At 46.5% G+C, this 72089-nt stretch overlaps 2 protein-coding genes across 3 annotated transcripts; one reads left to right on the forward strand and one right to left on the reverse strand.

Annotated features, from left to right (window-relative positions):
- The first annotated feature begins 14378 nt into the window (after positions 1-14378).
- LOC115332974 (uncharacterized protein PF11_0207-like) lies at positions 14379-19470 on the forward strand. Its single transcript, XM_042293867.1, is given in 5 exon segments — positions 14379-14516; positions 17236-17287; positions 17367-17379; positions 17473-19205; positions 19208-19470. Coding segments are annotated over 4 exon segments (2007 nt in total). The 5' UTR covers positions 14379-14516; the 3' UTR covers positions 19417-19470.
- Positions 19471-23897: 4427 nt separating this feature from the next.
- LOC120850778 lies at positions 23898-39463 on the reverse strand. Of its 2 annotated transcripts, XR_005718217.1 has the most exons (3): positions 39372-39463; positions 35261-38942; positions 23898-24378 (listed from the first exon to the last, which is right to left on the reverse strand). XR_005718217.1 is itself a non-coding variant. In XM_040223432.1 (2 exons), exons 1-2 carry the CDS (start codon positions 39372-39374, stop codon positions 38091-38093), a joined length of 855 nt encoding a protein of 284 aa, XP_040079366.1. In that variant the 5' UTR covers positions 39375-39463; the 3' UTR covers positions 35261-38090. The 2 variants fall into 2 exon arrangements, 1 of the variants encoding a protein (XP_040079366.1); XM_040223432.1 differs by lacking the exon at positions 23898-24378.
- Between the last annotated feature and the right edge of the window lie 32626 nt (positions 39464-72089).

Consider the following 72089-nt stretch of genomic DNA (forward strand, 5'->3'; position numbering starts at 1 on the left):
TTTTCATACTCCAGACTATGGCCATCAGCTCCAGTTTTCCTGCATGGTAGTTCTCGGCACAAGTGGTGCGCTTACTGACACAAAACACCAGGTGTCAGCGTCCTGACTCGTCTTGCCGAAGAATAATTCCCGCAAGCCCATGCATGCTTACGTCCGTTGTACAAATTCAGTATCTGGGGCTCTGTCAGTTCCTTTACGAGTTGTTTGAAAGCCTCCTGTTGCTCTACTCCCCATTTGAACTTTGTGTCATTTTTAGTCAGACGAGTAAGAGCCTCTGCCTTCAAGGCATAGTTGGTAATGAGTCACCTGGAAAATCTTGTCAGACCTAGAAATCTTCTGATGCTGTGAACATCGGTTGGTGGGCTAGTTTCCAGTATAGCTCATTGCTTCACTTCACCTGGTCGCAGGTAGCCCTTCACAATTTTAAAGCCTAAGTAATCGAGTTCGTCACTTCCAAACATACACTTGGATATTTTCAGGCTTTGTCCGGCAACTCGCAAATCATTCAGGACTTGCTTGAGCTGAACCAGCAAGTTCTCCCAGTCCTTGGCTGGATTCAACAAGTCCGAAAGCAGCACAATTCTACCGTGTGGCGTAGAGGTCCAAGGACTTCGTTCATTCGACGTTTAAATACAGCCGGGCTGTTTGTGAGCCCAAACACCCACGTTCAAACTGACCAGTGTCATTAGGTGTGATGAATGCACCTTTGGCCTTTGATGCATCCCTCAGTGGAAGCTGGAGGTATCTGTTTGCACAGTCTAACACACAGTACATTCGTTTTCAGGACAGTAGAGGCAGCTGGTCGTCAGTGTTTGGTAATAGGAAGTGTTCTGGCACAGTCTGGCCCTTGGGCCATCGATAGTTTATGGCAAGACGAATTTATTCACTTTTCTTTTTCACAAGTATCACTAGACTAGCATATGGCGACGTTGTGTCATTGACAATAGCAGTCGCCTTCCGCTTTTTGACAATTTCTTGGGTCGCTTCTCTTTCAGCTGCATTAGTCTTGTACGGTTCGTAGCTGACTGGGGTACTTCCAGGTTCTTCAGTGATGGTCATTTCCAGTTAATTGCATAACGCCAATCGAGATAGAGTCAGTGCGAAGCAGTCCCCGTACTCATTCAGCATCTTCAGCAGTACATCCACTTGCTGCTCATTGATATCCTCTTCCACATTTAGCACGCCACGATCGATGGGCTTTCGCTGAAGCAGAGTCCTCAGTGGGGTTTATTAACTCTTCGCTTTTTGAGAGCCGTCCAACGTGAGCAAGCTAACTTGAGCAGCTGTTGGTCTTCACATTTGTCGCTCAACACGGGCATCTCAACCTTTCCGTGTTTGATGTTAAGCAGCATTTTCTTGCCAGTCCCACTAGACACGATGAGAGTTCCTTCACTCTTACCGGTCTCCACTGTCACCCAACCAACAGCTCCTGTGGGCAGCACCATGGTTTCCCTGACAAGCTGTGTTTCCTTGGAAGGCTTCATCAGGACGAGGTTGATGTTACAAAACGGGAGATCATCTCAGTAGCCAATCCTGAGCTGATTTCCCATGCGCAGGTATGCAACGTTGTCTAGTTCCGCCCAAATCCTACCGACCAGCATGTCCACAGAGAAGGCATTGACGTTGATGACAATCATCTTGACCTTTTTGCATAACACATCGTCGATTTCTATGCCAAACTCCGAAGTTCCGATTGACTGCACTGTAAATATGTCGGTGTTCCAAAATTCATACAAGTCTTGGTCCTTGCACATAACTTACAGGCTGCACTTTTCAGCTGCTCGATTCACGCAATATACAGGCTCGACTTCCAGGGTCGATCATCACCGAGAGGTGGTGAGTTTCATTGATAAAAGCTGTCTTCAGGAATTTAGCTAGAACGGTGTCACTTGTTGGGCTTTAATTCACCACAAAACCTGTCAACAGGGTTTGCTGTTGGGCAGTTTCTCACGATATGTCCGTACTTTCCACAACTGTAGCATTTTCGCTCAACTTGATCTCGCTAGGAGGATTCTGGTAGTTTTTTGGTTTGCCCTCCAGCACTTGCCTGATTCGTTGGTTGGACCATGTTGCTTCCTTTACTCAATGAGCCTCTTTCCACACTATTTTGAACTACGAGGCCTATGCCAGTGTTTGTTTGCTCGGTTGGACGCTCAGCAGCCCATGATATTGAGGTAGATGGCCAGACACGAGGTGTCGTGACCCCTGGATCACCATTGTGTGCCTTGTCCCTCGGAGACTTCTGGATCCTTCATTCACTTATTTTCTCCAGTCTTTGCAAGTCACCCAACAATTCATCCTCGTCCCTGTGCGCCTGTACCGTCATGGAGATGCAGGTCCGGCATAACCTGTCACGTTCCTGGTTTCCTCTTTACGAGGTCGAGTAACGTTTGGTTTTGTTCCGGTAGCGCTTGCATTATCTCATGGCTTAGGTCGCCGTCTGCCATCTTCGGTGGTTGTCTAGTTATCTTCCTAGGCGTACACACAGCTTTTTTTTCACCTTCGGCTAAGCGTTGAGGACTACAGACGTCACACTGAGCGTCCGCGCGCACGGTTCCCCCACGAGGCAGCACGAAGACTCACATTTTCTACATCGGTATCTCACGTAGACGGTACCCGTTGACAGAGCGTCCCCATGCGCGCAGTCTCGAGGCAACACTAGGAGCCCTCTTTCCACGGACGGTACCTCTGGACGACGGCACGCGGTCGGTACTACCCGTAGCGTCAGTTGAAAAGTCAGCGAGCATCACCGTCTTCGCAAATCCGACGACATCGGCTTCCAGGATCGCTTCACCACGAAGATTTTGGCGAATCTCACTTCTGAAATGCAGACTTTTCCTCCGATATATATAAAAAAAAAATTAAAAAAATCACTTTAACACAGGAAAGTGAAATTAAGAGTTACACTTGCGCCGAACACACACTTGCGTGCCGCCATGTTCACTGCATATTTGCCCTCTGCCGAATATTGTCTCCCTTAGTTTACAAATTTGGCTGACAAGGACTAGCCTCGAACGCATTGTGTTTATGACACAACAGTTCGAACAGACGGCTTGATATTTTGATAGCACTTTCGGTTATCTTCCAGTTTTCCACGCTCCTTAACCTGCGACAGAATTTAGGTTAAATTTGTTTTCATTTTACTAATAAATGCTTTATATCAACACTACTTATTTCCATATGGAGATTTTTAGTATTGAGCCTACAGGATTTGTTCATTCATTGGGGCATCCTTTTTTCACGATTTATTTTCCAAGGAAAGTAGTCATCTTGTAAACCCTGAGATGGGGAACGATAAAAAAACGGACGTCCGTTTTTTTATCGTTCCCCATCTCAGGGTTTACAAGATGACGATTGATTACCAGCTCGCCTGCACTCTCTCACTGCTTACAAGAAAGTAGTATGTTGATAACAAATAATTTTATCTACTCAGGTAGAACTATTCATTTAAGAGTGCAGCTCTTACGCGCTCGTTCCCGTTATGTGGCGTCGCCGTTGGCGTAAGCGGAGGAGGAGGGTAGGAGGGGAGGAGGGAAGGAGGGAAAGAGGGGAGCGGAAGAGGAGAGGGTAGGAGGAGCAGGAGAGGGGGAGGAGGAGTGCAGGGTCCTACCTTACCCTCCCCTCTAGTTTCCTCCTCCTACTTTCATCCTCATTATTTAAAACTATTGGGATAATTTATATATATATATATTCCATCATGTACGCAAGATTACGAGGTCTATATTTCTACATGTAGATATGTCTTCGTTAAATTCGTTAGCACGGCATATCCCAAAGTTAAAATACCCCGAGACTTGCGCTCATAATTTCGCATTACATATATCAGGTATTCAAAAAATTCACCAACTCGGAAAACAAAATCGGCAACAAAATTCGACCGATTATTTTTAGACTACTGGACAGCGGAGATAAAAGAGTGATAATAAAGAATTGCGCTAAAGGATACACACATTTTTATAAGCTAAGACTTTTCCCACCCCATACAAGGAATACAAAAAAAAAAAAAACTGTGGAACAGTACCAAAGCAAATCGAGGTAGCAAAGATAAGGTGTTCCTCACTTATGATAAGGTCAAAATAAACGGATAACTGTATGTGTGGGACGAGGAAAAAAATTATAGTTTCCAAGGTAGCAAAAAAAAAAAAACGCGGTAACGGACCAACACTAGCAGATGATCACGCTACGAGACTAGCAGACAACCATGAAACAGCGGTTAAAATAAGTCATCATGAATGCAAGAAACCTTTTAAATAAAGTAGTAGCATACGAATCTACTCTCTTGGAATTCGAACCTCACAGAGCTACAATGACCAAGGCTAGGTTAAATCGTCAAATACTAAATAGCGAAATCATCCGTCCATACTGCGTTATGTTAAGGAAAGATTAAAAATGAAGAGGTGGCGGGGTAGCAATCCTGTTAAATCAAGGTATATTTTATGTACTTTTGCCTGACATAAAAGAAGTTGAGTCTCTTTGGTGTAAAATGTACTTGGTAAATCATTCTGTCTTTGTTGGTGTTGTTCACCGACCTCCAAAATCGGGTTTAAAATATCTGCATAGCTTGTGCTACTACAGGCACAAACATATCAAGGGCTAAGAAATAATCATAAGTGGAGATTTTATTGTACCAGAGATACACAAGGATTTGCTGCACCCATGCACGTCTACTTCAGATGCTTTTCTGGACATTATGTTTACATTTAACCTTACACAAATGGTCAGGGAGCCAACCCGCGTTCCAAGGGTCGTCTTGTAGTCAACTAGAATTGGTATTTCTTAGTGATCCTTTTCCCTAAACCCAAACATATATCGATGGGGTGGATGGGATATACGATCATAAAATAATTGTATGTGCAATACCTGCACGCCCCTCTGTGCCCTCTTATGGTTGTACAACTTTTGTCCTTGATTTTAACAATTCTGATGATGAATCTGTTCAAACTTACTTTACGCATGAATTCTTTGATTTTCGCGAAATCTGTAAGTGTAATTCCTTTAGCATAGATTGTCTATGGTGCAGGTTCAAAGCAATTGCAAATCATTGCATTACCCAGTTTGTCCCCCAAAAAAGTAATGTGCTAAGGAAACATATCTCATGGATAACCCGTGAGATTATCCACGTTAAATGCCAAACAAAACGCCTTAGAAAGTCATCTAAAAGTATCTCATTATAGACTGCAGAACAATAGATTACAGAACAAAGCTTTCGGAACAGTCGAGTGTGCTTAAATTTAAAATTAAAGAATCTAAACAAAAGTACCACAACGTGACCCTTCGCAAATTTTTGTGAAGGGTCAAACTTTTGGGACCACATTAACTAAAAAAAAGTAAAACACAACTAGTCTAAACCCTCAAAGAAACAGAGAATTGCAGATGAATTTAACAGCAACTTTGAGTCCGTTTATACGACTGAGAACGCTAATTTAGTTTGCTTTCTAACTCCAAATAATGACTCAGAATGGCTAGGAAGCCGAACAGTCACTGAGCCAGGAGTTCTAGCGTTACTGCTTGAAGTAGACGGAAAAAATAACGGTTCGGACAAAATTCCAAATATGTTCCTTAAGCAAGAGGTCAGATGGAGTAGTAAATATTTAGTACTAGTTCTTAACAGGTCTCTTAGCTGTTCTTTTGCGCCAATTGAGCGGAAAATGACAAAAGTGGTACCTATTCACAAATCCGGCGAATAGTCATTGGCCTCGAACTAGGATCATTCCTTGTCAAACATCCCGGACGTTGCAGTCAACCACCTCCAATTTCTAAAAAAAAATATTAAAAAATCTGGTTTTTGCCGCATTGTTTGTAGTTCTGCCCTAAATTATTTTTGAAGAAAACATTTTTTATGACGTATGCGCGGTTTTAACTTTTAAAAACAGGGATAAACTAGGCATCACTGAATAATTGATGAAAAATCTGATTTTTTATTAAAAACCCCACACTATTTTTTTCTTAAATTTGCACGGCTTTTGGCTTACAATATGGTCGGGCTTGTAAAGTTTTGTATAATTCATTGTTTTAATACACACATTTTTAAAAAGGTTTAAATGTTTGTTATTTTATTAAAAAAGTATAATATTGCTCCCAGGATTTAATAGAACTCTTCATTGACTGCCCTGTAGGTATATAATTTATAAAAAAAGTTAAGATCGTTCAATAAGATAATGATCTTGCAGTGAAAAAGAAATCCTGAAGTTGCGATATGAGCGTTTTGACGCATAAACAGCCGTTTATTTCACCTTTAAGCGTTTTAAGTAAAACTAGAAAATATTTTGGTTTCAAAAGAATAATTGATTATCTTTTTATTTTGTAAGTGTAATCAAAAGAATTTTTGCTTAAAGTCAGAAAATAATTTTTGAATTCGAACGCTCACACCCCAACCCGGCATCGCTTCCTGACATTTCTTCGCCGCACAGCACGCCACCTGCGATAAAGGCTGACACGATTAGGTTCAAAGAAAGAACGGGGTTTGCTGCCGGTTCCTCTTTTCCGTCTTTCCGGCTGGAAGGGAAGAAACGGTTGGTATCATGTAATAATCGGAGGTGCCGCTAGTGCGTAGCTATAGCAGGCCCGTTGTGCCCTTTGTACCCGAGGGTGGTTCCTCACACTCCAAAATGCGACGCCTAAACGACGGGCAGAATCAGGCGACGTGGACTTCTCCATGCCATGCTAAAGGTCCCACGGCCACCTCCGATTCCTAAAATAAAATTAATGACTCTTCACCGTAATGTCCTCGAGTTTTCCGGTACATCCTGGTGCAAAGAGGCTTTTATCTACTCCTGGTGCTTTATGGCTATTCCTATTTCGAGCGTTTTACGCGGCGGTGTACCTCCTGTGATCTTCCACTGCCTTGATATCAACAGATGCTTAGCGCTGCCGGGGTCAGAGCATCCACAAGTAAGCTAGCTGTTCGTACGTACACATTGCAATCACTCTTTCTCCTCCACGTCAGTTCAGATGTGAACAGTAACACAAAATCCCCGTGACCGGGCAATCTCAAACGACGAGGCGATGTTGTGTTAGCGAATGCGCGGCGTCGGAGGCTCACACGTCGTTTGTGTCTAAATCGGCTTTGAAACGGCAAATTCTTGCGTCGCTAAATAGGGCGTATGTCCAGAACGTAGCGTGGATAGAGACGTAGCCTTGAAGTAATGGTAACATGTCCCTTTAACGGGGACCGCTGAGTTGAATCCTGGAGTAAGTTGGGCTCGTTTTTCTTTAACCATTTCTTTCGGCACCCAAAGTATTATTATACCCCCGATGTTATTTTTGGCCCAGCTAAACAGCTCTTGGGGTGTCATGATTTGCTTCTCAAAGGGACTTCGAAGACTGGCCTTTGCTGCCAGACGCTTCACTGTATCTCCGACTCCGCCACAAGCACTGTTCCCGTGGGACGTTGCAAAAACATTCCAAACACCGGAAAAGCCGGAATCTTTTTCGTGTTCGAAGAGGTTTGCATTTTTTTTTAATCTTGCACTGAGAGGACGCATCATCTGAAAAGTAGTCACTTTCTGTAATTTGCGAAAGGTTTTGCTTCAATATCTTAATTACTTAACTGTGAAATACGGAAACTGCCACCAGGTCTTGTTCTAGACAGTCAGAAATAAAAGTGAATGATTTTACACAAATATCTTGCGCAGTAACTTTTTGTGTACGAAAGTAAATAACAATGGAGTACTGAGACCTCAGTATTCACCCAGTGATAGGATTGTGGGTCGTCTTGCACGATAAAACTATAATTCCCAGCGAAGTACATACTGGAGTACTATTGCCTCGTGTTTGCCTATGTTTTCTTTACGTTCCTGCAACTGTCGGGCCTGTTGTTTGCTCACAAAGTGGTGAGTCTTCAGTGCCTTCAGTATATCTAAGAATTTTTCACCAAACTCGTCTGGTGTGATACCGCTAGAAGCGCAAACTCTTGGCTTGAGGCGGTTCTTTAAGCGTCCGAGCTAACACACTGAATATGCGCGTTTCAGAGCTTTCATCACGTGCTTGTGGCCTTCATTGTGTTCCAAGTAAGCGGGAACCGGATCATAGTTCCGCTTTTTCCTGCAGTATGCATGACGGCTAGATTTCACGGCAATATAATCGCGTTTCCTTTTTCGGAGAAGTACACGTCAGCTGATGCCGCCTGATGATTAGGAATAGCGTTTCGGAGTGTGAGGCGCCGCCCTCGGGTACAAAGGGTCCATCGGGCCTGATAGTGACATGGCTACGCACTGGCGGCACCTCCAATTATTACACGATACGCGCCGTCTCATCTCTTTCTGTCGAAAAGACGGGCAAAGGGAAGCGGCAGCAAAGTCCGTTCTTTGATCGGACCCAATCTTGTGGTCGCAGGTGGTGTGCTGTGCGGCGAAAATGTGCTAAGACGTGAAGCCGGGTTGTGGTGCGAGAGTTCAAATTAAAAAGAAATGTTTCTCGCTTTAAACAAAAAATACTTTGATTAAACTTTCAGGATAAGAGGACAATCGATTGTTCTTCTAAAACCACCGTATTTTGCATTTTTACTTGGACAACCTCAAGGTGAATTAAACGGCTATTTATGCATCAAAACACATTTTTGCACCTTCAGGATTTTAATTCCGTTCAGATACCACAACAAACAAAAGCTTTGCCATTTTTTTCTTTCTGTCGTGGTCGCCGTCTTGTAACGCGTCTCGCGTACCTTGGGTGTTTTTTATAGTTTTATCGCCTTTATATGTGAAGTCCTCCTGAAGAGGGCTTGTTGCTTGTGTTAGTTAGTCATCGTAGGTACTTAGGAAGTAGCGCGGGGTGACAGGTTTTTGTTTTTCTGCTCTTCTTAGCGTGATTCGTGTGTCCCGTTTACCCCATCTTTTGTTTGTTTGCTTGCGCGCGCCAGTGCCAATTCTTTTTATATATGTCGGTTCCCGCAAAGCGTTTAGTGAAGGCACGCGGCACCGCACTTAACGTTTAATAAAAAAATCAGTTACCACTGCGTGTCCTCGCGGCGGCTTGAAGGGTCGCGCGGCTCGGACGAACTCGTCGAAGCACCCGCTTCGCCGCCTTCCGCGGCGAACCGGGTGCCGCTTCGTGAGCGGTTGTCTCGCGGTGGTCGGAGCGGACGCCTTCCGGCTGGCGAGGCCTGTCCTCGTACAGGCGAAGGCTTAGCTGCTGGCAGCGTTGAAGCAACCGACGCTTTACGTCGGGGTCCATCGCGACGACCACGGTACGTGCACGGTACGACACGGTACGACACGGTACGATGTGCGACCGGCGGACACAAAGGCTGTGTTCCAAATCTTGCAAATGAAACCGAGTTACCCCGGCGGATCGTATCACGTGACAGCACAGATTGAAAAACGCTGGAAGCGGCTTGGTTTTAGAACGCCAAGGGTACAAAACTCTTACCCTGGAGTAAGATCGAGTAAATTTTGGAACACGGCCAGGAAGTAGCAATGGCTCTCGTACGGGGCGCAGCCAAGCCAGTCAAGCAGCCAAACCGATCCACTACGAAAAGGCGGGGGTACCTTTCCTCCACGCGCCCGAAATGCCGAGAGAGCAAACAAGTGGAAAGGAGGTGACTACCGACTAAATTGCGTCTGGCGCAGTCAATATTGCTCTAAAATTTTTTTTTTTTTTCGCGTAAAATTTATTTTTTAACACGCCTGTCCCAACCAGACTGTTTAAAAAAAATAACTTTTTTTTTCTCTTTTCAGGGGCCCTTTAAGCGTACTCCACTAGAAGTTTTCGCGCTCTGTCAACTTTTATTGATGCCCGGTTTTTCAAAACCCAATACCTCACCACGTCGGGGATACGCCGGTAGAACTGCTCGAGGGACATGCAGTCTACGACCTTGTCATGCACCCTGTATTTAACCACTTGAACTGGTTTGTCCCTGGGTTGTATGCGAGCTCCAAGTATCCCTGTTCGGGCTTTTTAAGCATCATCTGGAATCACTGCCAAAAAACTTCGGAACAGTATTTACAGAGCAGAGTCGCCTTCGACTTTTCATAGTCTTCCGCATGCTCCTTCCTCACTCGCGCAACCACGTCCGCAGCTTTACAGGCAGGGGCGCGAGCTGTCTCTGCGGTCTACTTTCGTTGACATCCATCTTTTCACAGGTCCGCTCAAAGTTCACCAAAAAAAGGTCATTGTTCTCACTCATTTGGAACGGCTGTATCAGTTTCGGCATCTTAAAACTCTCTGACTCTTCCTGGCCTGATCGCTTACAGCCTTACCGAGTTTCCGTTTCTCCAACTCGAATCTCTGAAACACCAGTTCCCTTTCACTGAGATGAAGATATCGCCTGCGATCACTATTTTTTCTTTTCTACTTTATTTATTTTATTTATTCTATTCACAATTACCCTCAGGGCTCGAGGGGCTCTACAGAGAGGAGTGGTTGGTAAATGCAATTCTAAATTTAGCGTTATCGGTGATAGTGACGATGTCATCGGGAAGGCCATTCCAGTGCACAATAGCTTCTGGGCTTTAAGAATGTCACGATCTTATCCAAGCACTTCAGGATCCCAGCACTCCAAGATCTGGTCTTGTTCTAGGCCGAATGCCAAGATCTTATCAATGAGCAGATGTCTCTTGACTACCCTCGGTAGCTCAAGCAATAATTATCCTAATAGCTGAATCAAATCACGCATCTTCAATTTTGCCCTCTCTATCCTGCCCTTTCCATTTCTGCTTCTGGGAATGCAATTTGCGCTGGGCATTTCCATTTAATATGAAATACTACTACGTCACGCTTCTTTAGTAGCCACCTAAGTTTTCAATTGTCATTGATAAATTCGAGTTGAAAGGCTCGGCGAGCCCTAATTACGCAAGTGCTGTGAAAAGGCGAGCCCCTTTCGCGCGAACAGAAAACAAGCCAGCTCCAGTTATTAGGAGCTGTTGACATCTGAAAGTTAAATAGTAGGGAACGTTGTTGGGCTAGTTGGTTCATCGTATTTAGACATATAAAATAGCGCAAAAAAGACAAGGACGAGAAGTATACAGGACAAGCACTAGACGGTCCCACAATGTAACGCGCGGGACAAGCGCTTGCGCTTTTCCCGCGCGTTGCAGCTCTTGTCCTGTACACTTCTTGTCCTTGTCTTTTTTGCGCTACTTTATATGAAAGTTAAATATTACTCAAAAAATAATAACTAAGTTCCGGTTGCGGTCACTCCTACCTCACTGAATGTTTTTGAAATAACTAACTACTGATACCATAGCTAATTAGGGTAGCCAAATACTTGAAAATACTCAATTTGAATCTCGAATTGTATCATAGCATTTCTCCCACATACTAGAAAAATTCTAGAAAGTACAGAGTTATAGCATTATGTTCCTATAAAGTCACGCCGTTGATGATTTTATAGTTAAGAGCATAGCTGGTGAAAACAAATTGTGACAAAAACTAAAGCGAGACTACAGGTGAGCTGGTGTATAACAAACAACCCAGGTGCACATAAAAAAGCGGACGAACAAAACAAAACTCCAAACACTGCTAAAATTAATATTAATCCAATACATAATTGAGTAGTCCCACGATCTATCAGAAGTACAGACTGAGCGTTATACCTTATGAAACAGTCTACGAAGAAACTACTAACAAAATGACGAAGAACACCAAGGACGCAACATAGAAGCACATTTTCTCCGGAGGGTCGACACGAGGTACTGGACTCACAGCTGTGAGCTCTCACGAGTATTTTTTCTTGCTCCAAGGCTAATTATCTGTTAAGAGCTTTCTAATCGCAAGATTAGAACCATACTCGCTTTTAGTATCTTTATTTAACGAGCTCCGCAAGCACCTACAAGAAGCAGCCCAATTTTGAAGGCTTTATCGGTTGGGAGTCAATCCAGATTGTTACAACCACTGCGCCTAATCAGAAAGATCAGGAACGTCCATGAGGCCACGCAAAACATCAGGAGCTGCTCCCAGTGCAGTGCTGTATTATGTATGCTCCACATAAAAGGGTGAATCTTTCGCGACATCAATTCACTCTCTTTCACTAACTGGAGTGAAGAAGCCTGCCACGGTAAGTTTACCAGGTACTTCATACCTCTACTTTGTTTAACCTTAAGCCCGGACGTTATTAGAGCTGCGAGCCGATTGGGCCAATCAAGCTAATGGGAAAGTGCTAGTTCACAGTTTCATAGTGGTATATGGTTCGACGAATTCTCATTGGCACTTCAAAATGAGTCCACAAGACGGTTACCAAAAATTAAAAAAAAAATGCTTTCTTTCCTAATACCATTCATAATGCGCAAGTAAAAATAGTCAATGAATACGAGCGCCTCGGCGTCACGCTCACATCTTGCCTGATCTAGAATAGAGTCCTTTCGAAAGTCACGTGCCGATTGGTAGAATTGCTGCACAATGGCGGAGCAACCCACACCGCTGAACGTGCGAGTCTAAACCTAGAAGAAACACAAGCACAAACTCACGTACTAAAACTATAAGGTCACGTTGTATGTCTGCGCTTGATTTGCTTAGCCGATGATAGCATACGCACTGGCAGACAACGAACGCCGTGACGTTGCGCATTTGATGCGGGGTGTTTGCATCCATTGTCAAGTAGCGTTGGTTGTGGTGTGTCGTCGGTGTCCTCTATGGTACAGGGATTCCGCCAGCTTCCGATAGAGGGGTGACTTTAGAAAGGGGTCTACTTACATATTAGCAAAGGAGATACAAAGGAAAAAAAATGTGCGAGTTCTCTGCAGGTTAATGTGCTGGTTCTTGGGCGAATTGGTGCTAAAACTTTAAGAACAAGGCGGCGCTTTTAAACACGGACGAGAGGACAAAGAGACCCAGTCCTTGCGAATAATGGCAGGGCAGGGTATTGGTTGAGTGACGCGATGGCGCGGAGTATTTGTACCCATCTTTTTTTTCTGCATTATGAACAGTTGAAGTTAGCGCATTGTGTTGTCGTGTTTTCCCATGTCGTCCGTGACTAAACGGGCTACCATGTTCACAAAGTCTCTGCACGTGCTGGCGTCGTTATGCATCTGTGAATAAGTTAGCAACGTATAAAAGTTTAATTGGTCCAATTCTGCAATGCATAGGCACGGTATGGGATCCATGACCCCAAGCGTTCATTAACGCACTGAAAAACGTCCGGGAGAAAGCGCTGCGATTTCTTTACAACCGAAATGAGAGATAGGCTTCAATGGCGGAACTTTATTTACTCCGTTTCCCATCAATTTGTAAGCGCTGCCAAAGCTACGAGCTTGTGGGCACCCTGTTTATACCTGTGTGTTATCGCCAACCGATACATCGCGTTTCTAGATCGTACTTTTGTGTTTATTTTATAACTAGTTCCCAATCCCGCTACTTAAGGTATAACGAAAGGTAGCAGTATACCTATTTACTAAGCATTAAAGATTTCGTGCCCGGTGATCGAGTTATTTTGTAAACCCAAGTTGGTCCACTCTCAGAACCCTCTCTGGGAACAGCGTGGAAGAGTATAGTTATTGCTAAAGACAATGCAAGATATAGGTGATGTACACACAAAAAACTCTATGCTCAGGTGTCTTCCAGTGTATTGTGTGTAAAAGAATATTTTTTTTAGTTCCTCGTACCAATTGTCTTATATTTTTATGTGCATATTGCGAACGCAGCCTCAAAAGCCTTCCATACTTTAGGCGGCGGGATTTTAAAAGCAAATGTGCTCTGCATAACTTGGGATCCTTTTTACCGTTCGCTTAGATTTATTAAATTTGAAGAGTGCAAAACAAGTGTGAGATTTGTTGTTGGGAGGTATGGGTATGAGGAAATCATCCGGACTATCAAAATTGACCTTCAAGTAAGGTCAGAGTGTACTTTCATAGAAAATATATTTGGTTAAAACTGATGCATTCACTGAACTCGAACAAAACATTGAGAGACAAAAGATTGGTATGTGCCATATTTTAAATAAGGAAGGTCAAATCACGCTTGCCAAATTAGAAAATTATCTGTAAAAGTAATGTCTGCAAATACTTATTTTTCCACTTATAGTTGAAGAATAGAATCGGCTACCCATTAGTAGACTGTTTCAATGTTTTCTAACAATGAAAGGATTTGATTTTTTTAATCTTAAACGAAAGTGACTAGTGACGTCTCTTGTCTTTCGGCTTTCCTTTCTTGATAATCAAGTTTATTAAGGCTTATATGCTTATTTTGTATTCGTGAACACCTATATTCTATATATATTTCGGTGTACATTTCTGCCTATATCTATATATATGTTCCTTGTGTATTTTTGTCTAGATGTGTGCGTATATTTTTATATAAATCCGTATGCATTTCTACTCTCTGCCCTTGTCACTTTTGTGGAGTAATTTCCTCCCGGTGCTACAAAATAAAATAAAGCAATTAAGGAATCATATTCAGATGTTTTGTACAAGGTCCATCTACCTTTTTTTTTTTATTTGTTAGGGCTTACAATTCCCAGTTCACAACAAAATGGTGGTATACCCAAAGCTAGGTGCTCGTCGGACGAATTGAGTCTGTAAAGTTCGCCGCTATACGCGCCCGCAGAGAGTGCATGACCGTAGTGTGAAGACATCTGCTTGATCCAGGTACGCTATATTACAGCAAGGGCAGATTTAAAATAAGGTTTTGAGGGGGTGATGGTAATTTTTTTTTGTTTTATTAAATTTCTATTATTGGCTCTTCCATTGGATGAAAAGAAAAACTTAAATTCTTTCAAGGCAAAATCGTTTTTTTTTTTTTGGTTTTTGTTTTTGCTGGGGGCGCTTTTGAAAGAAAATGGAACGTCACAGTTAGATGTGACGCCCCGGACGCCGCGTACGTACGTTTCGCTCCAAAGTTCGTGGGCAAGTATTACCGCTACATTTGGCGGGCAGTGCTTTCGTTGGAGTCTTGAACTTTATGAATAACTTCACTTTATTTCCTTAAAAACCTCCTTAAAAGTATTATATAAAGGGTGGGTTAATATAAACAAATTTCCACAGCACTTCAATTTTGAAGGTAATGTGATAAATGTTCCAAGAAGTTTGATGGGCAGGTTATGGCAGCAATCTGGTGGGAATGGCCGCTTCAGTCACAGGCCGCTCGAGAAAAAAATTAGGAATAAAAGCTAGTGGTGCAGGTACCTGGGTGAGAGATTTAAAGTGGGTGACCAGTGCGGCTGGGGATATGCGTGCACGGGGTACAATGTAGGGTGCATGGGCGAGCGAAGAATTACATAACTGTTAAAATAAACAAAGACTCTTTATGCAATGACGACAAGAAAGCTTAGTTAGATTTCATTCAGCTTTCACTGAGGAAATGCTAACATCGTACGAATATGAAGGATGAATGAATCTAGTGGAGTGATTTTGAACTGCTTTGAGAGCGTTAATAAGATAAACTTGATGCGAACTCCAGATGGCAGATGCATATTCAAACTTTCATCTAATTAGTGATTTGTAGGCTAGTAATTTTACGTGTTTCCGTGTTTACGTGTTGACCCTTATAAATGTACATTCACGTCTTTTCACCGCCGCCGTAACCCCCTGTGTTATTGCACTAATTTCCGTTGAATTAGTGGACTCAGACAAATCCTTGGTGTCACCCTCTGCAACAATCTTATGGCGTTCGCATGTAACTTATCGCACCCGCAAATAAAACAAGAGTATTCCTGAACCGTCACCCAGGGTGCCTAGTTGACGCTTCAGGAATCCTAGTGTTCCCTTCACGGAAGCGATAATTCGGAAGGATTAGGGAGTCCGCAGTCTCCCCAATTTCAATTATTGCTTTATTTGTAAAATATTTAGAAGACTGGAACCGAGAAATCGAGTTTCTGCCCTAGTTTGAAAAAGAACGTCCTTAATAACTGGAATTCAGTTTATCAAAATAAGCACGTCGGGCTGTTCCCTCTCACAGATGTTATGACTGTACACTTCTTGAGAAAGCAGACCTTTGCATCTTCACGAATTGAACTTTGTCTTTGTCAACTCATATAGTACTTGCTGAGCGGTTAAGCCCGTCTCCTATTGGTGTTTCATCGTAAGGCCAAAGGCGCGGGAAAGCAAAACAAAATAGGTCGAATTCGAATATCGTATTTTCACTGCAGACTTCTAATGTATTTACTTAATAATGGTCATTTTACCAAGAGCAAGGTACTGCCAGATGGATTTAGATTTGAACCGGTTGATGACTTAGAATCTCGATATATTTTGTAATTTATCCAAACTCTTTCAAAAACATAAGCGTTGCGAGAAGCAAGATGGAAAGGAGGGGAGGGGAAGGGTTAAGCACATGCTGAAATATTACAGGCACATTTTTACGAACATAATGTTGCCGGCCGTTGAATCAGTTTTTGCATAGGTAACTTTATTTGTATTTCAATTTCTTCACAACTTTATGGGATTACGTCAATAAAGACATTATGGTATGTTTTTTTCTAGTTCTGTTTAATATTCGTCTTATTCACGTAAAGTATTTTTAACTTTTGATTTTAGCAAGAGCTAAAGATGGGCAATCTGATATATTAAAACGACGGAGGGGTTTTAGCCTATTTGAGTTACGGTGATTATTTCGGAAATTACGTGGATGTTTTTAATTCAAGAAAAGAGCGAATTATATAGATTTCGATGAACGAACTGTGCCCCCTAGAAAACGCGTACACTCTAAAAAAAGCGTGTAGGCGTTACACCCCTTGGCACATATACGACACCCCAAAACTTCAGTTGGGCGTACAGCGCGCCGACTTCGAACTGACTGCCTGAACTTTTGCGAGAGGGTGGATGACGGTGCGATATAACATATTATACAGCTAAAGTACGTATCAAAGTCTACAGGGAAAAAACACACAGGTTTTGCAGGTGAGCATGGAAAACCTTGATAACTTTTTTTGCACTCAGTCATACTTACATTAACTACTTTAATGAGTTGTACAACTCGGATATCAAGCCGCTCGTGAAATTGTGTATTGTTGGTACAACGTCAGTGCGCTGTACATCCAACTGAAGTTTTGGGGTGTCGTATATGTGACAAGGGGTGTAACGTCTACACCCTCTTTTTTTTAGACTGTAGTGCCTTTACCGGCGCAATGCTAAATAAATATAAAATACAGATGGAAAAAATAGTTGCAATAGTGAACCCGCAAAGAAAGAAACATTTATGGGTATGAAAAGTGAAGCAAGCTTTAGGCTTTTGAAGAGACGCAGTAAAATTAATACAGCCAAACTGCATTACTTTTTTTGTAATTCAATCAACAAAATGTAAAGTGTCAGTCATACGGTAGACATATATTACTTTACCTTATGACAAAACAAATACACCTAATTGCAGATGAGACGTCTATATCTTGTGGCATTCTCCATCCTGGCCCTTTCAATGCAAAGTAAGTTCCGGATATACGTTTTTAATGAGAATCCACTAACATTTAATTCTCCCTGCTTCTACTACCACTGTCATGCTAGTCTGCAGTGGCAGGTGAGTTCCTCTTACCAAATTTTAAGGTCTTAGAAACATTACCCAATTTGTATTTCGACTTGTTTTTATGTTAAAATATTTGCTGCTCTTCAGGCCGCAACTAAGTAAAGATGTGACAAACTTTGAATGCAACCAAGACGACTCAGTGGTGACTGAATCCTCTCAAAATGCATCAGACTACAAGAGTACAGAAGTTACGGTCATTGGTACCCTCAAGGACATTTCCGAGATCCTGAAAAACAAGTTCATAGCCATCGGGGACAAAATAAAGGACAAGCTGCATGAACTAAACCAAGCTTACGGCGATCAGGCCGAAAATATCAAAGTAGAGCTTAAGCGTTTGAAACAGCAACTGAAAGACTCCACCCAGGCTCTCAAAGAGAAAATGCAGGACCTCTTCAGGAAAAGCCAGTACGCATCGCTGTGCGAACATGCCAGCAATTTTCGGGAAAAAATAGTCGAGATTCGAGAAAGACTTAATGAGTTTATGAAGGCCGCGAAGGATATCACCGGCGATAAATTGAGACAGATGCAGGAACGGGCGAAGAAGTTAAGAAAGCAGATTAAAATTAAAATACAGGAACTTTTTCATGGCTCTAGAGATTCTCAGGAGGCTCTTTACCATCTAAGCGATGACGACAATAATGAAGATAATGAGGCCTATGTTATCGCAACCCTTAAAGACATTTCCAAGACCATGAAGGAGAGGTTTCTTATTATAGTCGAGCAATTGAAGCAGAAATTTGCCAAGCTGAAGCAGGTTGGTTTAAAGGATACGGAAGAGATCAAAATGCAGATACACAATCTGAAGAAAACGTTGGCCGACTCTGTTGGAGCTATAAAGCAGAAGGTTGGAGAATTGCTTAACCCGGCTCAGTATGCGTCACTAGGAAAACACGTGATGAAAATTATTGCTAAGATGGCCAATCTTCGCGAAACGCTTAACAAACTTAAGGAAGAAGTAAAGAGAGTAAGTGGTGAGAAACTGGCGAGGCTTAAGGAGATAATCAAAGAAACGCGTCAGAAAATCAGGGAGCACATTCAGGAACTCATATACGGCTCCAGCTATTCTCCCATGGCTCTATACCACGAAAGCGACGATGACAATGAGGACAAAGATGGTGAGGCTTACTTTATCGAAACACTTGAAGACATCTCCAAGACCCTCAAGGATAAGTTTCTCATTCTTGTCGTGCGCTTGAAGCAGATATTTGCGGAGCTCCAGCAAGTTGGCGGTAAACACACAGAGAAGATTAAAGCGCAAATTCAGAATCTTAAAGAGAAAGTGGCCGATGTCCGCGAAGAGATAAAGCCAAAGATTCAAGCATTGGTTAAACCAACACAGTATGCATCATTCAAAGGACATACGATGGAAACGTTCCGTAAATTGCTCAAGATTCAAGAGCAGCTTTTCAAGTTCCTGGCAGACGTGCAAGAGGTCACTGCTGACAAAGCGGAAGCGCTTGAAAAACTCATTAAAAGAACGCTTCAGGAAACCAGGGAGAATGTCAAAGAACTCATCGGCTGCAGAAGAGACAAGACAGCCCTCTACCAAGCAAGCGACGGCGACAAATATGTCGAAGCCTACATAGTCGACACGCTCAAAACTATTTTAAAAACCCTAAAAGAAACATTTCTCGTGTTAGGAGCACAAATTGCAGACAAAGTAAATGAAATCAAGGAAGCTGTCGGAGAGCGTGCCACGGTGCTCAAAACCCAACTTGAAGATCTCAAGGGGCAGCTCGGTGAAGCAGCTGGTGACTTGAAGAAGGAGGTCCTGGAGATAGTTCGACCTGAGAAGTTGGCGCCGTACGGCTTGTCTGACGATCTTCTTCAGCCGTTTTAGAAAACCTGGCTACTCTAATCAACAGGTTGCAGAGTTTCTTGGACAAGGTGCAGAAACTTGCATGGGAGAAGTGGGTGAAGATAGAGGAGAACATTCGTGACCTGAGGAGCGGGATCAAGCAAAGCATAGAGAAGCTTGAACTCACTCTACACACAGAAGATCTGCTGAAAATTACAAAAATTTCCTTGTGAATCTACCGAATGCGATTTTTTTTTGTTTTAATAAAAGTAAATAAACTAATAAAATTGTGTTCATTCATCTACCGTTCATTCATTAAGGCCTCAAAACTACGACTCGTTTAGCTTTTTTTTTATTCTGCACATTTGTATTCAAACATGTATTTATTTTAGGTTTAATTATAAACATTATTATTCCAAAATTGTGTGCGTTCTGTTGATACCTACTTCACACGATTACAACATCCATTTATGTTATTTGACCCCGAAACTCAAGTTCAGGTGAGAACGAAGGCGCCGCCAGGTGACAACGCTATTGAGCGTGTTAGTCAATATTAATCATTTGATAATGGTCAGGTGATTCACATATTTTGTAACTAAATAGACTTCTAAGGCAACACTGCGCAGAGACTGCTTGCTAGGTGAAGAGAATGCCAGCAAGGAAGCGCAGCTGTTGGTGTGACGTCTTAGCGCGCACGACCAATAGCGTGTCGCCGAGCGGTGTGTAGAGGGAGGAGGGTAAGCGGTGCGCAAACAGTACTCCCTAACTGCCTCCTCCCTTCCTCCCTCCCCCCCCCCCCCTCCGCTACGAAGGAACGGGCTGCGTAGTAGGGTAGGAACAGCGCAATAGTAGAATGACCTAAACATGTTATCACCTCAAGAACCGTAGTGAAAAAAGCCTGGCTCCTCGCGGAGCTCAGGGTTGGGCAGAAATACTCAAAAAGGTATTTGGAAATACAAATACTGGGATATATTAAAATGGTACCTAAAATACTGATACTCAAATATATCCGAAGAAGTGTATCGCGATACGTATCGGAAATACATTTTAATTAGAGGCAAAAAGTATTTGGAAATACAAATACAGGAATACATTTTAGGGAGGTTAGAAATACAGATACAGAAATACTGATACTGCAAGATATTTTTCAAATTTGTTTTAAAATGCCAATTGAGATGAAGCATGAAGTTGGAAGTGGAAGTTTTTGATCCCGAAACTACTTTCCCGTAGGCTTGGCACTTTGCCTTGAAGGCAGTGGTTTCAGACGACGAGGAGTCTTCAATGGGATTAAAAAAAACGTTCCACCAAGGACTGCCCGCGGTCCCTTCCCTGACATCCTATATGTCTGACGAGGGATGCGAAAAGACTTGGACCTCTAAATAAATGATATGCCATGCTAAATCCCATCAAAACGTCACAACGCCCCTGTCCAATAAGGACGCCCCTGTCAACATTGATCACATGATGTCACGGTGGAATGAACTGGTATTCTTGATCTGTAGGTGTGGCCTTGACCATGAAACTTTACCACGCTCCTGTATGAAAGGACAATACGTACTTTCGTTGTAGGTTACCTCGTTGAAGATCATGCAGGCACCTTTGGAATTTTCGAGAGTAGTGAACCACCTGAAACATTCTGGAACACATGCCTTATCTTCTGTTACGGCTGAAAAAACGATACGGTGGCATCCCTGTTGTGGAGGTCCTTCCTGCCGACTTTCCGCCACCGACGCATGGATTTCAGTCCGCAAGTTTCGCCTAGCATCATCCAAACAGAGGCCTCGTAAATGGCGACCTGATATTGCCGGCACAGGTGCGAGCCCTTCGAGAAACAGCGCGCTCGAGACGAGTCACAGGTGTACGAAGTCTGGGTCGGCACAGCGAGGCCACGTCTAGCCTTCTTTCTGGGTTTCGGATCACCAGAGCAGCGGGTCACGTTCACGTCGGCTGATGACGTACCCTTGAGCCGTGCAATATTACGGGCGCAGCCGCAGACGCCTTCGAATATGTGTTGAACTTCACTGCGTCAGCCATCCTATCTATTTCAAGTCAACCACCGCCAGGCTCGTGCTGCAACGGACTGTGACTCAGCTTCGCCGGCTGGTTGTACTGTGTACCCTAAAGCAAGAGAGGCGGTTAGCCGCGGGCATTGGATGCCAGCAAACAATCACTCAAGAAATTCCTACCGAGGACCTAGGGCAGAAGATGCTCTCACTCCACTCCTGGCACGCCACCTGGTTCGAGTTCGCGACTAAGGCAACACTTCTCAGAAGAGAGAAGAGGACGCATAGAAAAATAGTTCGGAGAATCGGAGGGAACCTCGGTCGGCATGGTAACAATGCCCCAGCATCTCCTTGACCTAGCACCTCAGAAGTAAAAAAATAAAATAAAAAATAGATGCGCGCGGATGTTTTTTTTTGGGGGGCGGGGGGGGGGGGGGGGGAGGGGGGAGTATTTCTCAAGAGATGTATCGAAATACATTTTACCCCGATTGTATCGCAATACAAAGAAACATTCCAAATGTATTTGGATACAGGAATACAGATACTTATGAAAAAAAATGTATTGCGATACAGAAATACACATACGAAATGTATTTCTGAAATACTATCGTGATACATTTGCATTGCGATACTGCCCAACCCTGGCGGAGCTTTAATAATTTTCCACTATATTTGGAAAACTAAGATATATATGGGTGCATTCTACATTAGATATATCTTACCTTATTAGGACTTATTAAGACATTCAAGATTGTAAAGTACCTAGGTACAAGGTATATATTACGCAGTGTACCTGGATACGACTGCGTAATATATACTAAATCTACTAACGACCCTGATATTTTAAAGCTCCAAACACATATGAATGCTGTTTATCACTGGTGTGAACTTTGGAATATGGAACTTAACATTACTAAATGTAAAGTTGTGAAAATATCACGTACTAGTCCTAATGTGCCCTTCTACCATCTCAACAACGTCCCTTTGGCCCCTGTTTCTTGTTATCAATATTTGGGCGTTCAGATTACTTGCAACCTCTCATGGAAACTGCATGTTGAATATGTCATCAATAACACTAACCATATGCTAGGTTACCTGAAAAGAAACTTTGCTCTCGCACCGTCAGCCTTGAAATTAACACTGCATAAATCTCTGGTTTGCTCCAAATTAGAGTATGCTTCTTCTAGATGGGACCCAAATCAGTCTAACCTAATTAATGTTCTGGAAGCGGTCCAAAACCGTCCTGTCCGTTTTATTCTAGGTAACTATCACCGCATTGCCAGTGTAAGCTCCATGAATATCACCTTGTCCCTGCCTAACCTCTCTCTCCGACGTAAAGTCGCTCGTTTGTGACTTTTCCACAAGATCTATCATGCTAACCCCTACTGAAAGCAGCGTCTTTTCATCCCAACGTTCTACATTTCAGCTCGCATCGATCATCACCTCAAAGTTGGAATTTCTAAATGTAATACCAACACATTTCTACTATCATTCGTCCATAAAACTTCTTTGGAATGGAATCACCTTCCGACTTCCGTAATTTATATTCTTGGGACCCAATTTTTTTTTTTAAATGCTATAAACACTCTTTACTCTCCCGAGCAGCCGTGATACCTTATGTACTCTGCCCTTTTGTTTCTTTTTGTGTGTTAGTTTGTTACTCCCACTCCCCTCTTTAATGCCGATTGGCCTTGAGGGTATTTAAATAAATCAATAAAATAAATAAGTAACTGTAAAGCGGTATCTAGGTACCTTTTTGTACCTGAGGTATAAACCTAGGTACTTTTATTTCTCGGTATTTGTATCTTTATCTTAGGCACATTTTTCAGTACTTGCAACTAAGTGAAGTTACTTTTTATAGGTAATTTTCTATTCACTTCGTCAAAATGGTAGAAACTATTAGTCTTGAAGTATTAACACACTACCATGTGGCGAGATTAAAGTTGAGTTAGGTACGACCCAGGAGACACTGACTTGATCGAACGACGTTTTATTGAACGAAGCCCCACCCATGATGTTTCATTAAACGACACTTTAGCGAATGGTGGTCTTCATTTGAGCGAACCGTGGATTAGCAATGCCATTCTAGCGACAGTAATTTATCGAATCGCTTCAGAACTTCATTTAGGGAATATAGCGAACTGCTTCATTCATCTCAAACCGAAATCGACTTCATTGCGTGTTTGAAGCTCTTCTGACAGCTATGCAGAGGTGGAGATAACCTGAAAGATGTGCGCAGTTTCTGTTAAAACCCCTGTATCAGGGAAAAGTGGCACATTCTCTTTCCTCCTCCTAAACTGCGATCAAAGATGTAAGATAAACACTTCTAGGAGGTCCTTATTCAAAAGTAAAAAAGAGCACTAAAGTGAAAAGGATAACGTGTCCTGGAATGTTCATGTGAATGCGGTTTTTCTTTTTTCTCGCAGCTTCACCAATAAAGCACTTTTCTCTAACTCGTTTTGTGTGTACCATTAGTTTAAAAAAAAGCTTTATTTCCAATATATCCTGAGAAATGTAGGGAAAATAAATAAAGAAAGTATATTTAAAGTAACTGCACCTGTACCTAGGTACATTTTTAAACGAACACCTAGGTACGCTCCTAAGTACCTTTTCATAGGAGAAGGTCTAACTGTATCTTAGGTACATTTTTGAAGTAACTTTTACAACCCCGCATTTCAAACGCGAAAAGTGTCAAACAAGCCGTCGTGGGAGAGGAAAGAACAGTCTCGTTTATTCAAACACCCGTGAATATATACAGATGATTCGGGTCACGTGACAAGTGATAACATTTGGCGAGGAATCGCCCGTCGGCGCGTCGGCGCGTTATCAGGATGACATCACATCTTCCCCTTTTACTTCAGGTAGGAAAACATAACAAATCCTTCTTTGTCGTAAACAAACTAGTCATTAATTTAAGTCTTTTATGAATATTTACAACACGCCCAGATCGCGTCGTTACACCGTGTGACGCGGTTTCACCCGCTTGGGCAGTCTGTGGAATGCTGGTCGCCAGATGATCGGACGTGCAAGGCTCGCTTGGCGGTGTGGTCTCCCCAGACTTGCTTGCATCATTCGTGGTCTTGTCCGCGGGCTCGGCATTTTGTTGACACTCTGGCTCTGCACCAGCATCGATGTCCGGCAACAAGAACAGGTGACGGCGGTTCCTGCGGGAGCTACCTCCTTTGTCCTGACCAGTCTTGTACACGTTACTAAAAAAAAAGTAATCGATTACAATTACTATTACTCTTAGCTAAAAAGTATTCGATTAGATTACTTCATTACTCGACAGCAAAAGTAATTGGACATTACTTTAAGAAGTAACCGTTACTTTTCCGATTACTTTATTGTGAGAAGACTTACATCTTAATGAATAAAACTTGGAATATCTGGTTCCAAATAAAAGGTATTTTATTTTCTTGCTTTTTATATTTTCTTGTATTGGCAACCAAGTGGCCCTTGCTGTCTTTCGCACACAGACGCGCTTCTCCAGATATTATTTACATGTCGATGAACTCGCATGTTATACAAAAGAGCAGCAACTCCAGGATTTAAAAAGGATCATGTGTAGCATCCATTAGTGAAAGAGATCGCCCCGACCACTTCTCAACTCGAAACCTTGCTTATTACAAAGACCATGTAGAGGAAATAGGGAAATATTTGAAATGGCTTTGTCATATTGCCGCGCGCCAAGTAGGCACCGCGGCCGTAGCACAACGGTTATCGCGCTTACCTCCCACGCGAAGGGCCAGGGCTCGATTCCTGGCCGCGGCTACGCATTTTTGTTTACACTGTAATGTGATGTTCTAGTGAATTCGAGAACCGTCTAGCTGATTCGAGGTTAGAATGTTCTCCGCGTCGAACCTTCTACATCGAACGCTCCAGAAGCCAACGCGTGTAGAAAAGCGGCTCCGCCTGGCAAGCAGGGTTCAGTCTCGCCCCAGCGTTCAACTCTGCTGCCACGCCGACTTCGACGCCCGCGACACCCTATTATTATCTTTTGTACTCTTTTATTTTTGGCACAAGTTCGCCACATTAAACGTTTATTTCTTCCTGTTTATTTGTTATTTTTGGTCACTACCCGTGACATTTTGGTGGAGGTGCGGGGTACCGCATGCCCGTGCAGCGTTCCCCTCCAAGGGACCGCAGTGCAAGTCCGATTCCCGGCTCGGTGAGAAGACCACTCACCGCAGAACCTGAAATTCGGACCAGCCGCCGCACCAAGGGAGAGGATCCTGAGTACGGTTTGCTCCTGGACAAGCCCAAGCCGCAGAAGACGACGATGGCCAACCAGTCGCAAGCCCCCGCCGCTTCTCCCGTCGTCTACATGCCCGTCGCACCGCGGACGGCTGCCCCCTTTCACGGTGAACTCTACGAAGACGTCGAAGACTGGATTGACCAGTATGAACGCGTTGCCCGCCACAATGGCTGGACCGACGAGCAACGCCTGCACAACGTCTACTTCTCGCTTGAGGGAACCGCCAAGCACTGGTATGAGAACCATGAGTCCTCTTTGACGTCGTGGGACATCTTCAAGACCAACCTGAAGGCTACGTTCGTCAACCACCACCGCCGAGAGAGAGCCGAGGACCTACTGCGAACCAGGACCCAGGGCCCCAATGAAAGCGTCACGAGCTTTGTTGAAGACGTGCTCCGCCTGAGCTCCCGCGCCGATCCTCAGGCCACCGAGGGAAAGAAGCTGCGCATTTTGATGCGGGGCGTGAAGGACGACATCTTCGGAGGCCTCGTCCGCAACCCGCCGGCAACCGTCGACGCCTTCGTCAGCGAGGCGACAAACATCGAGCGCGCCCTCCAAGCGCGCGCTTCCCACCACCAGCGGCAGCCAAGCGTCACTGCAACCGCGCTGCTTAGCGGTGAAAACGTGTTTGGTACGGACATCCGCGAAATTATCCGGGAGGTTGTCCGGGAGGAACTGCGAAGGTTGCTGCCAACCACCAGCCGTCCGCCAACCATTTCCATCGCCGAGGCTGTCCGAGAAGAAGTGCATCGCGCGCTCCAACCAGAGGTTCCCGTCACCAGGGTGGCACCGGAGGAACCGACGTTGAGCTACGCCGCCATGGCCCGACGACCGCCGCAAGCTTCCCGCCAAGCCACGGCGCCACCCCGAAGAGACGCCCCAACGCCGCAGTACCCTCGACGGCAGGAAGATCAGGCGCACGTTCCCCCAGAGCGACCTGCGCCGAGGAAGACAGACGTCTGGAGGACGGCCGACCGACGCCCGCTGTGTTACCACTGCGGGGAAGCTGACCATGTGTACCGCCGATGCCCATACCGACGACTCGGGCTGCGCGGATTCCACCCAAGCGACCCGCGCCCCCGGTATGGTGAACGCCCTCGGGAGATCGACGAGTACCTGCGACGACCCCAGTCCCCCGAGCCTGCGTCACGCCGAGAGTTCCGGTCGCCGTCACCGGGACGTCCAGCTTCGCCGATGCACCGACCCCGACGTGAAAGCCTGTCACCCCTCGCTCCTCGCCGGGGAAACTAGGCGCGGCAACCCCTGGAGGTGGAGTTGCCGAAGACGACCGACGCCAAGATCCTCCACGAACGTCAGAGGGCCCCCACTCAAACGCTACCAGAAATCGAAACGACGCCCCTGCAACGGTGTCCAATAACCTAAACGTCGTCATCGACGGCCACGACGCATCAGCGCTCGTGGACACCGGAGCAGACTACTCAGTCTTGAGTGGGAGGCTCTCCCGCCGCCTTCGAAAAGTCACCACGCCGTGGGATGGACCACAAATACGAACCGCCGGAGGGCACCTCATCACACCAGTCGGGAGATGCACTGCTCGCGTAGAGATCCACGGTGAGACGTGCCCTGTTAAATTCGTCGTTCTGCAAGACTGTTCAAGAGACGTTATCCTCGGAATGGACTTTCTCTGCGAGTATGGCGCCGTCATCGACCTCGGGGCAAACCAGCTGACGCTGCGAAAGCCTGTTTTACCGTCGGTGGAGACCAACACGACGTCAACCGCGATCCGAGTTATCGCCGACCATGTGAACTTACCGCCGCGGTCCAGTGTTTTCGTCCCCGTCATAACCGACGCAGCCATGCACGGTGAAGCTCTTCTGGAAGGCAACGTCCGACTGCTCCTTGAGAAAGGAATTGGCGTCGCACGAGGCGTAACGGATCTCCAAGAAGGACGTGCAACTGTTCTTGTAACGAACTTCCGAGAGGAGCCGCAGCACCTAACGAAGGGTACCACTGTGGGCCACATTGAGGAGCTTCAGGCGCCAGTCGTGGTCACCGCAATCTCCGTAAAAACCTCGTCGTCACAGCAGAACAGCACGCCACCGCCGCTCGACATCGACCCCGAGCTCCCAGCTACGAAGCGCCGGCAACTGGTTGATCTCCTTGCCGAATACAGCGACTGTTTTGCCACGACATCCAAGATTCGCCAAACACCAATGGCGAAACATCGCATTGTTACCGACGACGACGCACCTCCTGTCCACCAGTCGCCGTATCGAGTCTCCTTAAAGAAAAGGAAGGTGATTCAAGATCAAGTCCAGGAGATGCTCGACGACGACATCATTCAACCCTCAAGAAGCCCATGGGCGTCCCCAGTCGTCCTTGTAAAGAAGAAGGACGGAACCCTGCGGTTCTGCGTAGACTATCGTCGACTGAACGCTGTGACGAAGAAGGACGTCTATCCGCTCCCCCGCATCGACGATACGTTAGACCGACTGCGCCACTCCCGATATTTTTCGTCGATGGATCTGAAGAGTGGCTACTGGCAGATTGAAGTCGAGGAACGCGACCGGGAGAAAACTGCCTTCGTCACTCCCGACGGACTGTACGAATTTAAAGTGATGCCGTTCGGGCTTTGTACTGCGCCAGCCACCTTCCAGCGTGTCATGGACACCGTGCTGGCAGGTCTGAAATGGCAGAGCTGCCTCGTCTACCTCGACGACGTAGTGGTATTTTCACGAGATTTCGACGAGCACCTGAAACGACTTCGAGCCGTGCTTCAAGCCATCAAGACCGCCGGCCTGTCACTCAAGCCAACAAAGTGTCGATTCGCCTATGGTGAACTTAAGTTCCTTGGCCACGTCGTGAGCAACAAAGGTGTTCTCCCTGACCCTGAGAAGACCCGCGCCGTGGCTGCATTTACGCCGCCGTCTGACAAGAAGGCCGTGAGAAGATTCCTCGGACTTTGTGCCTACTACAGACGATTTGTTCGGGACTTCGCCAAGCTGTCCGCACCGCTGACGCACCTCACGAAGGACGCCGTAAAGTTCGAATGGACAGACGAACACCAGCAGTCATTCGATGAGCTGAAACGAAGACTCCAGACGCCCCCGATTCTTGGCCATTTCGACCAGTTCGCTGATACAGAGATCCACACGGACGCCAGTAACACCGGACTTGGCGCAGTGCTAGTTCAAAGGCAGGACGGGGCAGAGCGAGTCATCGCATACGCGAGTCGGACGCTGTCTAAGGCGGAGAGGAACTACTCTACAACTGAAAAGGAGTGCCTTGCTGTCGTCTGGGCAATAACAAAGTTTCGCCCATATCTGTATGGAAGCCCTTTTCGCGTGGTCACGGACCACCACTCGCTCTGCTGGCTCGCGAATCTGAGAGACCCCTCCGGACGCCTCGCCCGGTGGAGCCTACGACTGCAGGAGTTCGACATGACCGTTGTGTACAAGTCCGGCCGGAAGCACCATGACGCCGACTGCCTGTCAAGAGCTCCTGTCGAGGACGGTCCTGCCTGTATCGAAGACGACGACGATGAGTGTTTCCTCGGCGCTTTGGACGTCAGCGACATGGCAGCACTCCAACGAGACGACCCTGAACTGCGAGCGCTCATCGATCACTTAGAGGGACAAGCGAGTTCGGTTCCCCGTGCTTTCTTAAGAATCCTGCATACATTTTCCATGCGGCGAGGCGTGCTGTACAAGGAGAACTTCATCAACAACAACACAGCATGGCTGTTGGTTGTTCCTGCAAGCCTTCGAGACGAAATATTCCAAGGATGCCATGACGACCCAACGGCTGGACACCTTGGCTACAGCAGGACGCTCGCCAGGATTCGAGAAAAGTACTACTTGCCGAGGCTACCGAAGACCGTTCACCTATACATTCGATCATGCCACGAGTGTCAGCGACGCAAGAAACCGCCAACGAAGCCGTCAGGACTTCTGCATCCGATTTCTCCCCCGTCTATGCCGTTCCAGCAGATCGGAATGGATTTACTTGGCCCTTTCCTATCGTCAACGTCGGGAAACCGCTGGATTATCGTCGCCACCGATTATCTCACACGGTACGCCGAGACGAAAGCCCTTTCTGGGGTGCTATTCTGGTCGCAAACGGGTACCTTTCGAGTTGTGACGTATCGAGAAAGAAGGGGCGGAGCCTCAAACTATAATGATTCTTGTTTGAGGCTCCACCCCAACGTTCGCATTCACGCACGCGGTCAGCTAGAATCTGACGATGCCCTACGTCGCAGTGACGTGTCCATCCAGTTGGGGCGAAGAAATCCCTGCATTTCCCTCTGTTCTTTTTGTTATCTTCTTCCTTTCCTCCGGGACTTAGAACAAGCGAATAACGGAGAAAAGGCTACCTTCCGGAAAATTGACGGAAACAGAGAAAAATAATATTATCCTTTTGTAAAATACGAAAGATTATTTCAATAATTATGACGTAAAGTAAATTTAGCTAAGATATCTCAGCTTTTTTTCTCGAAGTCTTTCGCTACGGTCTTTGAAAACAAACATGGCGTAAACCGCGGTAACGACCTTGTCCCTTGTGGTGTTTGTGTCTCGCTTGCGTGGTTGCTTTCCCTGTTTCTGCACGATACGGGTGGCATTACGAGAAGAAAATATTATGTGAAGGTACGCTGCGACACCGACCATCCTTTGTGAAGCCGCCGTGAACATAAGCTGCAAATGAAATTTTCTGTTCGCCTGTGAAGGAGACTCCAAATGGGTACAGAGCTGACGACGACTCTGTGGTAATATATGACTAGTCATGAGATCGACGCAGAGTGCACCGGTTGTGAACATGCTGTGGATGGTGCAGGAAAGTTTCTTCGTGCAGTTTTAATAATGCTTTGCTCGCTTTGCTCACCGCAGTGATTACGACGGTAGTCCCCATAAGCCATGCTCTTCTCTTTCGGCGTTGAAGAAATGGACGCGACCGCATAATCTTGGGCAGCCTTTTTTACTTATTTTTATATTTGCAAAAAAGCTCGTGCAAAAAAAAAAAAAGAAGAAAAGAAAACGGCTTCCACGTTTTTACACGTCCCTACATAGGTACCTCGCTATCCCATTGGCTTCATTGCGCGTGACGATTCAACACTCTTTGCCATGGAAACGTTCGTGTAACTAGAAAGCCTCTGTTTGCCGCTAACAGTCATTTTTCGAGTTCGGGTTGTGACGACAAAATGACGTAAGAACAAGAATGCACGGGACTATTTGCATTGTTTTAACTCGACAACCGTACCCTTGGCGAGTTAAACTCGAAAGAACATGGCCACGATGCTCGTCGGACCGACCGCGGCTGGGGTTTGACATGCGATCGGTCACTGGGTCAACGCGCACACGAATGCTTTCGTGCTGTTGGATGAGCCCATTCGGCGGCAGGACCGGGTCGAAGAGCACAGTGAGCTGGCGTTTAACGTCTCCGATATAACACTTGGCGAGATGCAAGTTGTCTTCTATTGGTGCCGGTGTTATGAAGCCTGAAAGTGGTGGTGGTGCTGTGGCTCGTACGGTAGCCTTGCTGAGATTATGAAGACAGTAATATACCTTCATTCAGCGTTGCCATGCATCAAGATTCAAAACCTCCCTTTTACACAAAGGAAACCACGTTTCCGCGAGCACGGAGGAAGCAGCCAACGGTCTGAGAAAGAATTGTGCCGCCGCCACGACCGCCAGCGATCGCCCCAACGGCAAGAAAAAAAACCACAAGCTTATTGAGGTTTGTGTAGTGCTTAATGCAGATTCATCGGACGACAAAGGTGAATGATGTAAAACGCAACGTAAGTTTGCCAGCGGTTTGCAAAACTAATGCGTTTCGTTGAAAATTTTAATTTGTGGAATTCGTTAATGCCTTGAACGTTTGACGGGGACTGCATTGTGAACGCAGGCTTCACACAAGTGTTTTCTACAGTGTGTGCTTTGCCTGCACGCATATAAAGACAGAAACACTGCCTATATGGTGCATAAAATAAAGAAAAATTTCGCTTATCTTGATAATGTTGACTATCAATTGAGTGCTGTTGATAGTAGTGGCGTAGCCAGGAACTTTTAAGGGGGTGAGGGTGGAGGGGGTTTGAGGTGGCTGGGTTGTTCATGACTTGGGGAGCGGGGGGGGGGGGGGGTTGTCGAAATTTGTGTGTATATTCTAGGGCCCGCCGGATTTGGGGAGGGGGGGGAGCGAAGATAAGCCCCCCTCCCCCCTGGCTTTGCCACTGGATGATACCATAAGGGGAGCATCCTACAGTCACAGGCTGCCATAAGCATGTGCAGAGCCACTGAACTCGTATACCACAATGGCAAGATAGTTGCTGACATTTTTCACGTTACGTAGCGGTTCTTTCTTTAGTACATATGCTCGCTTTTCCTTCACGCATCTACTCTGCTTCAACAGCGCGTATTTGCTCTGCATTACAGGCAAATTTTTAAAAAAATTCAGCTCACACTAATCTATAATTTCAACGAGTTACTGTCACTTTTGAAACGACAATCTTTTTAATTTCTATGATAACCTTTACATTAAACACACGGGTGTTGAATGGAGGGCAATTGTATCTTTATTATTTTTCTTGGTCATGGAGATGACGACCATCCACAAGATTGCACTGGCTAAATTTCTCGCCTACAGTGGGTAACAATGTTACCATGCTCCGTCAGACTAAACTCCTGCTGTCTAAACAACTAACGATTCATTTTAGGACACACTGTTCGTAGTTCATTGCAGGGCATCGAAAAGTGTTTCTTAGGACTGTCCGATGACTGACATGCAATTGCAGAAGCTTGGCGTGAAAAGGTAAAATATCTAGTTGATACAATAAAGCGCCATCAGCAACCCATTCAGATTTTATTGCGTGATTGACAGTAGCTACAAACCGCAACAAATGGTCAACTGAAGACATAGGTACTAAGCGTGCACTAACTTCGAAGCGGTAGAAACCCTGAAATTTTAACGTAAACTTACCACCAAGTTGTTAATGACAGAGTGGTGTTTGCGGAAAAGTGTTGGAGTCCTTCAGAACGGTGACGATCTCCTTCAGACCGATGATGATGGTGACGAAGGTTCTGTTAGATTCTAGGTTCCGTCAACGCACCCCACGACGTCGAGTGCTTGTCGTGGTGGTGACAAAAGTCTTCTTTTGCACATGCCTCAGCTGCCTCGGTTCGGGGTTTCGTCGACCCAGCCGTCTCTTCCCAGCCGGTTGACAGCGACACTCGCGACGGCCGTCACGGCTCTGATCACCATCCACTGGGCATTAGCTATGTGATCATCGGTGGCAACCGCGCTCTTGTAGTTGCCCGCTGCGAAAAATCTCAGTGCGATTCAATTAGTCTGCTGCTGCTCGACGATCATCATCTCTCATCGTCGCCGTCTCTCGTCGCGCAGCTGGTCACACTGCGATCACACGGTGCTTTTCGACAAGCGGTATTGTCGTCAGAAACAGTCGTCGTGCATCGCGAAGGCTACCGGGTGCTCGCGGAAAACCCGTCCTTCTACGCGTTAATCGAGCCATCGTTGCGCAACAAGCATCGCCGCCATTTTCTACGCTCTAGAATCCTGCCCAAAGCTTGTTCCCCTTCGTGCAATAGAAACAGAAGTTAAAAGCACGAGCACATCACCCCAAACGATGCTTGCACGAACGTTGGTTTGCACTGCGCAAGCGCGCCTGCTCGACAGGGACGTTGAAAGCCCGGAGCACGTTCTTGTAGCTCCTACGCCCGCACTAGCTCGCACTCATAGTGAAACAGAGAGTAGGGTGTGTCGAGTAATACCGCAGTTAATCTAGTTACGCGACTTCCGCTATGTGCTACGTAGGTCGGACGTGGTCGTACGTTACTTTGTCGTCACGGTCCGAGCTCGAAGAGTGACAGTTACGGCAAACAGTTGCTTTCGTGTTTCGCGAACGTTCCCATGGGAACCGCATGGAATTATCACGCGGGCTGTGGCCAATAGGAGCGCGCGGTTCGTAGGGGGGAGGAGTTTTCGAGAAACACGAACGTGACCGTTTGTGACCAGGATAGCACCCCAGCAGGCACGGCTGTTGAAGTCGCCAAGTTTTTCATTGAGTCCATTGTCCTCCGGCACGGCGCCCCTGAAGTCCTCATCACAGACCGTGGATCTTCGTTCATGACCCAGCTGACGCAAGAGAACCTTCGTCTCAGTGGCACCGGCCATCGTCGAACCACTGCATACCACCCACAGACCAACGGGCTGACCGAGCGACTCAACAAGACAATCGCCGATATGATCTCTATGTACGTCGACGTAGAACACAAGACGTGGGACGAGGTGTTGCCCCACGTCACGTTCGCCTACAATACGGCGGTTCAGGAGACCACTGGATTCACCCCTTTCCAGCTGGTACATGGTCGGAAGGTCACGACCATGCTGGACGCAATGCTGCCCCATGAGCCATCTATAAATGAGAGCGACGACGCCCAGGCGGTTGCTCAACGCGCCGAAGAAGCCCGCCAGCTCGCCCGACTCAGGATTCAAGACCAGCAACGCGTCGACGCGGGCCGCTACAACCTTCGTCGCAGGGACGTTCACTTCCAGCCCGGAGACAGGGTGTGGGTGTGGATGCCCATCCGTCGCCGCGGCCTCAGTGAGAATCTGCTGAAACGGTACTTTGGACCATACAAGGTACTTCGTCGCCTCGGCGAGCTGAACTACGAGGTGATGCCTGACGGAACAAGAACATCATCACGCCGCCCACCACGACCTGAAGTCGTCCACATTTGTGCGCCTGAAGCCTTACTACGCTCGATAGGACTGTGGATCTTATGTGTTTCAAATGACTCTTTAGTTTGCCGTTCTCTTTATGTGCTTTGTTTTGTGTTGCATCGAGGCGATACACTTTTTAAGGGGGGAGTAATGCCGCGCGCCAAGTAGGCACCGCGGCCGTAGCACGACGGTTATCGCGCTTACCTCCCACGCGAAGGGCCAGGGTTCGATTCCTGGCCGCGGCTACGCATTTTTGTTTACACTGTAATGTGATGTTCTAGTGAATTCGAGAACCGTCTAGCTGATTCGAGGTTAGAATGTTCTCCGCGTCGAACCTTCTACATCGAACGCTCCAGAAGCCAACGCGTGTAGAAAAGCGGCTCCGCCTGGCAAGCAGAATTCAGTCTCGCCCCAGCGTTCGACTCTGCTGCCACGCCGACTTCGACGCCCGCGACGCTCTATTATTATCTTTTGTACTCTTTTATTTTTGGCACAAGTTCGCTACATTAAACGTTTATTTCTTCCTGTTTATTTGTTATTTTTGTTCACTACCCGTGACAATATTTTGCATCCGCTTTAGGCATTCTTCGGTTCTGGTTCTCCTACGGGCTGCGAGTAGGTACCGTAAGCAGGAGTCTTTTTGTTTATTTCTGTGTGTGTGTGCGTGAGGGGCCTAGTTTGAACGAAGGACTTACAAAGTTACATTATGTTCCCTCACACTTTGCCCTGAACGGTCTTTGTGACACACTGGGGCCTCCCTGGTCCTTCCCATTCCCAGTTCATGCTCGAAAAAAAAAAAAAAAAGACGGACATTCCTCAGAAACCGTACACACAAAGGGGTTGACCTCGTTTCCTACAGCTCCGCAAGAATCTTGCTTTTTCCGTTCGAAAAAAGTATCAAATTTTACTTTTGACATTTCATAAAAAAATGTGTGTGCGTGGGGGGGGGGGGGGGGGCGTGGAAGAATAGTAACGGTTCAATGTAATTTTTATTACTTCAAACAGTAATCAAATTACTCCTGTGATTACTGCCTAATAAAAGTAATCAACTGATTACAAAATTACTCCAAAAAGTAATCGATTACAAGTAATTTGATTACTTGTAATGCGTACGGTACAAGTCCTGACCCAGTAGGACCTTGGTGTGTCTCCGGGGCGAAGGGTGGCACCCGTAGCACCTGTGTCTCTCAGTTATACTTGGTTGCCTGCAGAAGGACTACGCAAAGGGCTGGCCGCGTGACGCTTGTCAAAATACTTTTTCTGTTTCTGCCTATATTCCTCATCTCTCTTCTTCCAAGAAGAGCTTACCGTGCGAGGTTTGAGTAAAGATGAAGCGCAAGGCACTCTTGAGCGAAGTCGTCGGCTCATAAAAAGTTGTGCTGGATTAAAACCTGTAGGCCCAGGGGTCTTCCTGTCGTTCAGCAGCGCAAGGTAAGAGTCTTCTGCTTTCTTCAAGAGCAGTTTTAGAGTCCTTACCGTATGTTCAGCCTCACCGTTTGCTTGCGGGTAGCGATGGCTGGTTTTCATTTGCTTGAACCCGTACGTCCTCGCAAAGTCTTGAAACGAACACGATGCAAACTGGGGCCCGTTGTCCGAAACCACGGTCTTCGGAATCCCGTGTCGGGCGAAGATACCTTTCAGGCGTTGAATGACGGCCACAGATGACGTGCCTCTGTCCAGCAACGCCATTTCTGGGTATCTGGAGTGAAAATCAACAACAAAAACGTACACTGCTTCTTTTAGTTCAAATAAATCAACTCCTAGTTTCTCCCATGGTAGTTCTGGTGTTTCGAATGGGATCATCGGTTCTGAGAATTGCACGCGTTCAGTGGCGCATTCTCGGCATTCGGACACAACTCTAGCTGTATCTTTGCTGAGACTCGGCCACCAAACAAATTCTTTGGCTTTTTCTCGGCAGCGAACGAAGCCTTGATGGCCTTCATCGAGCCTTTGAAACATTTCCCTCCGTAGACTCCTTGGAATGACAAGTCTGGTGTCCTTTAGGAGCAAGTCGTTGCAAACAGTAACGTTGCCACGCTGTGCCCAGTACTGCCCGAGAACTAGTGGTAGCTTGTATTTGTCTGGCCACCGTTGACGGCAGGCTTGAAGCAGCAATGAGCATTCCTGGTCATTCGTCTGCTCCACGCGTATTCCGTCTATCAGACTGTCGGATGCTGGCAGTCCCCGGATGACTGCGTCAGTGTGTGCCGAGAAGTCCCCCTCCAAGAGCATTTCCTGTGACGGTGGGAAACTGTTGCTTCTTGCTCGTGACAGTGTGTCTGCCGTGGCAATGGCTTTACCCGAAACGTACGTGAAGGTGAAGGAGTACCTTATCAGGCGCCTTCGGAACCTTTGAATTCTGGGGGGTAGGGAGTCCAATGGGTCGCGGCCCAGCAACGGAAATAGGGGTTTATGATCAGTCTTGGAACAAAAACGTGAGACCTCGCAGAAACTCGTCAAAGCGTTCTGCAGCTCATGTTAGATCAAGGGCTTCCTTCTTTATCTGAGAGTACCTCTGTTCCGTCTTTTCAGTGGCCTGGAGGCGTATGCAACAGGACGTCGCTCCTCCGATGGCTGATCTTGGAGCAGCACGGCGCCGAGGCCGTGCGACGAGGTGTCTGCAGGGACAATTGTTGGGTAGCTTGGATTGCACCGCGTGAGGCACCTTTCCGAGCTTAAGGTGTCATTCATTTTGGCGAATGCTTGTTCTTGCTGAGGACTCCATGACCAGTCGTTATCCTTGCATAGAGGGTTGCGAAGAGGCGCTCTGGTAGATGCTACATCTGGGAGGAATCTTGCAAGGTGGTTAATCATGCCCAGAAGAGAACGAACTTCGACGGCATTTTGAGGGTGGGGGAGCTCTTTGATGGCCCGAACTTTCTCGGGATCAGGTCTCACTCCACTGGCGTCGAAGACCATTCCAAGGAACGACACTCTCCCGACAGAGAAGCAGCGTTTTCTTTGTTTAGCGTCGCGTCCTTCTGCTGTAGCCTCTCCAGTACCTTGTGCAGACGACTGTCGTATCCAGTCTTGTTCGCTCCGTACACTAATACATTATCCATGTAGTTCAGTACGCCTTCTAAGCCTTCCAAGACTTGCGTGAAGTTTTTTGCAAAAATTTCTGGTGCTGAAGTCACGCCGAAAGGTAGTCTTCGGTAGCAATACCTTCCATACGGCGTTATGAAAGTGGTAAGCTCTTGACATGATTTTCGAAAGGTGAATCTGGTAGAATCCGGAACTGGCATCCAGTTCGGAAAAGATACGGGCTTCTTGGATGCTGCCCATGATTTATTCTACCGCTGGAAGCTGGTGACTTTTCCGCCGTACAAACTTGTTTAGGTGGGTCAGGTCGACACAGGTTCTGATGTCACCGGAAGGCTTCTGTACTGGCACGATTGGGGCGCACCACTCTGTTGGTTCTTCAACCTTTCGAAACATTCCTTCAAGCTCTAGCTTGTCTAGCTCTCTCTTTACTGCTTCTTTCACGGGAATCCGACGAGGAGTAGACACCGCATACGGGACGGCATCCGGTACTAAGCGGCTTGTGCGTTCACCGGCCAGGGATCCCGTACCTTTGAACAGTTTGTGATACTTCGCTTCGACGTTTTCGACTCTCTCTTTTTCGTCCGAGAATCGAACGATGCCCAAGGCATTGACCGCTAGGAACCCAAGAATCCGTTCGCAGATTGCAGACGACGTAGATAGTCTGTCGTGAGTAGTTATCATTCCAGGTGACGTTCGAGTGGTACTTGGCAGCAGTGCAAATTCTTGCATTGCTCGGCCCTCGAAGACCTTCTGCTTCGTCTAGAGAGCGTGGAACGCCTGGAAACTTATCGCTGGCTACAGCCACTTCAGCTTCCGTATCAACGTTCATTCGAAGTTCCTGACCATTTATCTGCACAGTCCCGAAGAGCGCAGATAAAGTGTTCTTCGACTACTCGAGCGTGCCCAAGAAATGCTAGTTATCTGGTGCGGCAATGACGTCGAGTTTCTTGCCGTCGCGTTTTTTGATGCTGCATGCTTTTTCGAAATGTCCTAACTTTTGACAAAAGCGGCATTTTTCTCGTTTAACCGGACAACTTGTCCTGGGATGTAGAGGACCAGCGCAATAGCTGCACTTCTTGCTGTTTGCAGTCCTTTGACTGGTTGAGGCTTCGCTCTTTCTGGCGGTGTTTTCCTGTTTCACGGCCGAAACGCACGCTTCAGGGCTTGCGGACTCTTGCCCTGCTAGTTCGGCTTGTTGTTTCTTTACTGTTTCGCTTGTCCGAGTTTTCGATAAAGCTATCTGCAACGTCAGCTTTGGATTCATTTGAAGCACCTCTGAGCGAGTTTGGTCCAAAAGACCGACTACGAATTGATCTCTGATAAGACGTTCTTTCATGTCCTTAAACTTCCAGCGCTCTGCTAGCCTGTGTAGCACGGTCGCAAATTGTTCTACCGTTTCTCCCAGTTGCTGTCGGCGTTGGTTGAAACGAGCGCTCACGTACACAACGTTCTTGGTGTGAACGAGGTATCCGTCTAACCTTGACTTTATCAGGTCGAACTTCTTGAATTCTTTGTCTTTTACGCATACCGAACGCAGAATTTCTAACGACTTCCAGCCCATCGTATAAAGAAGAGTTCTTTCTTGAACCAGCTCAGGTTTCTCGTGCAGGCCCGATGCAATTCTGTAGTCGTCGAACTCGTCTATCCAGGCGGGCCAGTCAGCGGCGTTGTGGAAGTCGAACGGCTTCGGAGGCTTGAGTCCTGCCACGTCGACGTGGCGCCGGCTGCTGCTGTGGTGGCGAGGTCGACGCTGCTTCCGTTGTTGCTTAATGGTACGTTTACACTTGCGGATCCGCCAGCGGATCTGCCCAGCTTTTGCCGCTGGGGCGAAACGCTGGGCGGAAAACGCGGCGGCGAGCCGTTTAGGTCCGGGATCCATTTCTGCCGCCGAACGAGGCGTTTCGCTGACCCGATGTGAAATTCTTGCGCAGCGCGACGCTGCCTACGTCATGAGTACGCGTTCTTCCGGGAGCAGCAACGCCCGGGAGCCCCGGGAGAGACAGCCGAGATGGGAACTCTCGCGCCTTCTCGGCATATTTGACGGGATGTTACGAGAACAGCTGCCGCAGCCGGCGCCACCGCCGCCGCTCGAAGAGAATAGATGTAAACGCAACCCGCAACCCTCTCGTCGCCGCCGTCGCCAGGAGCGGATCCGCTCGCGCGGCAGCGGATTTCTTCTCAGGTGTAAACGTACCATAAGGGCTCGTACTCGTCGTTAGCGGCATTCCGTCGGAGCCGGTCGGAATCCGCCCACCTCTGACACCATGCCAGACAAGCCGTCGTGGGAGAGCAAAGAGCAGTCTTGTTTATTCAAATACCCGTGAATATATACAGATGAATCGGGTCATGTGACATGTGATAACAGTTGGCAAGGAATTGGCCCGTCGGCGCGTCGGCGCGTTATCAGGAGGACATCACAAAAACGACAGCCAAATATTTTAAGGACTGCTTCTCGCGCGGCGTATAAACATTGCGCAAAACTTCTTTATTCTTTCTTTCTTGAGGTGAAAAAGAGTATAGTAGGCGCGAAGGCCTTTCATATTGAAAACGTATAAGCGTGGCGGCATTTAAAAAAAATGATGCAATGCACCAAAATGTATGGATGATAGATACGATAGACAGTTATGATAGATATCATCAAATCTATCACAATTTTTCGTTACGTGAAGAGCTACTAATACCTCCCTTCCACGTATCAACGCGTCTTGATCACCAGGACAAGATAGGCACACCATCGCATTGTGTAAAACTACAACTTTTCACAGTTCATCCATACCCCGAACCACGCTTTCATGGAACCACCAGCTTCCAGCGTCTGTGGTAAATTTGTATGATAGCTCGGCCCTTAAAACTGCCTTAGCAATGTCACTATTTTAGTATTTTTTGACAGCTCAATATTCACAGTGGACCTATTTTTATATACTTTTAACCTTCATAAAACATTCCAGCGTCACAGCCGAGTGTTACAACAGAACATTACAACCGAGCTCTGCCATTTCTCACAGAAATCAGCGTATAAACACATTCTGTGCTAAGAGCGCGCACAAAAAATCAACGTCAAGAGGCACATTAGTCACGATTCACCACCTGTCTGTTAACCTTTTCTTTCCCACAGGGACATAAATGGCCGTCTGGCGGACGCCGCGTTCCTTGTTATTTTGATAAGCCTTTTGCTTGCTGTGCATGGTGCTTTATCTTCACCCTTTCCAATGCTACGTATGCTTTCAAGCTAGAAAGACAATGACAATACGCACAGTGCTGAGGTAGGTGCCTCCAGGACGTTCATCGCTAAGTCAATCATGCTTAGCCGCAGGTCAATGGGATCTTGTGATCTACCTCTTTACGATACCTACGCATTTGTGCTTGTGTTTCACAACACAAATGTGCTTATCCCCTCTGTTTGTTGAGTCGGGGACACAGTTACAGACCCTTTACTAAAGTTATTTTCACTTCAAGTCAGGGAACTGTCAAAACCAAGAAGTCACCCAAACGCACAACGAATAAAGACTGTGAAACTAAAGTCGCGGCGCGCACTCTGCGGGTACAGATTTAAGAGCGGAGGGGCGAAACGGGGGGGGGGGGGGGGGGGGGGGGGGGGATAGCGACTGCCGCCCCTTACGCCTTATAAGCAGTGTTGGAGAAAATACTCGATAAAAGTATTTAAGTTAAGTTACTAAATACCTGCTTTATAAAGTATTTAAAATACTACTCAAGTTACTATCACTGTAAAGTATCTTGAGTAGAGTAAAAATACTTAGAAATGTAATTCAGTTACTTTTGAAGATACTTCCTCATCGCTTAATTTGTATCGACGTCATTGACAACGACAATTATACAGCTGCACAAATCTGGTTTACTGGAATGGTTTACTAGCACGCAACAACACAAAACGGAAAAAAAAAAACATCCTACGCTTATTTTATGCAGTCATATTATAAGGAGCAGGATATTGTGACGAATGGAAAATTATGAGGCGGCGAATAACTGTAGGAACTAAACGTTTAATGGGGCGAACTTGTGCCAAAACAAAAAAAAAAGAGAAAGACTAGCGTCGCAGGCGTCGATGTCGGGGAAACAGCAGGATCGAGCGCAAGGGCGAGACTAACTCTGAACCGCCACACGGAGCACCTTTTGCACTCGCGTGGATTTCTGAAACATTCGGCGTAGAACGTTCGGCGCGTAGAACATTCGTAACTCGATCAGACGACAAGGTTTTCAACTTGCGAGAATTTCAAGTTGAAAGAATAAATAAAAAGAGGAGTCCGCTCCCTGGAATCGAACCCGGAGCCTCCGCACGAGAGCCAAGCGCGGCAACCATTCGGACACGCATTCGCTCTGCAACGCGCGTGGCAATATCAGTGATAATGTTACAAAACATCTCTATGACAAAAAGAAAGGTCGCTTTGGGGAGGATATCAGACCGTGGCGCCTCAAGCAATTAACTTTAGAACTACACGGATGAAAACAACAAAAACAATGACTCGGCGCTCGGCTGACATGACCGAATGCGGCGTCAGCGTTCGGCTATGGTTCGTGTTCTCCGGTGAGGGGGAGGAGGGGCTTTTTTGTTACCACTCCGACTTGCATGAACAATACAGCATGCACGGTCCTCAGCTAAGCCCAAAAGCCGAAGTGGGTCAAGCTCGCATCCTCTGACGACTGCTTTCGGGAGAGATCCGGCAGTTAACGTCATGGACATTCCCACAAGGCTTGTAAGCACGTGCACAGGCCTCTTGTTGGGTAAACACCGAGGTGTGGGGACAACAAACGGGACAGAGCGCCTCGCCGATAGTGACATCGCTGAATATCACGTCCTACGGCGCACCTTAGACGCATCGTTTAACTACAATCCATGTTCCCTAAGTTCACTATAAACGAACTTGGGATACGGATATGAGTGAATGGATAACAAAAACAACCTACATAATAGCCACGGCAGTGGTCGCACCTTCAACTAGGTTGCGTTCAGAAACGCACTCAACATTGGGGCATGCTTTGTTGACATTTTGAGTGGTCATCCAGCTCTTAGTTCATTTCCTGTCCTGTTCTTTGCTTAACAATGGTCGTTTAGAGACAGTGCTCGCGATAACAATAAGTGCCGGACTAGCAACGCAAAAAAAGAAGAAAAAAAATCTCCACGTTGTCAAATATACAAGCGAAAACAAATTTTCGTTTTTGTGTCCACTTTTCATTTTCTTCTATTTGCTTTTTTTTTTTTTTTTTTTAATCTCAAGTCTGCATTGTTGTCGTAGGTCGTTTCCCGGTCTGCGTTGAGCCTCAGTGTGGCAATCTTTACTTCCGTAAAACCACCCCTTTTGTTTCAGGATTTTTGGGGGGAAACTCTGAAATACGAATCAAAATCGGCAAAAAGCGATGTTTTCACGAGCTTACTCGAAGTCACCGTAGCTAATCGAAGCTAGCACCAGGATTTGGTTGCTCGAGAGAATGTTCACGTTTGCTCGTGCCACACCCACGCCACTTAATACCGAAAAACTCGGAAAATGGCGGAATGTCAAAAATGTATTTGAGATATTGAGTACAAGATACTCAGAAATGTAATTAAGATAGAGTATTAAATACTCTAGATTAAAAGTATTTTCAAGATACCAAGATACTTCAAAAAGTATTTAAAAACACAGTATCTTGAGCAGAGTATTTGAGATAGACACAAGTGTGCCTCTAAGGACTAACCTTATATCGAAAAAATCCCATTTACTAGCATTTCTAGGGAGAAATGCCTACTGTTTAACATAAAGTTGGACAATGCCTCGCCTGTGACGTCACATACGTCCATGACGTCAGATATTTTAATAGGAAGGAAACAGAGGAAAGGGATAGGAAGAAAGAATGTGTGCGGTCACGTGAAATATATTTCGCCGCTAAATTCAGCGGAAAAGCTTAGTCGGATCGAGTCCACGTGATGTCAATTCCACAGTACATACAGCGGAAAAACTAAAGTGGTGTATATGTAATAGGCAGTAATTTCTTCCGATAAGTTTTGTGGGGAAATTGAATAGGCCCGTGGGTGACATGACATCAAATTTCCCGCCACATTTGGAGGAGGAACTGAATTGAATCTAGATACTGTGATGTCTATTTTTTCGCTATATTTAGCGGGAAAACTGGGTTAATGTATAGGTCTCGTGCCGGCACTTTTTTTCGATAAATTTAGTGGGGAATTTGAATTTGCGTGGTACGTGACGTAACTTTCATTTTCCTGCTAGTTTTCGCGAGGAAACTGAATTGACGGTTAGGTCACGTGAATTTTTTCCGCTACATTTAGCGAGGAAACTAATTCACATGTAGGTTACGTGTTGTCCCTTTCCCCACTTTTGTACGTATACGTCACATGACCTTGATCTCCCCGCTTAATTTAGCCGAAAATGCTCGGCCGAACGGACGGTCGAACAGACGGACAGACGGACACAATTTTGAGTTTGGGGGACTCAGTTAAGAAGCATTTCGTTATTCAAAAGTAATTAGGAAAAAATAGAAGAAGCAAACACACAAGAAATTTATGGCAAATTGCTAGGCAAATATGTTGCGTACGTAACACAATCCAACATCACAAATGTTTAGCGATACTGTGGTTTCACGCAAGCAGGGCAGATAAATATGCCGATCTTCCAGAGCCTTTTATATCTCTCGAGCTCCTTTCCTTCGGTCCGTACAAGTGGTCGAGCTCCTCCTCGCCTACCCTATGGTCACATAACTTCTCCACGTTGACCAATCAGCATCGAGCTTCGCGATCACGCTTATTGGGCTTCACTTATCAGGTTTTACTTATCAGGCTCCACGAAAAGAAGCGCACCTCTTTAAGGAAAGTTTCACGTTAAAAAGCAAAAACAGGCAAACAGAAATGCGCATGCGTTTCGAATTATATGACGGAATTTTCCGGAATGGGGGGGGGGGGGGGGGGGGGGGGGCATTCCGAAGAATGCTATCGTATTTAGAAGTCCAAGGTAGGCGCATATATGTTTTGAAATGCAAGCGAACGTGGGAAAAACTGGCAGGAGTGTCAGTGAAAGAGCTCTCGGGATCGAGAGCTCAAGCTCGAGAGCTCAATAAACAGGCAGAGAAAAAATGAAAAACATCAAAATGCATATTAATCGCGATTCACCACTCTTTAATGAACCCTATCTTTCTCCCTGACAGATAAATGGACGTCTGACTGACTCAACCATCTGTGCACTTCTTGTTAGTTTCATTAGCCTTTTGCTTTCTATGGCAATTCCAATGGTGTTTTATCTTTAGCCTTCCCAATGTTATGTATGCTTTCAAAGTAAGAACGACAATGAATATACGCACAATGCTGAGGTACAGGGTGTCCCAAAAAAAATATTACAGGCTTTTTTGTTGGTTTTTTTTACTGCAAAAGTAAACTAGGCATCGCCAAACGCTCATTCTCCGCCCAAAGATAGTGCTAGAGGCACTAGAGATCGCAATCAGATGCATAAGTTTCAGCCCGACCCGATACCTTAATCAAAAGGTATAAGTGATTTTCTGAAATTTTCAATGGGAAAATGGCGGTCGACGGAGTTTTAGAATACATGAGGCTCTATGGCATTAGAAACCGAAAACAGGCAAAATGGGCTCCATTTTACCATTGAAATTTACAGAAAATCACATAACTTTTGAATAAGGATATCGGATCGGGCTGAAACTTTGGCATTTGGTGTGACCTCTAGCGCTACCTTTTGGCGGAGAATGAGCGTTCGGCGATGCCTAGTTTATTCTTGCGGTAAAAAAAAAAAAACTTTAATTTTTTTTCTTTTTTCTTTTTGTGACAGCTTGTATATCGTGCCTTCCGAACGTTGGTCGCAACGTCAATCGTGCTTTGCCGCGGGTCTACGGGATTATGTTAACTGCCCCTAATACAATATCTACGCATTCATCTTCGTGTTTCACAACACACCTTTTTGCTAAATCCGGGGCAGTCACAAATCCTTTAATAACGTTTTTGTACTACGATTGCAAGGGTTGTCAAAGCCAAAAACACATACAAACGCATGCAGACTGTAAGCCTAATGTCACAGCGCACTTTTTGCAAACGCGAGTTTAGGAGCGAGGGGGCGGGAGGTCGTATAATTAGACCCACATGAAGGCACCCTAATTAGACCTATTGCTATATTTCCCAATCATCTAGGAGAATGCAGGGATCGGTGCTCCACGCGCCGCACGTGCTGGCCTCAGCAGTAGGAACATTTCTAAAGCGAATACCTAAAACAAATGGCATCTTGCACGCGCGTTCGTCAACGCCTTATTTTGGTTATTTACTTCGAATCTTTTTTACGGGGAAGGCGTGCGCGCGTGGCGCGTGGAACACCAATCCCTGCATTCTCCTTCATGCTTGGGGAATATAGCAAATGGTCTGAGCGCGCGACACGAGAGCGCCGACAGGAGCCCGCGCGACAAGGGAGCGCAGCAACACGAGAGCGCGTGCCCTTGTACAACACGCAGCACGAGAGCGCGCAAACAGTTCCGCGTGCGTCACAGGAGCTCATGTGCACGCCGTTGAAAGTTTTGAAGGTGGTATTCTGTCAACCGTAGGGTGCCTTCATGTGCGCTTTATTGAGGCACTTTAGTTCACCCATAACCTGAGACTGCAGCAAATGCCACAAGCTGAAGAGCACGAGGTAGCTGGTCGTAAGCGTTCTTTCGCAGAACGAGCCCTCGCACTCGACATGCTGGTTTCAAAGTCAGGAGCCTAGGTTAGCCCGCGCGTGTAGCTTCGGCTGCAGTCTCATCTTAAGTGCATGTGAACGGAGTATATACAGCTACCGAAGGGTACACTATTTGATAAAGACGGCATCATTGAAGGGGCCGTGTTCTGCAGGCTCAACGAAACTGACATTTTCAAACGTCTATCAAGTAATATTGGCGGTCGCCATTGTTTGGACACGTAGCGTGTGGTCGGGGGGTCCGAGTCCTTGCCGAACGCCAGGCGCAGCTCTTATTCTCGATGCGAGCTGAGCTGAGATCACGCCTAACTCTGACGAAACCGTCTTGTCTATGCTCATTGTACGCGATCATGCATGCAGTGGCCAACAGATGATGGCCCTGACTTTTGAAAGGGTCTATCAGCGGCGAGAAGTTTTGATGGCGCCCCCTTATGGTTCTTCTCTCGTGACGTCTATGCCTTGCGAATAACAAGTTCGATGGTGTTTGTAATTAGCAACCTGGAAGCTTGAAATCACTGAGCTCAAAAATTGACACTGCCAACACCGTCAAAATTGGAGTTCTTGCATTACTTTTATTTTTGTCGATAAGAAAGCCTTTGCAACGTAATAGTCAACATTCTGCCAATCTTGGAAAGCAGAGCGACCCTTTCGATCGCGCTCAGAGGACATTCAATAGACGCCGTGTTTAAGAGCGCTGTTTAGAGTGCATGCTCAGAACGAGCTCACACTTATAGGCTGCTAAGAACGGCAAGCTCGATGGTGCGGAATGCACGTTGCACAAGAACTATGGAAGCTCGGCGTCAGCACGCGCTCAGCAATGGCTCACACAGCTGGCCGCCAGTGAATACTCCCTACTGTAGGGAGAACTTTGCGCGTGTTTTCTTAGAAACTGTGCTTTCAAAACATATGGTTATCATGATATCTTGCATATTCAAAACTAAATCTCGTCTTATATGTTTTAGCATCCAAAATTTATCTGGCGGTATTTGCTGCCGATTCTAAGCAATACTTTAAAATGTCTCTAAAGTAACCGCAGGCTGTGCACATCATCAGATTTCGACGCCAATTGTAAACAATTTACCCAATTTGGCTACAAATTGCTCAATTCACTAAGATTGACATGGCAAGGGCCAAAGGGGGGGGGGGGGGGGGGGGGGGAGGGGAGGGGGGGGCCTAAAAGGAAGTCCTACCCAAAATCATTCCGCACAAAATGGTGCCGGACTGAATAACGCACCGATATGAATTAGAATGCTATGGTGGAATTCGGGCAGCCATCTTTCCAACGGGTTGTGCAATTTTGAGCTTCATGTTATTACTGTCGTTATATGAAAAAAAAAGACATTGATTGTGATGTTACAACCTACCCACCGGCTCCGATAGCTCTTTCTTGATGCGCACACTCCACACCGGTCTATCTTCTATCTTTGGCTCTAACTGTTGCCTAACCCAGGCTGTCGGCAATCCCATGAGATATGTCCAAAACCGGTGCAGTTGAAACATTTCCTATCTTTTGAATTGTTTGCATACAGTGGTTGTCACGGTGTAGACCACCGGCTCGGCTGGAGGTCTTTGTAGGTAGGTGGCTGTTTCGGTTCCGTGGAGGATTGAGCCTCCAACTTTCGTTAATTGTCAAGATTCATCGCTCGGTCGATCAGCTCGAGCACGGATGTGCAGTTCTAGGTAGCCAGGGGCGTAGCCCACTTGTCGTCTTGAATTCCACTGAGGATCAAGTAAATATTCGTTTAGATCTGAATTACCGCGGGGCCTTCTCAAGCCTAGCGTGTTTCACGTACATGTTGTACGAGCGATTCATTTGGTCGGAGCTTGCGCTTGTTTTAAAACTCCAGACGCTCCTGCTGCGCCATTTTCTGCTTAAACTGTTCGGTTATGGCACGCTTCCACGCCTCCCAGTCGTGGATGTGAGTTCTGTTTGACTTATGTAGTCACGAGCTGGTCCGCGAAGGCGGGTAAAAGCGTTGAGCATTATTAGTGATGGCGTTCAGTTTGCTAGAGACGCGACATATTCGATCATCGCTAGCCATTCTTTCAAACTTCCTCGCAGGTTACCTCGAATGTTTGTATTGCTACGACCGAGTCATCCGATGAGTACATCTGAAGATGTCTCGAGTTTTAGCCCAGAGCTTGGACGAGCTGACACTGCGTTTCGGTGATGACGCCAAGGATGTTGTCCGATGCGAGAGGCATTACTTTGTCGTCATTGTCGGGCTCGGAGACGCAACGATTTCACGTTTGCGGTACGTCGAACCTTCGTTGCCCGACGTGTTTCCTGTTGTTGATGGGTTCGTAGAAGGAACGATTTGACAATAGGGAGTTTTAGCTAGTCGTTTTGCGAGCACACGGTTCCGAAATCACGAACGGTGCAGCTGTTCCGTTCCGTGAAACCGTACATGAAATTTGACATATTTTAGCGAATCGTGAAACTGGCGCAAACGTGTAAACGATGATAATGATTGTGTTTGACGATGGCGCCATCTTCTAGTAAACACGTGAAACATTCTGCAACGAGTAAATCCGTGGCAGCTCGTGTTTTCCCCGTACGACTGATGTGAACAAGACGGCCGACGTAAGGTTTGCCGGCCGAAATTTCAAGAACTGCGAAACTAGATATAGTAAAAAGTATCTGAACGATTGTAAAGGTATGTGGTGTGTCTTGTCATCTCGAACTTGAACAATCGTTCACGTTGTGTGAGCCGTCAAACCAAATCAATTCGTCTGCTCGCGATCGCCACGGCAGCTAGTCTGCTCGCATATCGCAAAAATTCACTAGCATGCCCAGTTTACAGCAGGCACAATCGCTTACCGTTATGAAAAGTCCCCGATATGATTTGGATCAACCTCTCAAATGAAGCAGACAAACAGGTTGGCAAATTTCCTCCTCCTGTCCTAAGCCTAACGCTCGTCTGAGTCGGCGTAGTCAGTCGCCAAACCAACCGCCATCTTTTTTTTTTGCCCAAATCGTGACCGGGGCTGGCTGCGTTGCGATGACGACTCCAGCGGCCGGAATGGGAGAAACGAACGAGAAGAGCCTACCGACGCCCCGAACAACTCGCGCGCGCATGCGCAGTGGCGTCGCCGATGTGTTCGAGGGCGAACCGTTCGTGTGAAAACGACCTGCTAAAACTCTCTAATAGTGTCACTTCGGGCCGTCGTTGATTGACGTGTTCCTCTACTTCTCGCTGATCGGTGCCTTGACTGTTGCCGAGGTTTAAAGCGTGGAGAAGCATTTGGAGTTGCGTCTTGATCTTTTTTTTTTATTATTGCTTTTCAAAGATCATCCTGAGCGTCTGGGTCCGCGATAGTTATTGTTTTCGACTGCGCCATGTTCGTTAAGGTTCTTATCTATTTTAGAGCACAGCTCTTAGGCGCCCGTTTCCTAATAGAGCGGCGTCGCCGTCGCCGTCGCTACACTCTTAGAAAAAAAGGAGTCCAAAGGTAGTCACTGCTTCCATGACTCTCTTTGACACTTCACGACTCTCGTAGAGAGTCAATTTTTCGTGTGACTCTGTTTTGACTCTTCCCCTTCTCAACGGGAGTCACAGGTCAGCAGCATTTGCCCTACCGAAAAAAAAAAGTATGAATGCTGCTTCGCACCGTCCATCCGGCAATCCAAGCCCCGCCGTTTCCCTATGCTCCTCTAGAAAGGGAGTCCGACACCATTTAGTTCAAAGCTTTGTCGACATTTTATTTTCAATAATTGTGCAAAAAAAAATTAAAAAGGAAAGGAAAAAGAATAATGCACAAAGTTTCGTCGACATTCATTTCTCTCAAGAATAATTGTAAAAAAAAAAAAGTATGTTTATTTTTTGCATTGAACCTGGGTTCGCTCCGTAAGAAGCGGGCACCTTTCCACATAGCTACACCTGCGAGTACTCGTTTTGAGAATCCGTTTTATAGACCTTTTCATTCCAGTAGTTGCCTGACTGTCGGGTAGAGGGCGCTGGCGCACTCGCCGCCATGAGGTTGCTTCAATTTGGTTGGTTTCGGTATCAACGTGCACGCGATTGTGTTGCTATTTCGTGCCGTTTTCGCTTCTTTTGTGATACAGGTTTTCTTGTTGTAGCACACAGCGAATGAAACGATGGTACTGAGCCACTTGGAGAATCAGTAATTGGCTTCGAGTCTTAATTGCGAGCATTTTCACGAACATGAAGTGCGTTTGATGATGTCCATCTTTCATTTCGACGATGTTTGGCGGTGAAAGAACTGCGCTGACGCACAGGGAGAATTACCATTATTCATGGCCGTACACGCGGACACTAGTTTCGAGAAAAAATAAAATAAATAAAAAGTAGGACAAGCTCCGCCTCCAGCCGCTTCAGTACGCGCTCGTTGCGTGCCGCCGTGCTTTGGCTGCGCGCGCACAGTGTGGTACGGCAGGTCGATAGCTCGTGCTCAAGTCAGAGATTATATCTGCTCATCTTGCGACAAACTTTAATGCATGAGTGCTTAGTGGAGATGCAGGTTGAGAACATAATTAACAATGTACTGAATCATGAAGAACAGATAAACGGACAAGTTTATTGCTCGATGCTTTGTTTTTGTTCACCAAGCTTTTATGGAAAAGTCTCCTATAATGACGTAGAGAATATGAAAACGAAGTTATATTGTATCAGCCTGTTTTATTAAAAAAAATAAGTTAGAGAAATGTTTTTATAGACCAACCTAGGGCCAACTAGAAAATCTTTTTAAGTTAAGTACTCATTATCAACATTTCACAATATTGGGCTTATGAAATAGACTATTTGTTGTATGGACATCTGCTTACGACATTCTCAAGATATAAGATAAGTGACTTGCCCCTCAAATATAGTCTGAAATTCATCTTCAGTAAAATTTGCCAAATAAAATTGAATGGCGCAAAAGAAGTAATATATGAAAATTTCGGCTGAAGTCGAGCGCCAGGCGCCACGCCATGAACCAATGCAGAAAGCTCTTTACTGGTTTGAACCGATGCGCTTCTTAGATTTCGGCGTCGCCAGCTACTGAAGGTAAATCCCTATATATTCGCCGTTGTCAACGCTGCACTCGGGCGATTTTTATGCGGACAGTTTCTTTTCGGTGTCACATATTTTGTACCCCAGGCACTCTCAAGCTGTCTGTGACAGTTTCTTACACGGGGAGTCGCAATATTTTGTTGAAATTAAATAATTGAAATGAACTGCACGGTTATCTCAAGAAAATCATTTAGGCAATTAAAAGGCATGGGACCAAGCACGGTATAGTTTCTTGGAATTCATATATAAACCGATCAAGCGAATGTTTATATCGCAAAAACGATTAAGAACGTCAAACAGATGTAGTTGAAATTGTAAATAAATTGCCTGACGTTGACGTACCATTATTTCTAGCATAAAAAAAATTAAGCGTTCGTACTCTATCTTGTCTACAAGTTTCCACATATACCGTAATCAAAATAAACTGTTCTCGATATGTTATAAATACAAAACACGATGCTTTTAGGAAACACACGTGGCTATTTATGTCGAGTAATTTTGTCACCTTTCTTGAGATCTTAAATGCGCGATTATATGCACTTAACTTTTTCTTCCTATTGCGAATGTCTCGCCACTATTAGGAAGCAAACCTAAGTTCTCATAGGTTACTAACCTTTGAACACTCGTTCTGTTATCGTCATAGATGTACTCAATGAGCGTGAGCGCTAACGCTGACTTATGTGCCACATAACCTCTTAACATGGATCCGACACGCCGACGGTAAAAATAGTCAAAAGTTGTTACAAAATTAACTGCAGAATGTGTGCACATAATGATGTAATGCAATTACGTGGTACTTTCCGGAGTAAAGTAAGAAACGCGGTGAAACGCGACGATAAACACGAATTTAACGCATTTGCCAAGGCGCGGGGTAGCGAGAAGGGGAGAGCGGAGCAACAAGTTGAAGCAACCTAATGGCGGCCGCATCACGTGATTCCAAGATGGCAGCGCCCATGTGGCGGAGAGTGAAAAGGTCTATACGAGATTCAACAAGTTTCGCGTCGTGCACATTATTCGAAACCGAATTCTGCGTCTGCATTTTATATATTTCTAGAACTGTCGTGGGGTGCGTCTCTGGGAGCGAGTGAAGGTGCAGCAGCTTATTCAAGACTATACTCCGTTTCATACAATGCATGCAACGCAGTCAAAGCTAGCGCACCGGTTTGCATCGCCGACCGTGTCCACGTTCACCCCATAAAATAGTGCGTCCCCAGCGAAAACATTTATAAAAAAGTAGAAAAAGGTGCCTCCTTGGATCTAAAAACTGATAGTGGTGTTATGATTTCGACGGAGCACAAAGTTTTTTCAATAAAAAGGAAAAGATAATGTAAACTACTTTAAATTGTTTTCGTCTTCGTCCGTGCGGCAGCAGCTGCGGGTTTTCGGGTTGTGTGGCACTGGCTGGTTTTGAGAAGGTGGCGTCTTACGCAACAAGCTCAAGTACCTCTCCTGCTCGGATATTTTCAAAGATTCGTTGTGCGCAGACCTTGAAAGAGTGCAAGCAGGTGATCGCCAACCTGTACGCGAGTACAAGAACGCGTTTCCCGGAGAAGTCGGTCGTGAAGTCCTGGAGACGGTCAGTATAACACCGGAGTGTGCGCCCGTACTGTCGCGAAGTGCAAGGCGCAGTGTCTATCTGGCAAGCTGGCGTCCCCGAAGCGAAGACCTCGCCATGTAGAAGTTTCGAGCACGGGGACTGTCAAGCATGCCGAATTCACACACAACGCCATTCGCCTCAAGGTGCATCGCAAGTACCCCGAGAGGGGGATTCCTACCCTTGACAGCTATTTTAAAATAAGCTGTTCAGGCCACAACTATTGTCGATTAACGTCCTATTATAAATTTTGGGGCAAGGCTGCTATCAGTGAGTATCCTCATTCCACGCTGCACGAAAAAAAAATATAACTCGGTGCTGGAGGCAAATAACACTTGCAAAGCGGTAGAGCAGATGGTAGAAATGTGGCCTCTCGGCGACTTACAAATAAATAGCAAGAAGAAAGGAGGAATCGAAATATGCAGTTCGGCAATGCGCACAATCTTGCACAAAAAAATGGCTAAAAAAAAAAAAAAAAAACTGCGCGTTTAGCGTGTTTGAATTACTGCCGCCGGGACGTCGGTATCGCCAGAGCAGCCCTACCACTCGTCCACGAAACGCGCCCAGGAACACATTTTTTTCTTCTGTATTTTCATGCGCACCACTTCAGTACCTTTGACAGCTATGCACGCTATGTATGAAAATGAGTGTAAGTGCCCATTTTGAGAACCACACTACCACACTGCGAGTTGAAGCAACGCCGAAGGCTCGCGTCTCGCAGCGCCGCCTGTTGAATAACCATTCGAAGAGTTTGCACACTGTGAAGGTAAGAGCGCTCACACCGAAGAGCTCTCTTTACAACGCCTACACACACACACAGAGCTCACAATTGAAGGGGGGCCACTGAGGTTTTAAGAGCCACTGATCGTAGCAATCGCATTCCAAAGACGCCGCGTTGTCGTAGATTGTTTTTCACCAGCTAGGTCCTGTAGGGATGAGGCCAAGGCCAAGGCTGGGGGATTCATCGTCGGAAACGTAAAGGAACCAACCAAACGACGTGAGGCTCGCGGAAGCGGTTCGTGGGAGCCGACGACGTCCAAGCCACGATCCAAGCAGCCCTAGTAGCAGCCTTGCTTCCGACCAGACTGTATATTCTTTCCGGCGGGCACACAATACTCCGACAGCATGTTTGCGGCTGATGTGGATTGCAGGAGGTGGCTAACAGGACGACCAATGCACAGAAAATAGGTTGAGCACAACACAGCACGCAACGATTGTCGCCGCCATGTTGAAATAAAACCAAGCTGAGGCCAGGGGGGGGAAGGTGTCGCCGCTTCCCATGCAACCTCCTCAGAATTTACGGCGCTCCGTGGGGGCCGCCATATTAAAACTTGATACCAGTGTTGCTGCATCTGAAGGTCATCTTTAAGTTAGAGCTGACGGAGAAAATCTAGCCACGGCGCAACGCCGATGTACGCTGGAAGCTAGAACAGGTTTGCTTTCGTTGTTTTTGTTTGGTAGGAGAAAATCTAGCAACAACGCACGTTCAACCACAGCGTTCAACAAGGCGGCGGCGGCGGTGGCGGTGGCGGTATTGTTTAGGTTTGACGCGGTTTGCGAGTACATATAGCGAAAACGTGACCGGAGAAGTGCCCCTGTGATGTTCCCGGTAGACGGGAAGTATCATTCGTAATCGTCGTGTGTGCTTTGAAAGCGAAGGGAGTCACAGAATGCACGCGTGCGCGACCACAAGCCAAGGTTCACGACAGCGCTGCGGTGACTTCGGCGATCGGGGACTGTTTGGTGTGTGCAACACGGCGATGCGACAAATAGTTGAAACGTTCGTGGTGTGTGGTGCGGTGCTTGGAGGTAGAAGCCCATACTAACACGAAGCGCAAATTGGTTATTGTGGGGTTGAGGTTCAACAGGTTAGTCCCGTCGTCGTCAGCTGATCCGGTCCAGCTGGTCCGGGAGGACGCCAGCGAGCGTTTTTAAAAGTGAATCTTCCTTCGTTCCTTTTCAAAATGTGGAAGATTCTCGACGCATACCGTAAGTAAAAAGCTGCGGGCGTTTTAAAAAAAATTACGTCGTTTTAATTAAACAATTGACTCCGGATTGCTGTCCTAAATCTGCCGTTTTTGTGCTTCGTGTTTTACTGCGCTTGCACAGCGATGCACACCGCTCGAGTAGATGATTCGGTCCTGCAAAGGAGGAAACTTAAGTCACCACCAATATTCTCCTGTAAATATCGTGTGAGTTTGTTGTGCTCATCGTGCGGTGTAAATAAATTAGGGCAACGTTTCCCACCTGCCTACAGATGCATGAACTGGGACCATTTTTTACGTAGTGAACATAGTTATTATTGTTTTTTTTTATCTTGGTAAGAGGTGTTGGTGAATTTATTATGGTACAATCACTTGAGAGTTTAGAAATTGGGGAGAGCGAACAAGCTTTCCCAACTTTGTCTTTTTTCTTTCTGGCACTGCCCCTATTTTCAAGTTGCAGTTTCAGTAGACATACCTACGAGCAGGTACAAACTGCTCTAAAGCAGGTGAAAGACCGGTAAGTCGGGGCGGTGCGGACTCCGTGTTTCGCGCTTTTCGCAAGATGACTGGGTTAGCTTTTGCGAGGTATGCGGAACATGCAAACGATTTTGTTATGCCCGTCGTTTGCGTCTCTCCAGCAAAACGAATAAGATGATCTACAAAGGCACAATCACAAGCCAAAATTTACTATAGCAGTGCGTTTGATTGGGTGGTCCGTGTAGTCGTGTTTTACCCTGCTTTTTGCAACACCGTGCCATGACGAAGAGCTGGAACGTTCTCGGTTTGTGCCATGGGCTACCGGCTGACAGAAGCCCGCGTCGCCCGCATCGGCACTCGGTGCTCTTGGGCTGTTGTAGTGGCTCTAGGCCAGTGGTCTCAAACTCATTCAGGTGTGGGGGTCAAATAGCCCAAACCGGAATGAGTTTGAAGGATGCATCTCGGCTGATCGAAAGTTCGCGCAGCCGAGATGCACCCTTCAGCGAAAAGCTCGCGCTTGTGACCTGGTATTGGAACAGTTGTACAGTACAAAAAAAGCTGGGAAGCAAAATAAATAAATAAATTAATGAAACGAAACATAGGGCAAATAAACATAGATAAGTTGTCTGTGAATGCGTTAAAAGAGCAGAGCTACTTTTCGAGCGAAAATGAATCGGCGAGAAGAGATCACGAAGCCGCATACTTTCTCTAGCGCTCGAGACATGGGAACCGCGACTCATAGCCGGTTGCCTGCGGGCCGCGTCCCAGCGAATGACGGGCCACATGCGGCCCGCGGGCCGAGTATTTGAGACCCCTCCCTGCTCCAGGGCGTTGATGCTCAAGCCTTTCATTCACGGCTTGCCGCCAGCTGATCCGGCTGCTCGACGGTGAGGAAGCAGCGAAAGTGACCTCTGAAGTAAATCTAAATCCTTGTTCATTCAGTTATCCGGTGCCCAAAGTGTACTGAGGGCGGGAACTACGAGCGTTTTGCCTTGCTTTTGTAACCGAAACCAGAGCAGCGAGATAACTGCCTTCCGTACTCCAAAATAATGGAAGCAATAAGTCGTCAAAAACCCGTTTTTAGGGTTTCAAACCAAGTAAACAAGACAAATATAATTAAACTTGGTTGTCTGTATGCAGGACGACTTATGTAACACAACAAGACATTCTCTTTCCAAAACGAAAAAGAAAGTAAAACTCAGTACGCCGTATATAGCAGCAACTTCTTCGCTGCAAAACCTATGCTGGCAACGCTAGCGGTTTTAATATGGCGGCCTCCGCTTTGCGCCGCGTTCCCTTTCCCTCCTTCCCCCCCCTGGCTGAGGCAAGCCAAGCTACAGTTTAGTATACGACGAAGCTGAGACAGGCCAAGGTTCAGTTTAGTACACAACCAACATACTTCATTACAAAGCATTAGATAAATGTTTAAACAATTTTTTTTACGTTTAAAAGTTCTAATGTATGTTGATTAAAACAGAAACATTCACGTTGCGTCAAATGAGTTTCGTCGCAACCAGCGAACGTCGCCGCGTCGGCCGCGACGCCATCGCCAGCGTAACCAAAATCCCAAGGAGGTTATAATGGGCAGGAGGTGGCGTCCCTATCCCCAATGCATGGAGCGAAGTGTAACGGAAGTAGGCGTGGCCACGAGCCGCAACGAACATTTCTTGACCAATGGGAACCCTAGTGAGTGGGCGCCGCCATTAATTTCGGTGCAAACAACCGCGTTGCCATGACATTTCCGTGGCAACACGACTGTGTGCACCGAAAGTAATGGCGGCACCCACCGTTATTTGAAACAGCGCATGACGGGAGACTTTAAACCGGTAATAAACGAACGCCTGGTTGCCCAGCAGAAAGTAAGTGACTAGAATTGAGACGCTCTAGACGACGCACCGTGAAGGACTTGGTGGTGCGCAACGCATTTTTTAATAAACAGCAGCAGCAGATCGCACGAGCGCGCATGCAAGCCAGGAGCGCACAGAACAACGGGCTCGCGCTTCCAGTTCTGACTTCGCTCGCACATAATGTGGAACTAAGTATAAACACTCACGCTGCAAAGCATTTGCATCGCGGACGCCCACGGCGGACGCCGACCGCATCGAAAGCTAGCCTCGTGAAGCACACGCCGGAGCAGATTAGAAAGCAGACGAACCGCCGGTGCGCAACCCCACGGCCTCGGAACGGGTGCGCAAGGCAGTCTGGGATTAAACGCCTCTTCCGGCTTCACTCAGGCTGACGTCATGCCGGGTCCTGTCTGTTTAAACGTCCTTGCCAAAATCCACTGATCTCAACAACGAGGTAGAGGGGCTTAGAGTGATAAACCGGAAGTTCGGAAGTGGCACCCCCCCGGTTGCCGCCATATTTTACGCAAATGTGGCCACTCGTCACGTGACCTCCCAAGAGCCATGACGTCACAGGTAAGATGGCAGCGCCCAGAGCTGGCGGATGCGAGTTTGTTCGGTGCGCGGTAGCCGTGATGTGCAGCTGCTTTCCGACGACTTCGGGCTTCTTCGTGCTCGCTGACGCAGGTATAATGTGAAAATATGAAGGAATGAGACTTCATACCGTTTTTGCGCAAAATCGCTCTGGATCATCTGGATATTAACGCCTGTGGGACAGCATCGCCGTACCGGTGCTCGGATTCCGGGATGTGTCCGAGGACCGATAGAACTTTGAGTGCTTTTAACATGAAATTTTCGCATTCTCTTAGCTTTGTTTGAACGTTGAAATATCTGAGAATCTACGCGAAATGTATACGTCGCGTTATGGCCTAAGGGAAGTTGTTTCAGCCTTCCGTCACCGAACAACCATAGCAACTTTTAGCGAGGAAGCTCCTGCGATTCTTTTGTGCTAATCCACGATTCTACATTCGATCGCTTTTCTTCCTTTTTTTTTTTTTTTTTGTGTGTGTGTGTGTGAGTGCGAAGCGCACCCTTATTTTCAGCTACGAGGATGGCGTTTTACTGAGTATGGGGAAGAATAATTCGTTGCAGGCACCTGCTTCAAAGCTATTCGACTTGCTATAAGAACAACCGTTTTGGTGCATGCATAGATAAACTGCGCATTTTTTCTGTTTTGTAGGATTTATTGCAGCTATACTCTTTTCCATCAAGAGTGCATTGTATTAGTCGGTCAATTATTTAATTGTTCTAATTACCTGGATAAGATGATTCATATTTTTGTTCATCCCTTGCCTGGAGAGCAGTCTTGTTGAAAAATGTTGACTACCATTCCTTTCGGTCTCTTCAATAGACTCTTTTTAAAAGTGTGGGCTGTCTATACTTCGCATCACCGTAACTTGGAAAAGGCCAACCGCCACAGCCCCCTCGAGCCAATCAGAGAGACGGAGCGAAGGTGTGTCAAATCTGTGCAGACAAGCACTCTGGTGATATGCTGTCATGTGCCTCTCTCCAATGTGTGTGTTGACTCACCGAGACCGTAGCCTTTGCCGTCTGCCAAATTCTGATGAAACAAATTACAGTAGCTACTACTGTAATTACCCCAAGCTTTCAGACTTTGGGCATTTGTTCGACAAGAATGTTATGTCCGCCATCCCTGTGAATTCGGCTCAGCACGTATTGGACTCGAATGCTGCATTAGCGTTCGACGTGAACTGGGGCCCATTCGTGTGCTTTACGCCGAAAAAAATGGTGACAGTTGTGTTGCTTGATAAGGTTCTGCAAAGGGTCTATTGTGTCATACATATAGGAAGTGTCATGATAGATAACAATGCATCAACACATACTATTAAACTATATGCTGAGAGGTGTGTTTGTTTTTCCATTTAACAAGTTACAGCAGAGTGCTTTAATGCTATTATCATGTGTGTAGTTTTAAGTATCCTCTCTGCAATGCCTACGAAGGCCCCTGGAAGGAATAAATTAATAAATAACTTTTTCACATCACTGGAGTTGGTTTTCGGATGCACCACATGTTCAGGAAAGGTTGAACGAGTGCAGCCCCTTGCAAGAAGTCTGCCAGTCTGGTATGACCCCTTAATTAATATTGAAGGGTCAGAGATGCGAGTGTCCTCGTAAGGTCCAGAGCGTGCAGTGGACACAATTCTCGGTGTGTAGACTCTCAAGGCATGAAAGCAAGCGGAAATATGTTTATCTGGTTAGTGCATCAAATATGTTTATTTCCACTTGATTACATAATTATTGATTCTTAGGAAATGGTTCCATAATGAGTTCTTTCTGCGACAGTCTCTTGTCAGGCGTTCAGTCGTAGTACCTGTGGACATTGTTGTCGGATGACGCTCCTGGCACGTCGGTGTTCAGTTTGGTCGAGTGGCAACTTTGACCGACTGATGCTGTCTTGTAATCATACGTCATGTGCGGCCACTGACGTCTGATGCACTGAAGCTGCAGGGCTGGCTTCTAATCCGAAAATTTTCCTGGTAGTTTTTGGCATCAATGCAGCAAGCTCGGGCATGTATTGCTTACATGGCTGTGCCTCTTGCTGTACCGTTGACTTGATAGCTGGCAACAATTTTTGTTTGCTATCCAAGTCTGGTTATGCTTGCAGTTCACTTTTGAGAGCAACCAACCATTCTATTCCTTCAAGTCACTCAGGGGCATTCCCCCTCAAAGTTGGAAATTGTGTGCTTTGTGGAGTGGACACAGAAAATTGATGTCAGCAAATTTTTAGGTATTGTCCTTGGACGACAACCAACACCAAATCCACTGTCACTGCATCGCCGCTCACCTGCTTTGTCGTGCTTACCTCTTGTTGAGGTGATGGACATGAGGAGCTTCGGGGTAATCAGGGATTCAGAATCTTCCGTTCAGCACCTTCGGCATCAGGGACAAAGGTCGCCGAAGGTAATCCTTAATCTCCCGTGGTTGCTTCTCAAGACGTAATCAAGGGTCGTTTGGCACGAACCATTGCAGACCAATTAATTGGTACGGCCTGCTTTGGTAGACATGGTGGGCTTCATGCAGTGGTAGCAAAGTGGTTTTCGGTCGCACATTTGCATCACCTACGTTTTTATCGGTGTACTTTGTTGAGCGCAAACCTACACACGATGTCGGGAATGCTTCGGCGTTAGAGTGTCTCATTGAATTGGCGTTGAATACTAAGGGGCAGCCGGTGGCGGTCGTCGTGCCATTGTGGCGTAAGTTGCCCTTGGTTTGTCAGATGCCGCTTCGCTCGCAGAAGTCTCGGTTGAAATACCTGTCAAACTTGTTCCGAAACAATCTCGGCAATCAAAATAAAAGCCGGGCAACTGATGGCAGGAAGTAGCTTCCTGATCTCCTCCCAGACAACGTCGTGGATGATGTCGTGGATGCCTGGGAGGCTGGCGTCGAAGTAGTAGCTGGACAACTCGAGTGTTGAGACGCCGGGAAGTTGTTCATAGTGGCAGGCTCGGGCATGCAGTGCACATTCCATGTTGGAAGCCTCGGTGATATGAACACTTCGACTGTTGTTGGACGTTGCGGACAAGGCTGCCGAAGGTGTTGTCCCTCACGTGAGGGGCATGGGATTCTTAGGTTCTTGTCTTCTGTAGCATCAAGGTGGGCGTGGGCGCTCGATCAAGCGCAAAACATCCTCCACGAGTGCGGTGGCGCTCTCGTTGGGGCAGTGTCCTGGACAGAATCAAGAATGCGGCTCTCTCTCGTTGATGTTGGCTGACAAATGCGCGCTTCAGCTCAATTTTGCAAACTTCCCGTGACGTTAAGGAGGATCCATGGTTCTCAGACCAGCGCCGGCAGTTTCTTCCACGAGAAGTATAGGTTCTGCAGGAGCTGGTTGTCTGTCCACCCAATGTGGCGGGCGACACTGTCATATTGTTCAATCCAGTCCTTGACGTCTTCATACACCTTGCGTGAAAAAGCGTCGGAGTGTGATTTGCGACGGGCATGCAAACAATGGTGGGAGGGGACACGGTTTGCTGCTACAGCTTTGTCATTGTTGGCTTAGTCAGCTTCGGATTTTCTGACAGGAGATCGAATTCCGGTGGTTTCTCCTGGTAGCAGCAACTGGCTCGGATTTCAGGTGTTTCGTGGTGTATTTCCGAGGTTACTTTTTGTGGTATTCGGTCGTCTTGCGGTTGTTCTGCCGGGCTCGGGTCAGGACTTTGCTTACGGCTCGACGGGGGTGTAAGACGCAGGATAGTCCGCCAGCCGTGTCCCATTATCGAGTAACTCGGCTGAAGAGCCGCCGGGTTCACACAGAGTGAAGGGCTATGGGTGCCCAGCACCTCCACCAGAACATACGATTCGAGCTGAGCATGACCTGCAGTGTCCCAGAATAGTGAATACTGATAGAAGATAGGACTGGAACAAGGATCCGTGACAGTATAACAAAACTCGCAGAAGAGAATCTATCCTGACCACTGAAGAAGCTGCATTGCTTTAGTGGCATTCTGTCCGAATAAATCCTCTCCTTCGCGGTTTGGCGACTGCCGTGGACGAACTGAACTGAAATGGATGTGGGACCACTTTTCTGGTAATGAGCCACTGCAGACTGTTGCCACAAAGTGGCGTGAGCTGGGTACGTAACACGCTCGATGAAATGTCCGGACAGTTTGCAATTCGCGTAACGAGTGTGGATGAAACGTTTGTGTTGACGAAACGTGCGACAGACCAGCAAGATCAATACCAACTGCAACACCTGTGCTCCGTGAAAGTGCACGTCTACGCCGGAACAATTTCGGAAGCAGCACAGCATCACCTAAAGCATGGCACAGGAACTACCAGCTTGAAGGCAGCTCTTCGGTGCGCCGCACACCTGTGCTCCGTGAAAGTGCACTTCTACGCCGGAACAATTTGTAAGCAGCACAGCATCATTCAGCACGGCACGGGAACTACCAGCTTCAAGGCAGCCTTCCGGTGCGCCGCACAACCGAAGTGAGCCCTCGGTCATTTGATCGAAGCTGCACCACGATTGCACACCGCCAAGCACGACTCACGCAATTTCCGTCGCTAAACTGTGTATCCAAATATATTGCACACGCTTCACTGCAAACCTCGAAGATTCCGATGGTCAACGAGAGCACAGAAACGTCGCCCTAAATTTTATCCTAGCGGTATACAAATCAATTCGAGGTCCGAGCAACGTCGGTCAGATTGTCTCTTCCGTGGCAATATCCCGGTCGGTCACCAGCGAAATGCACACCGCTCCTCCGTATTTTCACGTTATACCTACGTCAAACACCACGCTGAACTCTGAACTCGCTTTCGACCGGCCTCATATGACGGCTTCCGCGTCTGAAATCAACTCGCCGAGACGAACGACAACCAACGAAGTATCCGACAAGCTCCGGCCCAGCTGGGGCCAGCCGCTGCATGGGCGCTGCCATCTTTCCTGTGACGTCACGTATTTGGTTTGGTCATGTGACGTGTGGTCAAATTTGCGTACAATGGCAGCCGCCTTATGGGGGTCACTTTCGAGTGCAGACCTGAACCCCGGTTTATCGCTCTAAGCCCCTCTACCTCGTTTGATCTCAATGACAATTGCTGGATCGCGCTTGCCGCTCCCGCAAGTGAAGCCACCGGACGCAACCCCGCTGGGATGCGATTTCCCGTTTTGCTAGCCTTTTGCTGCGGTTTTCCAGCGTGCTCTAGACACGTTTTCTACTCGTTCGTCGTCATTCGCCGAGGAAGGTTTTTGAGACTCTGTGTATTGTTGAGACTTGCCGTTGTGAACACGTGGAAAATTTTACGAAAGTGCAGTGTCCCAGGAAAAAGGCACAACGCGTCAAAAGGAAGGGCTGGCGGCGTGTTCAGGGCTTCCTTGGCACGCCTAAGTGCCGTGTCTCTGTGCCTTCGCGCGCTTGGATACCGACCAAGAACCGACGCCGTGTGAATGTGTTTAGCGAGTGCAATGTGCGTGAAGCCGTATAAAAGGTACAACTCGTCGAAAACGTGTCGCCGGTGTCGCGACGTGATCAAAGCTTCCTTGGCACGCCGAGTGACGCATCTTTGTGCCTTCGCACGCTTGGATACCGGTCAAGAATTGACGCCGCGCCAAAGTTCTGAACGTGTGTCGCGCGTAGATGCCTTTAGGTCATTTATATATATCGGCCACGGAGTTCTGGATCGTCCAGCTGTTCCGGTGAGTTGCTATCAATAAAAGGGGGAGGTCTGTACGGGTTCTTATGTACTATATTAACCATGGTTATGCCCCAAATCTACTCTAATAGATTCCGTGGGAGCACGAATAGGGCAACGTTGTGGAGCCAGGGAGGTTTTCGAAAGCAAAAGTACAAGACGGCGAGAATGAAAATCTTTGAAGCGCTGTTGACCAATTACAATTAGGCGAGCCGCGCTCAAACGTCAAGTGCAATTAAGTAGGTTGATAATAAGCCAGCACTGATCAGTGATGAGGAGCTGTTGTGCACGGTATTGTGTAAATCGTCTAAGGACGAAAAAAAGTACCGTACCTTCCCCCCATCTTCCGTCGCTAGTGGACGCTGGATTAAGCTCGTTCCTAAACCGCGAGGGGAAAAGACGCTGATCCAGAGGCACGAACAGCTTCACGCACATTGCACTCGCTAAACACATACACACGGCGTCGGTTCTTGGTCGGTATCCAAGCGTGCGAAGGCACAGAGACACGGCAATTCGGCGTGCCAAGGAAGCTTTGAACACGCCGCCAGCCCTTCCTTTCGACGCCTTGTGCTTTTTTCCTGCGACACTGCACTTTCCTAAAATTTTCCACGTGTTCACAACGGCAAGTCTCAACAATACACAGAGTCTTCAAAAAACTTCTTCAGCGAATGACGACGAACGAGTAGAAAACGTGTCTACAGCACGCTGGAAAACCGCAGCAAAGGCTAGCAAAAACGGCAAATCGTATCCCAAGCGAGTGAAGTCCGGTGGCTTCACTTGCGCTGCAGCGAACAAGCGGGGAAGCGCGATCCAGCAATTGTCATAGAGATCAGAGCCAAAATCAAAAACAAAGCAAGCTGCAAACTTTCGGGCAGTTTCAGGCCTTTAGTGCCTTCGAAGAACGTTCTCCGAAAAACAAAAAGTGTCTCGGATGTCGCCGTGCCCATGGACCGAGCTGTGGGTTTTGTGTCTACTTGGTGAGTACTCGCCTATTCGCTTGACTTTTTCAGTGCCTTCTTTTCGGAGCGTTTGTGAAGTGTCCTTGTGTGTGTGTGCAGGAAGCGTGAAGGCGAACGCGGCGAACGTGTGGGGCTCCTTGTCGCACACGTGCTTTGCGCATGGGATGACCTTCGAGCTTTTCCCGAGGAAGTCCCGCAACCGACCTGTCACCACGGCCTGTCACTGAGCGAGCAGTCAGATTGCGGGAACGCACACAGAGGCGAAGGTCCCACCGAAGCCGGAGGGGGGGACGGGACTTCGTAAGTGTATCGGGAGCTTTATCTCGTGGATCGGTGGACAAGGCGAGTTCTACAAATCGGGTGGCGCCTTGGTACGGCTGTGGTACCACCTAACTAGGCGGTGTATTTCGCGGAACCCATGACTGCTATGGTACCCATTATGTGCTGGCGCTCGTATTTGCACCCCGTTTGCTTTCACTGCGGGTGTTCGAAATCAGGATCGTTTCTCTGCATTGTTGATGTTGCTTTCGAAGAGTTCTTTTTTGACTAGGGCACGAACTTTTTATACAAAATGCTGTATATGTTGCAGTTATTTGGTTCTAGTGTATTAGCTCTAGTGTATTGGCTCTGGCTCTAGTGTATTGTGAAGGTTGTGGGGAAAAAACGCGCATTGAGTAATTACAAAAATATATACCGTCCGACGGCACTCTTGCAGAACGTTCACGTGCCTTGCAGTGGCACTCCACTCACGTCTTCAAGTGCCGTCCGAATGTCTTATGTAAAGCGAATTGTCAAAACGAGTTTTTCGAACTTGTAGCGTAGCTTATTGGAAATTGTAGCATAGCTCGCCTCATAGGCAGCAAACCCGGATTCGATCCACAGTGTGGGCTTACTTTTTAAAATCTTTTTCTCAAACATTTTGTTTTGTCGAGGCATTTGGCGATATTTACGTCATTTCTTTTTTACCATTAACACTGGGAAGAAAAAAAAAGGTGTTGTCGACGAAACTTTGCTTAAAGGAGGCCCTGCAATAACTTTTTGACTGGTTTTTAATTTGCACCGAACTTGAGCGCACTGAACGTAGTAACTTAATCTTTTCTCAAATTTCGCTTTATTTGAAAAGTTATAGGCAATTTAGAATTACAAAAACAAACAAAAAATAACCTCTTTCATGATGTCGTAGGTCCTGGCTTGAGTGGCCGTGAACTAGAGGAGTAGTGAGCTCATCGAGCGCTCACGGCTGCTGCACTCCGTGTCGACGGCTCGAGAGGGCGCCACTAAAGCATATTCTGGATAGGCTGTATGAGGCGGGTGGCCAGGGCGGCTTGCATTGCATTTGCTGCGCGATTAAGGACTAATTTGGCATAACACTTCATTGGCCACAAACTACAGCAAACACGGTGTAAAGATCAGTTCAGAACGGGAGCCACTTCGCGCTGCCATACAGCCAAACGGCCAAATCGCCAGCCAAGCCTGTGCTGAAAGCCTTCGGAACGCTCGGAACCGGTCGAATCCTCGATCCGGTATACGACCGCAGCGCCGCCGCGTACATCCGGGACCTTTCTACGCTCGCTGTTCGTCGGAGCCTCATCCCACAAGCCTTTTCTAGTATGCGCCGTTTTTTCCACCGCTTGGTGGCGGGTTTGTCGACGAGTCTTTTCTTGTTTCCATACTTTATAAACTGCATTTGTTTCTTTTCTGATCTAAATTACCAAACAAAAACTACTTTCATACATAACTGAAACGGTTTGCGACACTTATATTTTGTATTTCGACTAAAAAAAAGCTTTTAGCGGCTCTGACCAGTGGTAAGCCCAGGACCAAAGACGTCACATATTGCGCGCTTTCGGCGATGCCAATCGCCCTCGTAAATGGAGGAGGTTTCCGCACCTTCCGGTTAAAATATGACTCACTGATATTTAGTTACTCTCTCCGTGCCCGCTGGCTTGCCCGAACCCCAAGAGACGTGGAAACCGCAAAGAAGGTAGGCGCTTAAATATGATTGCAGGGCCCCTTTAACGAAATGGTATGGGCGTCCCTTTCCGGAGGTACATGGGGACAGCGGGGCTCGGTATGGGACAGAGGGGATGGACGCTGCGAGGCGTCATGTGCAACGGGGCCAAGTAGGTTAATAGTTTTGTAATTAGCAGCCGCATACTGTTGCCGCGAGGCGGCATGAATGTATGTGGGGGGTTGGTTAACGAGCTCCCCAGGGATACATGTGCTGTTCGACTTTCTTTCGGACGGCACTTGTAGGCACGGGTGGAGTGCCGTCGGACGGCACTGTAGACAGCCAAAAAAACAACAAAAAATGAGGTGTTTCAAACAACTTTCTTGAAGAGATCATGAACTGATTTTTCAACTACTTCCTCGTGAGCTTTCCTCCTTAGTACATAAGCAGAGTGAGAACCCATGTGGTCGTATTTCACTGAAACCCAAAGTTCTGCCAGCAGTCTGAGAGCCGGCATGGACAAAGCCCTACATAAATTTCACACTTCACATTTTTGCAAGTGCTGACAACCATGAAGGGAGCGACGGGACAAGCGATGGCGACCCTTTTTGCTATCGCTCAGCCGCACGATTAGGCACACTGCGACGTTTTCTAGTAATTCAAGGACCGAGCAGCGTTACAAGCAACAGTGAGAAATCTCCGTCGCTGTTGCCGATGCTCGTCTCGTTGCTCACTAAATCGCTTACATGCGGTCCAGCCTTAATTGTCTGAAAGCGAGAGACACGTGCCACGAGTGAGTACCGTGCTGCCACTCACTTCCAAGTGCCTCTCATTTCAGGGCTACACTGCCATTTGCTTCCAAGTCCTGCACGGGCCTCCTGCTCAGGCGCTTTGATGCCACTTACGAAACTAGCACAAACTTGTCAAGGGGTTTAGGTGGGGTTAGTCATCCGGTGTGTTTGCCGCACCATTCTCTACGGTGCCTCGACAGTCCACAGTCACTTCACAGTAACAAGTTGGGACGCCATGATCACAGCGGCACTTGTGCCTGCTTGTCTTATTCACTAGAGGTTTGAAGACCAACTGCAGACTTTCGGCAGCATGACACTTTCGGTTTTGTAGCATCATTGTTGCTTCCTTGGGACAACTCTTAATATATGGGAGGAACAAGATGGCAATTGCACCAGTGGAGAATACGTCCAGGCACTATACCTGTACTAAAACTTTCTTGATCACCTATTTATTTATGATTTTCTTTACACTTGCAGCGTTACCTCCGAGGCAAGGTTTCCCGACCAGAAGAAAAATTTGACAGGGCCATAGGCAAGGCCAAGTTCGACTCGCGCTGCTGATCCTGTTGTCCCGGTGCCTCTACAACGGCGAGGACCTTGTCAATAGGAGTGTGACAGGCCAACCTTCCAGGCGTGACAAAGTATGGCGCCGTGGGAAGGAAGCCCATTACACCTGTCAAAGTGGATACAACTGCAGGTGCGTGCCTTGCTGCATGTCCACCTTCCCGGCTCTAAACTATGGAGAAATTGGAAGGTTCAGCATCGTGCATTATATAGGTTTTATAGACCATACGCGAAATAGCTCTTGGGTATCATCATCATGCCGCTCGGAGCGACATGTGGTGGGTTTTGATATCTTGAATGTGCAAATGCCACTATACCTCGTCTCGCCTCAGCATGAACTAACTGCAAAAGCTGTGCAAGCGCAAGCGGGTAGCCTTGGCTGGAGGATGGAACCGCAGTATGTGTGCGTCCACAGGTTTCCAATGCCAACGGCAGAAGCTTCCGAGGGTGTCCCAAGCATGCACCAGCAACTTCGGGAGGATACATGGGCCCTGCTATCTTGGAAGCACTTTCCAAGATTAAAGAAAATTAACACAGTTGGCAAAAACTTGAGTCTTAAGGCCCGTTCACACTCTTGCAACCGAGTACGACCTAGAGAGACGAGATCTGTTAAAACTTCTTAAAAGTTCTTAGGACGAGGGTACACACTGGGAGCATTCTGGCACCATCTATGCGTTGACCCTGGAACTGCATTTTACAAGAGCAAAGGTTTCGCGGAATTTCCGAGGTCAAACGTGTGTAATACCTGTAGGAAAGGCTTGTTTATAACGTTGACAAAAGTTTTTCGAGCCAAGAAAGAAAGGATAATGCGCAAGAGAAATAGTAAATATGCCGGACCGCCGAGTTTACACTGCTACCCAATAGATGGTGCCAGTGTGTCCTCTCGTTGTAAGAGGTTTTAAGGAACCCAATTTTAAGAGGTCGCAAGAGTGTGAACGGGCCTTTAGAGAACCATGCAGTGAACGAAAAACTTAACAGTTCGTGCGTTCTTGGCATTTCATCAGGTTGTCGGCAGGCCTCTTTACGATGTATAATATGTGCATTACTTTGGTATTTGTTGATTTTTCTGGAAACGGGTGCCAGCAGGTACGGGCATAGACAGTGGTAATTATATTCGTGCATCTGTACAACTTTTTTTGCTATTTTATTTTAAAGCTTGCTATTTAGTTTTGAAAGAACTTCGTGGTTCTCATGAAGAAGTTGCAAACATTATATTGGTATGCTCAAAACCAGTCCAAGGTCAGAACTAATGCCAAGGCATCTAAAAAAAATAATGTGACCAGAAACAATGTCATTTATTATGTTGTCAAGCTAGGCCTCGCAAATGTTAGCCAAATCGGGTCCACTAATACCCACCCATGTAGGAGGGTGTCTTTAGTGCCCATGCTTGTTGTTTAATTAGACCTTGAACATGGTTTCTTACTATGTAGGACTTGCATTACGAATGAGTTTTCTAGTTAACGGTGGTGTTCCTGTTAACAAACCATTGTATTAGGTAGGTAGAAAATAAAGTGAAGTGAACTTTAGTCTTTAATGGCAAGTAGGTTCATATGGAATCATTTTTGCTTCAGTGGAGGCTCAAGTATGCACGACACTGAAAGGACTTTTTTTTTTCAGTCGACGCAGACAAGGGTACGTACCACAAGAGCCAGCGGGGGAAAAGGAACGGGACCTCTTGGTGTCAACGCCTTGCCGCCTGCGTGGCTGTGCCCCGAACCGTGCAGTTTTTGCCGAGGTAAACAATTGGGCCATTTGAAAGTTTTGCGTTTTTGCGGATAAAAAAAAACATGACTCACTTGCATGCCTTGCTGTAAACAATCCATTGCAGCACTGAAATTTGTGAGTTGCAGATAATGTCACAGGTAGTATAGATAACCTCTACATTCTCGGAGTTCTGTGGACAAAGGGGCTGCCCGAAGATTACACAGCAGGATGGTGCCCCGCTACAGAGCACCAGTATATGTCGTACCATAGCCTCCTTTATACTGACAAAACCTGGCAGATTGCCACGAGAAGTGGTCGCCGAAATGGAAAAGGTGAAGTGGCATACAACGGAGAAGAGTCTCGCCGTAGCGGACGCGAAACACAAAAAATTATGTTTTGGGTCCTCGCCACTGCAAAAGCTGTGTGCTGACGTCCAGGTTCCCCGAGGAATGGCTCTTTAATGCTCTGTGCTACCAAATCCTCACGCTCCAAAATCTGTGACCAGGCACTCTATGACTCCGTCGTCGAACTGGCAGGCTTTGTGAGTTTAGAGGTGCTATGGTCCTACTCTAATCCACTTTACTCGTTTTTTTCTTTTTTTTTTTTTTCAGGGGGAGGGCATTTTTTTGTTTGCATTCTTAAAAAAGAGGGTTAGACTGTTATGATTAAATTGGTGTGGACAACCACTAACAAGCTCCGTTTGCTGTCGTCAGGGCCTACGCTATTCTTATCAATTCCAATCTTCGCAAAAGAAAAGATAGGGGAAGGGACAAAACGGGAGGAAAGTTGTGCCGTTTGCGTGGTCGATGTAACTACTCATGCTAAAGATAAATCACATGTAACTATGGTTGTTTGAGATAAATCTGTTTGAAAGGGTGTCTTCGCTATGCCAATCTGTAAACATATTTTTTTTTAAACCTGGAGACCAAGTGACACTAGTATCATCGCTGTCTTCTCAACTGGTTATTTCAATATTTTATTAGGAGTACTTGGCCATAACTTAAAGCAAACCAAAGACCAGATTCGGGCTCATGTTGGCCTTAAGCTGAATTTTGCCAGAGAAGTAAATTCTGAAACTAGACAACATAATTCAAAGCAAACTTTTTGCAGCGACAAAGAGTTGGAAATAGTTACTGAAAGAATAGAGGGAGCAGTTTCTGAGCAACGGTATACAGATTGGACGTATGAGAGCCTAACCAGGCTTTTTGCTCTGGAACTAGACAAAGTTCAGAGTAAACGAAAGGGGAAGCAAGGACATAGACCAAAAAGCTGGTGGGACAAAGAGGTGAAGCAAGCGATACAGAAACGTCAAGAAGCCTCTAGAGAACACAGGTATTCTAAGCGCAGTGGGGATTCAGAAACGGAAGTAGAGAGAAAATGGGACACTTTTATAACTTGTCGCCGAGAGGCATCCGGTTTGATCAATGCGAAAATTCAGAGAAAGGGTGAAGAATGGATGAGTAATGTAAGCAAGAAAGATAAAAACGCAGCTAAGAAGTTTTGGGAGCACTTGAACTCACTTGGTGAAACGACGCAAGCTAGACAGAGGTTCATACTCTCGCATCAGGGAGATCAATTAGAGGGAGATGATGCGGTACGATATATAGGAGCAGTGATAGAGGAGAAATTTCGGGAACGGGTACATGTGGAAGATAGGAGAACCGAAGGAAGTAGCAGTCCAGCTTGTGATATCGCGGATTTTGGACAAAGAGAATGGGAAAAGGCAGAACGAAGAGTCCCTAGTGGCACGTCGACAGGCACAGATGGGATCCCAATCAAGCTGGTGAAGAATTTGGGTCCTAAATCGAAGGCAAAACTAAGGGATGTAGTGAGCACTATGATAACAAAAGGAAATATTCCGGATGAATGGAGGCTTAATAGGATGAGTATGATATATAAGGGAAAGGGAGGCTTAGTAGGATGAGTATGATATATGAGGGAAAGGGAGATAATTCTGATATTAGGTATTATCGCCCCATAACCGTAACACCAGTTATTTACAGGTTGGTAATGCAGATTATAAAGAACAGACTGGAGGAATGGGTAGATTGCGAGGGCATACTGGGCGAGTTACAGAACGGGTTTCGGAAACAAAGAAGGCTGGAGGACAATAAATTTTCTCTAACACAGTGTATAGAAATAGTGCAAAAACAAAACAGACAGCTCTGGCTGGCATTCTGGATATCAAGGGTGCCTATGACAATGTGAACCAAAGGAACTGTAGGACATACAGGAGAGCTTAAACCTAGATTAAGGACTAACAGCCCTATTAAGGAACATTTACAAAGATAATGAGGTGATTATAACATGGGAAGGAAAGGCGAGAGGGGAAATAGAGGTAAGACGAGGCCTTAGGCAGGGGTGCCCATTATCGCCTTTGCTGTTTATGTTGTATCCGAGAGGATTGGAGGATAGACTAGAGAAGAGTGGGCTTGGATTCAACCTTTCGTACAGTAAACTAGGCCAAAAAATTCAGCAATCCTTACCGGGATTGATGTATGCGGATGATATTGTACTAATGGCTAACAACAGGACATAGTTGCAGGAATTAATGAGCATCTGTGGTAAGGAAGAAGGGGAATTAGGTTTAGAATTCAGTAGTGAAAAATCAGCAGTCATGATTTTTAACTGTGATGAAGTTGAGAGGATGAAAATACAGAATATTACAGTTAAGAGAGCTAGTAAATAGAAGTATCTAGGAGTATGGACATGTGATGGTGCAGAATATCTCAGTGAGCATGAAAAGTATATAATAGGTAAGGGCAACAAAAATGCAGCTGTAATAAAAAATACAGCACTTTGGAATTACAACAGGTATGAGGTGGTGAGCGAGATTTGAAAAGGGGTCATGGTGCCTGGCTTGACTTTTGGAAACGCAGTGCTATGCATGAAATCCGAAGTGGATGCAAGACTAGAAATAAAACAGCGCGGAGTAGGTACGCTGGCTTTTGGGGGCACATTACAAAACGCCAAACCAGGGAGTACAAGGAGACATGTATGGGCGTCTTTTGAGAGCAGGGAAGTGGTGAGCAAGATAGAATTTGAGGATCGGTCGAGGCAGATGGATAGGGACCAATGGGCACGAAAGGTTTTCAGCTATTTATGCATGAGGAGTATAGACACAAGGTGGAGAC

The sequence above is a fragment of the Ixodes scapularis genome, unplaced genomic scaffold, assembly GCF_016920785.2.
Source record: "Ixodes scapularis isolate PalLabHiFi unplaced genomic scaffold, ASM1692078v2 PGA_scaffold5__190_contigs__length_132052651, whole genome shotgun sequence".
Lineage (NCBI taxonomy): Eukaryota > Metazoa > Arthropoda > Arachnida > Ixodida > Ixodidae > Ixodes > Ixodes scapularis.